Source organism: Camelus ferus, chromosome 9 (assembly GCF_009834535.1).
Source record: "Camelus ferus isolate YT-003-E chromosome 9, BCGSAC_Cfer_1.0, whole genome shotgun sequence".
In the NCBI taxonomy this organism is placed as follows: Eukaryota; Metazoa; Chordata; class Mammalia; order Artiodactyla; family Camelidae; genus Camelus; species Camelus ferus.
In genome coordinates this window covers 5,240,053-5,312,141 of record NC_045704.1, presented here as the reverse complement: position 1 = coordinate 5,312,141, position 72,089 = coordinate 5,240,053, and the positions used below count along the sequence as shown (strand labels likewise).

Genomic DNA, 72,089 nt, shown 5'->3' with positions numbered 1-72,089 from the left:
TTCCGTTTATGCTAGATGAAAGAAATTCTGTCCAAATTCTCAATTCTGAGAGTTAAGTGTGTGTGAAAGCCGTCAATAACATAGCTTGTTGGGAACACATAGTTTATTTTCAGTGGGAAAGTACACAACATAAATATGTATGGAGAGGTACTATCCCAAACAAGGTTTTACAGTGAAAACTGCATGAACTTCAAACAACACTAAGGAAAGATACAGGGAAACCAGAGTAAGTGTTTCTACTGCAACACATTCCCTTTATGCTTGATGAACTAAAGACTCTCCACATGCAAAATTCTGAGAATTCAGTGTGCGTCAAAGCGTTTATTCACCTAGCTTTTTGGGAGCACACAGTTTCTTTTCAATGGAAAACTACACTACATACATATATAAGAGGAGGATATAGCTCCAACTCTGTTTTACAGTGAGAAATACATGAATTTCACACCAGCACTCGGAAACATACTGAGAAAGCAGAGAAATTGTTTCTACTAAAACCCATTCCCTTTATGCTGGATGAACGAACGTCTCACCACATGCTCAAATCAGAGTGTTAATTGTGTGACAAAACAGACAATAACCTAGCTTTTGGGAACACACAGTATTTTTCCATTGGGAAAATACACTACATACATATATAAAGGGAGCTATATTCTCCAACTCTGTTTTACAGTGGAAAATGCATGAATTTCAAACCGGCACTAGGAAACATACTGAGAAACCAGAGTAATTGTTTCAACTGCAACCCAATCCATTTCTGCTAGATGAATGAACGTCTCTCAACATGCACAATACTGAGAGTTAATTGTGTGTGAAAGCGGTCATTAAACAAGCTTGCTGGGAACACACAGATTCTTTTCACTGGGAAAATATGCCACATATATATACACATAGGGAGGTACAAGCTCCAACGTGATATAACCGTGAAAAATACATGAACTTAAAAAGGGCACTTGGAAACAAATTGAGAAAAGATAGTAAATATTTCTACTGCTATCCATTCCCATTATGCTGGATGAATAATTGTCTCTCAACATGCTCAGTTCTGAGAGTTGAATGTGTGTGAAAGCCGTCAATCACTTAGCTTGTCGGGAACACACAGTTTCTTTTGAGAGGGGAACTACACTTCATACATATATATGGGAAGGTAGAAGCTCTAACTCGGGTTTACAGTGAAAACTGAGTGAACTTAAAACCGGCACTAGGAACCAGTCTGAGGAACCAGAGTAATTGTTTCTAGAGCTATATCTATTCTGTTTATGCTACATGAAAAAACGTCCCTCCAAATGCTCAATTCTGAAGGTTAAGGGTGTGTAAAAGTCATCAATCACTTAGCTTTTTGGGAAGACACATTTTCTTCTCAGTGGGAAACTAATCTACATACATATATATGGGGAAGTAATAGCTCGAACTCGGTTTTACATTGAAAACTGCATGAATTTCTCTAACCGGCACCAGGAAACATACTGAAAAACCAGTGTAAGGGTTTGGAGTGCTATCTATTCTCTTTAAGCTAGATGAACGAACGTGTCTGCAAATTCTCAATTCTGAGATTTAATTGTGTGTGAAAGCCGACAATCAACCAGCTTGTTGGAAATAAACATTATCTTTTCAGTGGGGAACTACACTACATGCATATATATGGGGAGGTACTAGCTCAAACTCTGTTTTACAGTGAAATCTGCAGGAACTTTCCCGGCACTAGGAAACATACTGAGAAACCAGAGCAATTATTTCTACTGCAACCCATTCCCTTTATGCTAGTTGAATGAAAGCTTGTCCACATGATCTGTTCTGAGAGTTTAATGCGAGCAAAAACCAACTATCACTTCGCTTGTAGGGAACACAAAGTTTCTTTGGAGTGGGGAACTAACTACATACATATATATGGGGAGGTACTAGCTCCAGCTAGGTTTTATAGTGATAAATTCATGAAATTCAAACCGGCACTAGGAAACATACGGAGAAACCAGATAATTGATTCAACTGCAAACCATTCCCTTCATCCTAAATGAACTAACGCCTCACCCCATGCTCAGTTCTGAGAGTGAATGCGTATGAAAACCATATATCATTTAGCTTGTAGGGAAAACATATTTTCTTTAGAGTGGGGAAAAACACTACATACATATATATGGGGAGGTACAAGTTCCAACTCGCTTTTACAGTGAAAACGTCATGAACTTCAAACGGGGCCTAGGAAACATAATGAGAAACCAGAGTATGGGTTTCTACTGCAACACATTCCCTATATGCTAGATGAAAGAACGTCTCTCCACATGCACGATTCTGAGAGTTAAGCTTGTATGAAAGTCGTCAATCCCATAGCATGTTGGGAATACAGATTCTTTTCAGTGGGAAACTAACATACATACATATATATGGGGAGGTACTAGTTCCAAGTCGGTTTAAAAGTGAAAACGGCATGAACTTCAAACCAGCCCTAGGAAATATACTGAGAAACCAGAGTAAGTGTTTCTGTTGCTAACTATTATATTTATGCACGATGAGCGAACGTCTCTACTCATGCTCAATTCTGAGAGTAAATTGTGTGTGAAAGCCATCAATCACCTATCTTTTTGGGAACACACAGATTCTTTTCAGTGGGAGAAAACACTAAATACATATATATGTAGAGTTACTAGCTCCATCTCGGTTTTACATAGAAAAGTGCATGAAGTTCACACCGACACTAGGAAACATGCTGAAAAACCCCAGTAATTGTTTCTACTGCAACCCATTCAATTTAGGCGAGATGAACGGAAGTCTCAACACATGCTCATTTCTGAGAGATGAATGTATGCAAAAGCAATCTTTCACTTAGCTTGTTGGAAACACAGTTTGTTTCGAGTGGGGAATTACATTACATACAGATATATTTGGAGGTACAAAGTCCAAGTAGGTTTTACATTGAAAACTGCATGAACTTCAAAGCGGCACTGGAAAACATACTGAGAAATCAAAGTAAATGTTTCTAGTGATACCTATTCTCTTTAAGCAAGATGAACCAACGTCTCTCAAAGTGCTCAATTCTGAGAGTTAAAAGTGTGGGAAAGCTTTAATCACCTAGCTTGTTGAGAACACACAGTTTGTTTTCACTGGGAAATCTACACTACATACATATATATGTGTAGGAAGCTAGATCCAACCCGGTATTACATTGGAAACTGCAAGAACTTCAAACCGGCAGTATTAAAGTACTGAGAAACCAGAGTAAGTGTTTCTAGTTCTATCTATTCTCTTTATGATTTATGAAAGAACGTCTCTCCACATGTTCAATTCTGAGAGATAACTTTGTGTGAAATACATCAATCACATAGCTTGTTGGGAACACACAGATTCTTTTCAGTGGGGAAGTACACTACCAATATACATATGGGAAGGTACTAGCTCCAACAAGATTTTACATTGAAAACAGCAAGAACTTCAAACCAGCACCAAGAAAAATACTGAGAAACTAGAGGAAGTTATTCTACTGCATCCCATTCCCATTATATTAGATGAGCGAGCATCCCTCAACATGCTGTTTTGTGAGAGTTGTATGTGTGTGAAAGCCAACTATCACTTAGCTTGTAGGGAACACACAGTTTATTCTGATTGGGTAAATACACTACATACATATATATGGGGAGGTACTAGCTCCAACTCGGTTTTACATTGAAAAGTGAATGAAATTCAAACCAGCATGAGGAAACATACTTAGAAACCAGTGTAAGATTATCTACTGCAAACTATTCCCTTCATCCTAGTTGAAAGAACACCTCTCAACATGCTCAGTTCTAGAATTGGATGTGTGTGAATGTAATCCATCACTTTGCTTGAAGGGATACATAGATTCTTTTGAGTGGGGAACTACACTTCATACATATATGAGGAGGTACTATCATAAACTCTGTTTTACACTAAAAAATACATGAACTTCAAACGGGCACTAGGAAGCATCCTGAGAAACCAGAGTATGTGTTTCTACTTCAACCCATTCCCTTTATGCTAGAGGAAGGAACTTCTCTCCACATGCTCAATTCAGTGAGTTAAGAGTGTGTGAAAGCCGTCAATCAACCAGCTTGATGGGAATACACAGTTTCTTGTAAGTGGGTAAATACACTGCATGCATACATATGGGGAAGCACAAGCTCCAACATGGTTTTACAGGGAAAACGGCATGAACTTCAAACAAGCACCAAGAAAAATACTGAGAAACCGCAGTAAGTGTTTCTACTGCATCCCTTTTTATTTCTGCTTAATGAACGAAAGCCTCTCCACATGCTATGTTGTGAGTCTTGAATGCTTGTGAATGCCAACTATCACTTAGCTTGTATGGAACACACATTATTTCTCAGTGGGTAACTACACTACATACATATATATGGGGAGGTACTAGCTTCAAATCGGTATTACGTTGAAAACTGCATGAACATCAAACCAGCACTAGGAAACATACTGAGAAATCAGAGCAAGTGTTTCTAAGGCATCCCATTCCGTTTATGCTAGATGAAAGAAATTCTGTCCAAATTCTCAATTCTGAGAGTTAAGTGTGTGTGAAAGCCGTCAATAACATAGCTTGTTGGGAACACACAGTTTATTATCAGTGGGAACGTACACAACATAAATATGTATGGAGAGGTACTAGCCCAAACAAGGTTTAACAGTGAAAACTGCATGAACTTCAAACAACACTAAGGAAAGATACAGGGAAACCAGAGTAAGTGTTTCTACTGCAACACATTCCCTTTATGCTTGATGAACTAAAGACTCTCCACATGCAAAATTCTGAGAATTCAGTGTGCGTCAAAGCGTTTATTCACCTAGCTTGTTGGGAGCACACAGTTTCTTTTCAGTGGAAAACTACACTACATACATATATAAGAGGAGGATATAGCTCCAACTCTGTTTTACAGTGAAAAATACATGAATTTCACACCAGCACTCGGAAACATACTGAGAAAGCAGAGAAATTGTTTCTACTAAAACCCATTCCCTTTATGCTGGATGAACGAACGTCTCACCACATGCTCAAATCAGAGTGTTAATTGTGTGACAAAACAGACAATAACCTAGCTTTTTGGGAACACACAGTATTTTTCCATTGGGAAAATACACTACATACATATATAAAGGGAGCTATATTCTCCAACTCTGTTTTACAGTGGAAAATGCATGAATTTCAAACCGGCACTAGGAAACATACTGAGAAACCAGAGTAATTGTTTCAACTGCAACCCAATCCATTTCTGCTAGATGAATGAACGTCTCTCAACATGCACAATACTGAGAGTTAATTGTGTGTGAAAGCGGTCATTAAACAAGCTTGCTGGGAACACACAGATTCTTTTCACTGGGAAAATATGCCACATATATATACACATAGGGAGGTACAAGCTCCAACGTGATATAACCGTGAAAAATACATGAACTTAAAAAGGGCACTTGGAAACAAATTGAGAAAAGATAGTAAATATTTCTACTGCTATCCATTCCCATTATGCTGGATGAATAATTGTCTCTCAACATGCTCAGTTCTGAGAGTTGAATGTGTGTGAAAGCCGTCAATCACTTAGCTTGTCGGGAACACACAGTTTCTTTTGAGAGGGGAACTACACTTCATACATATATATGGGAAGGTAGAAGCTCTAACTCGGGTTTACAGTGAAAACTGAGTGAACTTAAAACCGGCACTAGGAACCAGTCTGAGGAACCAGAGTAATTGTTTCTAGAGCTATATCTATTCTGTTTATGCTACATGAAAAAACGTCCCTCCAAATGCTCAATTCTGAAGGTTAAGGGTGTGTAAAAGTCATCAATCACTTAGCTTTTTGGGAAGACACATTTCCTTCTCAGTGGGAAACTATTCTACATATATATATATGGGGAAGTAATAGCTCGAACTCGGTTTTACATTGAAAACTGCATGAATTTCTCTAACCGGCACCAGGAAACATACTGAAAAACCAGTGTAAGGGTTTGGAGTGCTATCTATTCTCTTTAAGCTAGATGAACGAACGTGTCTGCAAATTCTCAATTCTGAGATTTAATTGTGTGTGAAAGCCGACAATCAACCAGCTTGTTGGAAATAAACATTATCTTTTCAGTGGGGAACTACACTACATGCATATATATGGGGAGGTACTAGCTCAAACTCTGTTTTACAGTGAAATCTGCAGGAACTTTCCCGGCACTAGGAAACATACTGAGAACCCAGAGCAATTATTTCTACTGCAACCCATTCCCTTTATGCTAGTTGAATGAAAGCTTGTCCACATGATCTGTTCTGAGAGTTTAATGCGAGCAAAAACCAACTATCACTTCGCTTGTAGGGAACACAAAGTTTCTTTGGAGTGGGGAACTAACTACATACATATATATGGGGAGGTACTAGCTCCAGCTAGGTTTTATAGTGATAAATTCATGAAATTCAAACCGGCACTAGGAAACATACGGAGAAACCAGATAATTGATTCAACTGCAAACCATTCCCTTCATCCTAGATGAACTAACGCCTCACCCCATGCTCAGTTCTGAGAGTGAATGCGTATGAAAACCATATATCATTTAGCTTGTAGGGAAAACATATTTTCTTTAGAGTGGGGAAAAACACTACATACATATATATGGGGAGGTACAAGTTCCAACTCGCTTTTACAGTGAAAACGTCATGAACTTCAAACCGGGCCTAGGAAACATAATGAGAAACCAGAGTATGGGTTTCTACTGCAACACATTCCCTATATGCTAGATGAAAGAACGTCTCTCCACATGCACGATTCTGAGAGTTAAGCTTGTATGAAAGTCGTCAATCCCATAGCATGTTGGGAATACAGATTCTTTTCAGTGGGAAACTAACATACATACATATATATGGGGAGGTACTAGTTCCAAGTCGGTTTAAAAGTGAAAACGGCATGAACTTCAAACCAGCCCTAGGAAATATACTGAGAAACCAGAGTAAGTGTTTCTGTTGCTAACTATTATATTTATGCACGATGAGCGAACGTCTCTACTCATGCTCAATTCTGAGAGTAAATTGTGTGTGAAAGCCATCAATCACCTATCTTTTTGGGAACACACAGATTCTTTTCAGTGGGAAAAAACACTAAATACATATATATGTAGAGTTACTAGCTCCATCTCGGTTTTACATTGAAAAGTGCATGAAGTTCACACCGACACTAGGAAACATGCTGAAAAACCCCAGTAATTGTTTCTACTGCAACCCATTCAATTTAGGCGAGATGAACGGACGTCTCAACACATGCTCATTTCTGAGAGATGAATGTGTGCAAAAGCAATCTTTCACTTAGCTTGTTGGAAACACAGTTTGTTTCGAGTGGGGAATTACATTACATACAGATATATTTGGAGGTACAAAGTCCAAGTAGGTTTTACATTGAAAACTGCATGAACTTCAAAGCGGCACTGGAAAACATACTGAGAAATCAAAGTAAATGTTTCTAGTGATACCTATTCTCTTTAAGCAAGATGAACGAACGTCTCTCAAAGTGCTCAATTCTGAGAGTTAAATGTGTGGGAAAGCTTCAATCACCTACCTTGTTGGGAACACACAGTTTGTTTTCACTGGGAATCAACACTACATACATATATATGTGTAGGAACTAGATCCAACCCAGTATTACAATGAAGACTGCAAGAACTTCAAACCGGCAGTATTAAAGATACTGAGAAACCAGAGTAAGTGTTTCTAGTTCTATCTATTCTCTTTATGCTATATGAACGAAATTCTCTCCACATGTTCAATTCTGAGAGAGAACTTTGTGTGAAACACATCAATCACATAGCTTGTTGGGAACACACAGATTCTTTTCAGTGGGGAAGTACACTACCAATATACATATGGGAAGGTACTAGCTCCAACACAATTTTACATTGAAAACAGCAAGAACTTCAAACCAGCACCAAGAAAAATACTGAGAAACTAGAGGAAGTTATTCTACTGCATCCCATTCCCATTATATTAGATGAGCGAGCATCCCTCTACATGCTGTGTTGTGAGAGTTGTATGTGTGTGAAAGCCAACTATCACTTAGCTTGTAGGGAACACACAGTTTATTCTGATTGGGTAAATACACTACATACATATATATGGGGAGGTACTAGCTCCAACTCGGTTTTACATTGAAAAGTGAATGAAATTCAAACCAGCATGAGGAAACATACTTAGAAACCAGTTTAAGATTATCTCCTGCAAACTATTCCCTTCATCCTAGTTGAAAGAACACCTCTCAACATGCTCAGTTCTAGAATTGTATGTGTGTGAATGTAATCCATCACTTTGCTTGAAGGGATACATAGATTCTTTTGTGTGGGGAACTACACTTCATACATATATGAGAAGGTACTATCATAAACTCTGTTTTACACTAAAAAATACATGAACTTGAAACGGGCACTAGGAAGCATCCTGAGAAACCAGAGTATGTGTATCTACTTCAACCCATTCCCTTTATGCTAGAGGAAGGAACTTCTCTCCACATGCTCAATTCAGTGAGTTAAGAGTGTGTGAAAGCCGCCAATCAACCAGCTTGATGGGAATACACAGTTTCTTGTAAGTGGGTAAATACACTGCATGCATACATATGGGGAAGCACAAGCTCCAACAAGGTTTTACAGGGAAAACGGCATGAAATTCAAACAAGCACCAAGAAAAATACTGAGAAACCGCATTAAGTGTTTCTACTGCATCCCTTTTTATTTCTGCTTAATGAACGAAAGCCTCTCCACATGCTATGTTGTGAGACTTGAATGCTTGTGAATGCCAACTATCACTTAGCTTGTATGGAACACACATTTTTTCTCAGTGGGTAACTACAGTACATACATATATATGGGGAGGTACTAGCTTCAAATCGGTATTACGTTGAAAACTGCATGAACATCAAACCAGCACTAGGAAACATACTGAGAAATCAGTGCAAGTGTTTCTAAGGCATCCCATTCTGTTTATGCTAGATGAAAGAAATTCTGTCCAAATTCTCAATTCTGAGAGTTAAGTGTGTGTGAAAGCCGTCAATAACATAGCTTGTTGGGAACACACAGTTTATTATCAGTGGGAACGTACACAACATAAATATGTATGGAGAGGTACTAGCCCAAACAAGGTTTTACAGTGAAAACTGCATGAACTTCAAACAACACTAAGGAAAGATACAGGGAAACCAGAGTAAGTGTTTCTACTGCAACACATTCCCTTTATGCTTGATGAACTAAAGACTCTCCACATGCAAAATTCTGAGAATTCAGTGTGCGTCAAAGCGTTTATTCACCTAGCTTGTTGGGAGCACACAGTTTCTTTTCAATGGAAAATTACTCTACATACATATATAAGAGGAGGATATAGCTCCAACTCTGTTTTACAGTGAAAAATACATGAATTTCACACCAGCACTCGGAAACATACTGAGAAAGCAGAGAAATTGTTTCTACTAAAACCCATTCCCTTTATGCTGGATGAACGAACGTCTCACCACATGCTCAAATCAGAGTGTTAATTGTGTGACAAAACAGACAATAACCTAGCTTTTTGGGAACACACAGTATTTTTCCATTGGGAAAATACACTACATACATATATAAAGGGAGCTATATTCTCCAACTCTGTTTTACAGTGGAAAATGCATGAATTTCAAACCGGCACTAGGAAACATACTGAGAAACCAGAGTAATTGTTTCAACTGCAACCCAATCCATTTCTGCTAGATGAATGAACGTCTCTCAACATGCACAATACTGAGAGTTAATTGTGTGTGAAAGCGGTCATTAAACAAGCTTGCTGGGAACACACAGATTCTTTTCACTGGGAAAATATGCCACATATATATACACATAGGGAGGTACAAGCTCCAACGTGATATAACCGTGAAAAATACATGAACTTAAAAAGGGCACTTGGAAACAAATTGAGAAAAGATAGTAAATATTTCTACTGCTATCCATTCCCATTATGCTGGATGAATAATTGTCTCTCAACATGCTCAGTTCTGAGAGTTGAATGTGTGTGAAAGCCGTCAATCACTTTAGCTTGTCGGGAACACACAGTTTCTTTTGAGAGGGGAACTACACTTCATACATATATATGGGAAGGTAGAAGCTCTAACTCGGGTTTACAGTGAAAACTGAGTGAACTTAAAACCGGCACTAGGAACCAGTCTGAGGAACCAGAGTAATTGTTTCTAGAGCTATATCTATTCTGTTTATGCTACATGAAAAAACGTCCCTCCAAATGCTCAATTCTGAAGGTTAAGGGTGTGTAAAAGTCATCAATCACTTAGCTTTTTGGGAAGACACATTTTCTTCTCAGTGGGAAACTATTCTACATACATATATATGGGGAAGTAATAGCTCGAACTCGGTTTTACATTGAAAACTGCATGAATTTCTCTAACCGGCACCAGGAAACATACTGAAAAACCAGTGTAAGGGTTTGGAGTGCTATCTATTCTCTTTAAGCTAGATGAACGAACGTGTCTGCAAATTCTCAATTCTGAGATTTAATTGTGTGTGAAAGCCGACAATCAACCAGCTTGTTGGAAATAAACATTATCTTTTCAGTGGGGAACTACACTACATGCATATATATGGGGAGGTACTAGCTCAAACTCTGTTTTACAGTGAAATCTGCAGGAACTTTCCCGGCACTAGGAAACATACTGAGAACCCAGAGCAATTATTTCTACTGCAACCCATTCCCTTTATGCTAGTTGAATGAAAGCTTGTCCACATGATCTGTTCTGAGAGTTTAATGCGAGCAAAAACCAACTATCACTTCGCTTGTAGGGAACACAAAGTTTCTTTGGAGTGGGGAACTAACTACATACATATATATGGGGAGGTACTAGCTCCAGCTAGGTTTTATAGTGATAAATTCATGAAATTCAAACCGGCACTAGGAAACATACGGAGAAACCAGATAATTGACTCAACTGCAAACCATTCCCTTCATCCTAGATGAACTAACGCCTCACCCCATGCTCAGTTCTGAGATTGAATGGGTATGAAAACCATATATCATTTAGCTTGTAGGGAAAACATATTTTCTTTAGAGTGGGGAAAAACACTACATACATATATATGGGGAGGTACAAGTTCCAACTCGCTTTTACAGTGAAAACGTCATGAACTTCAAACCGGGCCTAGGAAACATAATGAGAAACCAGAGTATGGGTTTCTACTGCAACACATTCCCTATATGCTAGATGAAAGAACGTCTCTCCACATGCACGATTCTGAGAGTTAAGCTTGTATGAAAGTCGTCAATCCCATAGCATGTTGGGAATACAGATTCTTTTCAGTGGGAAACTAACATACATACATATATATGGGGAGGTACTAGTTCCAAGTCGGTTTAAAAGTGAAAACGGCATGAACGTCAAACCAGCCCTAGGAAATATACTGAGAAACCAGAGTAAGTGTTTCTGTTGCTAACTATTATATTTGTGCACGATGAGCGAACGTCTCTACTCATGCTCAATTCTGAGAGTAAATTGTGTGTGAAAGCCATCAATCACCTATCTTTTTGGGAACACACAGATTCTTTTCAGTGGGAAAAAACACTAAATACATGTATATGTAGAGTTACTAGCTCCATCTCGGTTTTACATTGAAAAGTGCATGAAGTTCACACCGACACTAGGAAACATGCTGAAAAACCCCAGTAATTGTTTCTACTGCAACCCATTCAATTTAGGCGAGATGAACGGACGTCTCAACACATGCTCATTTCTGAGAGATGAATGTGTGCAAAAGCAATCTTTCACTTAGCTTGTTGGAAACACAGTTTGTTTCGAGTGGGGAATTACATTACATACAGATATATTTGGAGGTACAAGGTCCAAGTAGGTTTTACATTGAAAACTGCATGAACTTCAAAGCGGCACTGGAAAACATACTGAGAAATCAAAGTAAATGTTTCTAGTGATACCTATTCTCTTTAAGCAAGATGAACGAACGTCTCTCAAAGTGCTCAATTCTGAGAGTTAAATGTGTGGGAAAGCTTCAATCACCTAGCTTGTTGAGAACACACAGTTTGTTTTCACTGGGAAACTACACTACATACATATATATGTGTAAGAGCTAGATCCAACCCGGTATTACAGTGAAAACTGCAAGAACTTCAAACCGGCAGTATTAAAGGAACTGAGAAACCAGAGTAAGTGTTTCTAGTTCTATCTATTCTCTTTATGCTCTATGAAAGAACGTCTCTCCACATGTTCAATTCTGAGAGAGAACTTTGTGTGAAATACATCAATCACATAGCTTGTTGGGAACACACAGATTCTTTCAGTGGGGAAGTACACTACCAATATACATATGGGAAGGTACTAGCTCCAACACGATTTTACATTGAAAACAGCAAGAACTTCAAACCAGCACCAAGAAAAATACTGAGAAACTAGAGGAAGTTATTCTACTGCATCCCATTCCCCTTATATTAGATGAGCGAACATCCCTCAACATGCTTTGTTGTGAGAGTTGTATGTGTGTGAAAGCCAACTATCACTTAGCTTGTAGGGAACACACAGTTTATTCTGATTGGGTAAATACACTACATACATATATATGGGGAGGTACTAGCTCCAACTCGTTTTTACATTGAAAAGTGCATGAAATTCAAACCAGCATGAGGAAACATACTTAGAAACCAGTGTAAGATTTTCTACTGCAAACTATTCCCTTCATCCTACTTGAAAGAACACCTCTCAACATGCTCAGTTCTAGAATAGGTTGTGTGTGAATGTAATCCATCACTTTGCTTGAAGGGAAACATAGATTCTTTTGAGTGGGGAACTACACTTCATACATATATGAGGAGGTACTATCTTAAACTCTGTTTTACACTAAAAAATACATGAACTTCAAACGGGTACTAGGAAGCATCCTGAGAAACCAGAGTATGTGTTTCTACTTCAACCCATTCCCTTTATGCTAGAGGAAGGAACTTCTCTCCACATGCTCAATTCAGTGAGTTAAGAGTGTGTGAAAGCCGTCAATCAACCAGCTTGTTGGGAATACACAGTTTCTTGTCAGTGGGTAAATACACTGCATGCATACATATGGGGAAGCACAAGCTCCAACACGGTTTTACAGGGAAAACGGCATGAACTTCAAACAAGCACCAAGAAAAGTACTGAGAAACCGCATTAAGTGTTTCTACTGCATCCCTTTTTATTTCTGCTAAATGAACGAAAGCCTCTCCACATGCTATGTTGTGAGACTTGAATGCTTGTGAATGCCAACTATCACTTAGCTTGTATGGAACACACATTTTTTCTCAGTGGGTAACTACACTACCTACATATATATGGGGAGGTACTAGCTTCAAATCGGTATTACGTTGAAAACTGCATGAACATATAACCAGCACTAGGAAACATACTGAGAAATCAGAGCAAGTGTTTCTAAGGCATCCCATTCCGTTTATGCTAGATGAAAGAAATTCTGTCCAAATTCTCAATTCTGAGAGTTAAGTGTGTGTGAAAGCCGACAATCAACCAGCTTGTTGGAAATAAACATTATCTTTTCAGTGGGGAACTACACTACATGCATATATATGGGGAGGTACTAGCTCAAACTCTGTTTTACAGTGAAATCTGCAGGAACTTTCCCGGCACTAGGAAACATACTGAGAACCCAGAGCAATTATTTCTACTGCAACCCATTCCCTTTATGCTAGTTGAATGAAAGCTTGTCCACATGTTTTGTTCTGAGAGTTTAATGCGAGCAAAAACCAACTATCACTTCGCTTGTAGGGAACACAAAGTTTCTTTGGAGTGGGGAACTAACTACATACATATATATGGGGAGGTACTAGCTCCAGCTAGGTTTTATAGTGATAAATTCATGAAATTCAAACCGGCACTAGGAAATATACGGAGAAACCAGATAATTGATTCAACTGCAAACCATTCCCTTCATCCTAGATGAACTAACGCCTCACCCCATTCTCAGTTCTTAGAGTGAATGCGTATGAAAACCATATATCATTTAGCTTGTAGGGAAAACATATTTTTTTTAGAGTGGGGAAAAACACTACATACATATATATGGGGAGGTACAAGTTCCAACTCGCTTTTACAGTGAAAACGTCATGAACTTCAAACCGGGCCTAGGAAACATAATGAGAAACCAGAGTATGGGTTTCTACTGCAACACATTCCCTATATGCTAGATGAAAGAACGTCTCTCCACATGCACGATTCTGAGAGTTAAGCTTGTATGAAAGTCGTCAATCCCATAGCATGTTGGGAATACAGATTCTTTTCAGTGGGAAACTAACATACATACATATATATGGGGAGGTACTAGTTCCAAGTCGGTTTAAAAGTGAAAACGGCATGAACGTCAAACCAGCCCTAGGAAATATACTGAGAAACCAGAGTAAGTGTTTCTGTTGCTAACTATTATATTTGTGCACGATGAGCGAACGTCTCTACTCATGCTCAATTCTGAGAGTAAATTGTGTGTGAAAGCCATCAATCACCTATCTTTTTGGGAACACACAGATTCTTTTCAGTGGGAAAAAACACTAAATACATATATATGTAGAGTTACTAGCTCCATCTCGGTTTTACATTGAAAAGTGCATGAAGTTCACACCGACACTAGGAAACATGCTGAAAAACCCCAGTAATTGTTTCTACTGCAACCCATTCAATTTAGGCGAGATGAACGGACGTCTCAACACATGCTCATTTCTGAGAGATGAATGTGTGCAAAAGCAATCTTTCACTTAGCTTGTTGGAAACACAGTTTGTTTCGAGTGGGGAATTACATTACATACAGATATATTTGGAGGTACATGGTCCAAGTAGGTTTTATATTGAAAACTGCATGAACTTCAAAGCGGCACTGGAAAACATACTGAGAAATCAAAGTAAATGTTTCTAGTGATACCTATTCTCTTTAAGCAAGATGAACGAACGTCTCTCAAAGTGCTCAATTCTGAGAGTTAAATGTGTGGGAAAGCTTCAATCACCTAGCTTGTTGAGAACACACAGTTTGTTTTCACTGGGAAACTACACTACATACATATATATGTGTAAGAGCTAGATCCAACCCGGTATTACAGTGAAAACTGCAAGAACTTCAAACCGGCAGTATTAAAGGAACTGAGAAACCAGAGTAAGTGTTTCTAGTTCTATCTATTCTCTTTATGCTCTATGAAAGAACGTCTCTCCACATGTTCAATTCTGAGAGAGAACTTTGTGTGAAATACATCAATCAGATAGCTTGTTTGGAACACACAGATTCTTTCAGTGGGGAAGTACACTACCAATATACATATGGGAAGGTACTAGCTCCAACACGATTTTACATTGAAAACAGCAAGAACTTCAAACCAGCACCAAGAAAAATACTGAGAAACTAGAGGAAGTTATTCTACTGCATCCCATTCCCCTTATATTAGATGAGCGAACATCCCTCAACATGCTTTGTTGTGAGAGTTGTATGTGTGTGAAAGCCAACTATCACTTAGCTTGTAGGGAACACACAGTTTATTCTGATTGGGTAAATACACTACATACATATATATGGGGAGGTACTAGCTCCAACTCGTTTTTACATTGAAAAGTGCATGAAATTCAAACCAGCATGAGGAAACATACTTAGAAACCAGTGTAAGATTTTCTACTGCAAACTATTCCCTTCATCCTACTTGAAAGAACACCTCTCAACATGCTCAGTTCTAGAATTGGTTGTGTGTGAATGTAATCCATCACTTTGCTTGAAGGGAAACATAGATTCTTTTGAGTGGGGAACTACACTTCATACATATATGAGGAGGTACTATCTTAAACTCTGTTTTACACTAAAAAATACATGAACTTCAAACGGGTACTAGGAAGCATCCTGAGAAACCAGAGTATGTGTTTCTACTTCAACGCATTCCCTTCATGCTAGAGGAAGGAACTTCTCTCCACATGCTCAATTCAGTGAGTTAAGAGTGTGTGAAAGCCGTCAATGAAACAGCTTGATGGGAATACACAGTTTCTGGTAAGTGGGTAAATACACTGCATGCATACATATGGGGAAGCACAAGCTCCAACACGGTTTTACAGGGAAAACGGCATGAACTTCAAACAAGCACCAAGAAAAGTACTGAGAAACCGCATTAAGTGTTTCTACTGCATCCCTTTTTATTTCTGCTAAATGAACGAAAGCCTCTCCCCATGCTATGTTGTGAGACTTGAATGCTTGTGAATGCCAACTATCACTTAGCTTGTATGGAACACACATTTTTTCTCAGTGGGTAACTACACTACTTACATATATATGGGGAGGTACTAGCTTCAAATCGGTATTACGTTGAAAACTGCATGAACATAAAACCAGCACTAGGAAACATACTGAGAAATCAGAGCAAGTGTTTCTAAGGCATCCCATTCCGTTTATGCTAGATGAAAGAAATTCTGTCCAAATTCTCAATTCTGAGAGTTAAGTGTGTGTGAAAGCCGACAATCAACCAGCTTGTTGGAAATAAACATTATCTTTTCAGTGGGGAACTACACTACATGCATATATATGGGGAGGTACTAGCTCAAACTCTGTTTTACAGTGAAATCTGCAGGAACTTTCCCGGCACTAGGAAACATACTGAGAAACCAGAGCAATTATTTCTACTGCAACCCATTCCCTTTATGCTAGTTGAATGAAAGCTTGTCCACATGTTCTGTTCTGAGAGTTTAATGTGAGCAAAAACCAACTATCACTTCGCTTGTAGGGAACACAAAGTTTCTTTGGAGTGGGGAACTAACTACATACATATATATGGGGAGGTACTAGCTCCAGCTAGGTTTTATAGTGATAAATTCATGAAATTCAAACCGGCACTAGGAAATATACGGAGAAACCAGATAATTGATTCAACTGCAAACCATTCCCTTCATCCTAGATGAACTAACGCCTCACCCCATGCTCAGTTCTTAGAGTGAATGCGTATGAAAACCATATATCATTTAGCTTGTAGGGAAAACATATTTTCTTTAGAGTGGGGAAAAACACTACATACATATATATGGGGAGGTACAAGTTCCAACTCGCTTTTACAGTGAAAACGTCATGAACTTCAAACCGGGCCTAGGAAACATAATGAGAAACCAGAGTATGGGTTTCTACTGCAACACATTCCCTATATGCTAGATGAAAGAACGTCTCTCCACATGCACGATTCTGAGAGTTAAGCTTGTATGAAAGTCGTCAATCCCATAGCATGTTGGGAATAGAGATTCTTTTCAGTGGGAAACTAACATACATACATATATATGGGGAGGTACTAGTTCCAAGTCGGTTTAAAAGTGAAAACGGCATGAACTTCAAACCAGCCCTAGGAAATATACTGAGAAACCAGAGTAAGTGTTTCTGTTGCTAACTATTATATTTATGCACGATGAGCGAACGTCTCTACTCATGCTCAATTCTGAGAGTAAATTGTGTGTGAAAGCCATCAATCACCTATCTTTTTGGGAACACACAGATTCTTTTCAGTGGGAAAAAACACTAAATACATATATATGTAGAGTTACTAGCTCCATCTCGGTTTTACATTGAAAAGTGCATGAAGTTCACACCGACACTAGGAAACATGCTGAAAAACCCCAGTAATTGTTTCTACTGCAACCCATTCAATTTAGGCGAGATGAACGGACGTCTCAACACATGCTCATTTCTGAGAGATGAATGTGTGCAAAAGCAATCTTTCACTTAGCTTGTTGGAAACACAGTTTGTTTCGAGTGGGGAATTACATTACATACAGATATATTTGGAGGTACAAGGTCCAAGTAGGTTTTACATTGAAAACTGCATGAACTTCAAAGCGGCACTGGAAAACATACTGAGAAATCAAAGTAAATGTTTCTAGTGATACCTATTCTCTTTAAGCAAGATGAACCAACGTCTCTCAAAGTGCTCAATTCTGAGAGTTAAATGTGTGGGAAAGCTTCAATCACCTAGCTTGTTGAGAACACACAGTTTGTTTTCACTGGGAAACTACACTACATACATATATATGTGTAAGAGCTAGATCCAACCGGGTATTACAGTGAAAACTGCAAGAACTTCAAACCGGCAGTATTAAAGGAACTGAGAAACCAGAGTAAGTGTTTCTAGTTCTATCTATTCTCTTTATGCTCTATGAAAGAACGTCTCTCCACATGTTCAATTCTGAGAGAGAACTTTGTGTGAAATACATCAATCACATAGCTTGTTGGGAACACACAGATTCTTTCAGTGGGGAAGTACACTACCAATATACATATGGGAAGGTACTAGCTCCAACACGATTTTACATTGAAAACAGCAAGAACTTCAAACCAGCACCAAGAAAAATACTGAGAAACTAGAGGAAGTTATTCTACTGCATCCCATTCCCCTTATATTAGATGAGCGAACATCCCTCAACATGCTTTGTTGTGAGAGTTGTATATGTGTGAAAGCCAACTATCACTTAGCTTGTAGGGAACACACAGTTTATTCTGATTGGGTAAATACACTACATACATATATATGGGGAGGTACTAGCTCCAACTCGTTTTTACATTGAAAAGTGCATGAAATTCAAACCAGCATGAGGAAACATACTTAGAAACCAGTGTAAGATTTTCTACTGCAAACTATTCCCTTCATCCTACTTGAAAGAACACCTCTCAACATGCTCAGTTCTAGAATTGGATGTGTGTGAATGTAATCCATCACTTTGCTTGAAGGGAAACATAGATTCTTTTGAGTGGGGAACTACACTTCATACATATATGAGGAGGTACTATCTTAAACTCTGTTTTACACTAAAAAATACATGAACTTCAAACGGGTACTAGGAAGCATCCTGAGAAACCAGAGTATGTGTTTCTACTTCAACCCATTCCCTTTATGCTAGAGGAAGGAACTTCTCTCCACATGCTCAATTCAGTGAGTTAAGAGTGTGTGAAAGCCGTCAATCAACCAGCTTGTTGGGAATACACAGTTTCTGGTAGTGGGTAAATACACTGCATGAATACATATGGGGAAGCACAAGCTCCAACATGGTTTTACAGGGAAAACGGCATGAACTTCAAACCAGCACCAAGAAAAATTCTGAGAAACCGCAGTAAGTGTTTCTACTGCATCCCTTTCTATTTCTGCTAAATGAACGAAAGCCTCTCCACATGCTATGTTGTGAGACTTGAATGCTTGTGAATGCCAACTCTCACTTAGCTTGTATGGAACACACATTTTTTCTCAGTGGGTAACTACACTACATACATATATATGGGGAGGTACTAGCTTCAAATCGGTATTACGTTGAAAACTGCATGAACATCAAACCAGCACTAGGAAACATACTGAGAAATCAGAGCAAGTGTTTCTAAGGCATCCCATTCCGTTTATGCTAGATGAAAGAAATTCTGTCCAAATTCTCAATTCTGAGAGTTAAGTGTGTGTGAAAGCCGTCAATAATATAGCTTGTTGGGAACACACAGTTTATTATCAGTGGGAACGTACACAACATAAATATGTATGGAGAGGTACTAGCCCAAACAAGGTTTCACAGTGAAAACTGCATGAACTTCAAACAACACTAAGGAAAGATACAGGGAAACCAGAGTAAGTGTTTCTACTGCAACACATTCCCTTTATGCTTGATGAACTAAAGACTCTCCACATGCAAAATTCTGAGAATTCAGTGTGCGTCAAAGCGTTTATTCACCTAGCTTGTTGGGAGCACACAGTTTCTTTTCAATGGAAAACTACACTACATACATATATAAGAGGAGGATATAGCTCCAACTCTGTTTTACAGTGAGAAATACATGAATTTCACACCAGCACTCGGAAACATACTGAGAAACCAGAGAAATTGTTTCTACTAAAACCCATTCCCTTTATGCTGGATGAACGAACGTCTCACCACATGCTCAAATCAGAGTGTTAATTGTGTGACAAAACAGACAATAACCTAGCTTTTTGGGAACACACAGTATTTTTCCATTGGGAAAATACACTACATACATATATAAAGGGAGCTATATTCTCCAACTCTGTTTTACAGTGGAAAATGCATGAATTTCAAACCGGCACTAGGAAACATACTGAGAAACCAGAGTAATTGTTTCAACTGCAACCCAATCCATTTCTGCTAGATGAATGAACGTCTCTCAACATGCACAATACTGAGAGTTAATTGTGTGTGAAAGCGGTCATTAAACAAGCTTGCTGGGAACACACAGATTCTTTTCACTGGGAAAATATGCCACATATATATACACATAGGGAGGTACAAGCTCCAACGTGATATAACCGTGAAAAATACATGAACTTAAAAAGGGCACTTGGAAACAAATTGAGAAAAGATAGTAAATATTTCTACTGCTATCCATTCCCATTATGCTGGATGAATAATTGTCTCTCAACATGCTCAGTTCTGAGAGTTGAATGTGTGTGAAAGCCGTCAATCACTTAGCTTGTCGGGAACACACAGTTTCTTTTGAGAGGGGAACTACACTTCATACATATATATGGGAAGGTAGAAGCTCTAACTCGGGTTTACAGTGAAAACTGAGTGAACTTAAAACCGGCACTAGGAACCAGTCTGAGGAACCAGAGTAATTGTTTCTAGAGCTATATCTATTCTGTTTATGCTACATGAAAAAACGTCCCTCCAAATGCTCAATTCTGAAGGTTAAGGGTGTGTAAAAGTCATCAATCACTTAGCTTTTTGGGAAGACACATTTCCTTCTCAATGGGAAACTATTCTACATACATATATATGGGGAAGTAATAGCTCGAACTCGGTTTTACATTGAAAACTGCATGAATTTCTCTAACCGGCACCAGGAAACATACTGAAAAACCAGTGTAAGTGTTTAGAGTGCTACCTATTCTCTTTAAGCTAGATGAATGAACGTCTCTGCAAATTCTCAATTCTGAGATTTAATTGTGTGTGAAAGCCGACAATCAACCAGCTTGTTGGAAATAAACATTATCTTTTCAGTGGGGAACTACACTACATGCATATATATGGGGAGGTACTAGCTCAAACTCTGTTTTACAGTGAAATCTGCAGGAACTTTCCCGGCACTAGGAAACATACTGAGAAACCAGAGCAATTATTTCTACTGCAACCCATTCCCTTTATGCTAGTTGAATGAAAGCTTGTCCACATGTTCTGTTCTGAGAGTTTAATGCGAGCGAAAACCAACTATCACTTCGCTTGTAGGGAACACAAAGTTTCTTTGGAGTGGGGAACTAACTACATACATATATATGGGGAGGTACTAGCTCCAGCTAGGTTTTATAGTGATAAATTCATGAAATTCAAACCGGCACTAGGAAACATACGGAGAAACCAGATAATTGATTCAACTGCAAACCATTCCCTTCATCCTAGATGAACTAACGCCTCACCCCATGCTCAGTTCTGAGAGTGAATGCGTATGAAAACCATATATCATTTAGCTTGTAGGGAAAACATATTTTCTTTAGAGTGGGGAAAAACACTACATACATATATATGGGGAGGTACAAGTTCCAACTCGCTTTTACAGTGAAAACGTCATGAACTTCAAACCGGGCCTAGGAAACATAATGAGAAACCAGAGTATGGGTTTCTACTGCAACACATTCCCTATATGCTAGATGAAAGAACGTCTCTCCACATGCACGATTCTGAGAGTTAAGCTTGTATGAAAGTCGTCAATCCCATAGCATGTTGGGAATACAGATTCTTTTCAGTGGGAAACTAACATACATACATATATATGGGGAGGTACTAGTTCCAAGTCGGTTTAAAAGTGAAAACGGCATGAACTTCAAACCAGCCCTAGGAAATATACTGAGAAACCAGAGTAAGTGTTTCTGTTGCTAACTATTATATTTATGCACGATGAGCGAACGTCTCTACTCATGCTCAATTCTGAGAGTAAATTGTGTGTGAAAGCCATCAATCACCTATCTTTTTGGGAACACACAGATTCTTTTCAGTGGGAAAAAACACTAAATACATATATATGTAGAGTTACTAGCTCCATCTCGGTTTTACATTGAAAAGTGCATGAAGTTCACACCGACACTAGGAAACATGCTGAAAAACCCCAGTAATTGTTTCTACTGCAACCCATTCAATTTAGGCGAGATGAACGGAAGTCTCAACACATGCTCATTTCTGAGAGATGAATGTGTGCAAAAGCAATCTTTCACTTAGCTTGTTGGAAACACAGTTTGTTTCGAGTGGGGAATTACATTACATACAGATATATTTGGAGGTACAAGGTCCAAGTAGGTTTTACATTGAAAACTGCATGAACTTCAAAGCGGCACTGGAAAACATACTGAGAAATCAAAGTAAATGTTTCTAGTGATACCTATTCTCTTTAAGCAAGATGAACGAACGTCTCTCAAAGTGCTCAATTCTGAGAGTTAAATGTGTGGGAAAGCTTCAATCACCTAGCTTGTTGAGAACACACAGTTTGTTTTCACTGGGAAACTACACTACATACATATATATGTGTAAGAGCTAGATCCAACCCGGTATTACAGTGAAAACTGCAAGAAATTCAAACCGGCAGTATTAAAGGAACTGAGAAACCAGAGTAAGTGTTTCTAGTTCTATCTATTCTCTTTATGCTCTATGAAAGAACGTCTCTGCACATGTTCAATTCTGAGAGAGAACTTTGTGTGAAATACATCAATCACATAGCTTGTTGGGAACACACAGATTCTTTTCAGTGGGGAAGTACACTACCAATATACATATGGGAAGGTACTAGCTCCAACACGATTTTACATTGAAAACAGCAAGAACTTCAAACCAGCACCAAGAAAAATACTGAGAAACTAGAGGAAGTTATTCTACTGCATCCCATTCCCCTTATATTAGATGAGCGAACATCACTCAACATGCTGTGTTGTGAGAGTTGTATGTGTGTGAAAGCCAACTATCACTTAGCTTGTAGGGAACACACAGTTTATTCTGATTGGGTAAATACACTACATACATATATATGGGGAGGTACTAGCTCCAACTCGGTTTACATTGAAAAGTGCATGAAATTCAAACCAGCATGAGGAAACATACTTAGAAACCAGTGTAAGATTTTCTACTGCAAACCATTCCCTTCATCCTAGTTGAAAGAACACCTCTCAACATGCTCAGTTCTAGAATTGGATGTGTGTGAATGTAATCCATCACTTTGCTTGAAGGGAAACATAGACTCTTTTGAGTGGGGAACTACACTACATACATATATGAGGAGGTACTATCTCAAACTCTGTTTTACACTAAAAAATACATGAACTTCAAACGGGCACTAGGAAGCATCCTGAGAAACCAGAGTATGTGTTTCTACTTCAACCCATTCCCTTTATGCTAGAGGAAGGAACTTCTCTCCACATGCTCAATTCAGTGAGTTAAGAGTGTGTGAAAGCCGTCAATCAACCAGCTTGTTGGGAACACACAGTTTCTTGTCAGTGGGTAAATACACTGCATGCATACATATGGGGAAGTACAAGCTCCAACACAGTTTTACAGGGAAAACGGCATGAACTTCAAACCAGCACCAAGAAAAATACTGAGAAACCGCAGTAAGTGTTTCTACTGCATCCCTTTCTATTTCTGCTAAATGAACGAAAGCCTCTCCACATGCTATGTTGTGAGACTTGAATGCTTGTGAATGCCAACTATCACTTAGCTTGTATGGAACACACAGTTTTTCTGAGTGGGTAACTACACTACCTACATATATATGGGGAGGTAGTAGCTTCAAATCGGTATTACGTTGAAAACTGCATGAACATCCAACGAGGACTAGGAAACATACTGAGAATTCAGTGCAAGTGTTTCTAAGACAACCCATTCCGTTTATGCTAGATGAAAGAAATTCTGTCCAAATTCTCAATTCTGAGAGTTAAGTGTGTGTGAAAGCCGTCAATAATATAGCTTGTTGGGAACACACAGTTTATTATCAGTGGGAACGTACACAACATAAATATGTATTTAGAGGTACTTACCCAAACAAGGTTTCACAGTGAAAACTGCATGAACTTCAAACAACACTAAGGAAAGATACAGGGAAACCAGAGTAAGTGTTTCTACTGCAACACATTCCCTTTATGCTTGATGAACTAAAGACTCTCCACATGCAAAATTCTGAGAATTCAGTGTGCGTCAAAGCGTTTATTCACCTAGCTTGTTGGGAGCACACAGTTTCTTTTCAGTGGAAAACTACACTACATACATATATAAGAGGAGGATATAGCTCCAACTCTGTTTTACAGTGAAAAATACATGAAATTCACACCAGCACTCGGAAACATACTGAGAAACCAGAGAAATTGTTTCTACTAAAACCCATTCCCTTTATGCTGGATGAACGAACGTCTCACCACATGCTCAAATCAGAGTGTTAATTGTGTGACAAAACAGACAATAACCTAGCTTTTTGGGAACACACAGTATTTTTCCATTGGGAAAATACACTACATACATATATAAAGGGAGCTATATTCTCCAACTCTGTTTTACAGTGGAAAATGCATGAATTTCAAACCGGCACTAGGAAACATACTGAGAAAATAGAGTAATTGTTTCAACTGCAACCCAATCCATTTCTGCTAGATGAATGAACGTCTCTCAACATGCACAATACTGAGAGTTAATTGTGTGTGAAAGCGGTCATTAAACAAGCTTGCTGGGAACACACAGATTCTTTTCACTGGGAAAATATGCCACATATATATACACATATGGAGGTACAAGCTCCAACGTGATATAACCGTGAAAAATACATGAACTTAAAAAGGGCACTTGGAAACAAATTGAGAAAAGATAGTAAATATTTCTACTGCTATCCATTCCCATTATGCTGGATGAATAATTGTCTCTCAACATGCTCAGTTCTGAGAGTTGAATGTGTGTGAAAGCCGTCAATCACTTAGCTTGTCGGGAACACACAGTTTCTATTGAGAGGGGAACTACACTTCATACATATATATGGGAAGGTAGAAGCTCTAACTCGGGTTTACAGTGAAAACTGAGTGAACTTAAAACCGGCACTAGGAACCAGTCTGAGGAACCAGAGTAATTGTTTCTAGAGCTATATCTATTCTGTTTATGCTACATGAAAAAACGTCCCTCCAAATGCTCAATTCTGAAGGTTAAGGGTGTGTAAAAGTCATCAATCACTTAGCTTTTTGGGAAGACACATTTTCTTCTCAGTGGGAAACTACTCTACATACATATATATGGGGAAGTAATAGCTCGAACTCGGTTTTACATTGAAAACTGCATGAATTTCTCTAACCGGCACCAGGAAACATACTGAAAAACCAGTGTAAGTGTTTAGAGTGCTATCTATTCTCTTTAAGCTAGATGAATGAACGTCTCTGCAAATTCTCAATTCTGAGATTTAATTGTGTGTGAAAGCCGACAATCAACCAGCTTGTTGGAAATAAACATTATCTTTTCAGTGGGGAACTACACTACATGCATATATATGGGGAGGTACTAGCTCAAACTCTGTTTTACAGTGAAATCTGCAGGAACTTTCCCGGCACTAGGAAACATACTGAGAAACCAGAGCAATTATTTCTACTGCAACCCATTCCCTTTATGCTAGTTGAATGAAAGCTTGTCCACATGTTCTGTTCTGAGAGTTTAATGCGAGCGAAAACAAACTATCACTTCGCTTGTAGGGAACACAAAGTTTCTTTGGAGTGGGGAACTAACTACATACATATATATGGGGAGGTACTAGCTCCAGCTAGGTTTTATAGTGATAAATTCATGAAATTCAAACCGGCACTAGGAAACATACGGAGAAACCAGATAATTGACTCAACTGCAAACCATTCCCTTCATCCTAGATGAACTAACGCCTCACCCCATGCTCAGTTCTGAGAGTGAATGCGTATGAAAACCATATATCATTTAGCTTGTAGGGAAAACATATTTTCTTTAGAGTGGGGAAAAACACTACATACATATATATGGGGAGGTACAAGTTCCAACTCGCTTTTACAGTGAAAACGTCATGAACTTCAAACCGGGCCTAGGAAACATAATGAGAAACCAGAGTATGGGTTTCTACTGCAACACATTCCCTATATGCTAGATGAAAGAACGTCTCTCCACATGCACGATTCTGAGAGTTAAGCTTGTATGAAAGTCGTCAATCCCATAGCATGTTGGGAATACAGATTCTTTTCAGTGGGAAACTAACATACATACATATATATGGGGAGGTACTAGTTCCAAGTCGGTTTTAAAAGTGAAAACGGCATGAACTTCAAACCAGCCCTAGGAAATATACTGAGAAACCAGAGTAAGTGTTTCTGATGCTAACTATTATATTTATGCACGATGAGCGAACGTCTCTACTCATGCTCAATTCTGAGAGTAAATTGTGTGTGAAAGCCATCAATCACCTATCTTTTTGGGAACACACAGATTCTTTTCAGTGGGAAAAAACACTAAATACTTATATATGTAGAGTTACTAGCTCCATCTCGGTTTTACATTGAAAAGTGCATGAAGTTCACACCGTACACTAGGAAACATGCTGAAAAACCCCAGTAATTGTTTCTACTACAACCATTCAATTTAGGCGAGATGAACGGACGTCTCAACACATGCTCATTTCTGAGAGATGAATGTGTGCAAAAGCAATCTTTCACTTAGCTTGTTGGAAACACAGTTTAGTTTCGAGTGGGGAATTACACTACATACAGATATATTTGGAGGTACATAGGTCCAAGTAGGTTTTACATTGAAAACTGCATGAACTTCAAAGCGGCACTGGAAAACATACTGAGAAATCAAAGTAAATGTTTCTAGTGATACCTATTCTCTTTAAGCAAGATGAACGAACGTTTCTCAAAGTGCTCAATTCTGAGAGTTAAATGTGTGGGAAAGCTTCATTCACCTAGCTTGTTGAGAACACACAGTTTGTTTTCACTGGGAATCTACACTACATACATATATATGTGTAAGAGCTAGATCCAACCAGGCATTACACTGAAAACTGCAAGAACTTCAAACCGGCAGTATTAAAGCAACTGAGAAACCAGAGTAAGTGTTTCTAGTTCTATCTATTCTCTTTATGCTCTATGAAAGAACGTCTTTAAACATGTTCAATTCTGAGAGAGAACTTTGTGTGAAATACAACAATCACATAGCTTGTTGGGAACACACAGATTCTTTTCAGTGGGGAAGTACACTACCAATATACATATGGGAAGGTACTAGCTCCAACACGATTTTACATTGAAAACAGCAAGAACTTCAAACCAGCACCAAGAAAAATACTGAGAAACTAGAGGAAGTTATTCTACTGCATCCCATTCCCCTTATGTTAGATGAGCGAACATCACTCAACATGCTGTGTTGTGAGAGTTGTATGTGTGTGAAATCCAACTATCACTTAGCTTGTAGGGAACACACAGTTTATTCTGATTGGGTAAATACACTACATACATATATATGGGGTGGTACTAGCACCAAATCGGTTTTACATTGAAAAGTGCATGAAATTCAAACCAGCATGAGGAAACATACTTAGAAACCAGTGTAATATTTTCTACTGCAAACCATTCCCTTCATCCTAGTTGAAAGAACACCTCTCAACATGCTCAGTTCTAGAATTGGATGTGTGTGAATGTAATCCATCACTTTGCTTGTAGCTAAACATAGACTCTTTTGAGTGGGGAACTACACTACATACATATATGAGGAGGTACTATCTCAAACTCTGTTTTACACTAAAAAATACATGAACTTCAAACGGGCACTAGGAAGCATCCTGAGAAACCAGAGTATGTGTTTCTACTTCAACCCATTCCCTTTATGCTAGAGGAAGGAACTTCTCTCCACATGCTCAATTCAGTGAGTTAAGAGTGTGTGAAAGCCGTCAATCAACCAGCTTGTTGGGAACACACAGTTTCTTGTCAGTGGGTAAATACACTGCATGCATACATATGGGGAAGTACAAGCTCCAACACAGTTTTACAGGGAAAACGGCATGAACTTCAAACCAGCACCAAGAAAAATACTGAGAAACCGCAGTAAGTGTTTCTACTGCATCCCTTTCTATTTCTGCTAAATGAACGAAAGCCTCTCCACATGCTATGTTGTGAGACTTGAATGCTTGTGAATGCCAACTATCACTTAGCTTGTATGGAACACACAGTTTTTCTGAGTGGGTAACTACACTACCTACATATATATGGGGAGGTAGTAGCTTCAAATCGGTATTACGTTGAAAACTGCATGAACATCAAACCAGAACTAGGAAACATACAGAGAAATCAGAGCAAGTGTTTCTAAGACATCCCATTCCGTTTATGCTAGATGAAAGAAATTCTGTCCAAATTCTCATTTCTGAGAGTTAAGTGTGTGTGAAAGCCATCAATAACATAGCTTGTTGGAAACACATAGTTTATTTTCAGTGGGAACGTACAAAACATAAATATGTATGCAGAGGTACTAGCCCAAACAAGGTTTTACAGCGAAAACTGCATGAACTTCAAACAAAACTAAGGAAAGATACAGGGAAACCAGAGTAAGTGTTTCTACTGCAACACATTCCCTTTAACCTTGGTGGACTAACGACTTTCCACATGCAAAATTCTGAGAATTCAGTGTGCGTCAAAGCGTTTATTCACCTAGCTTGTTGGGAGCACACAGTTTCTTTTCAATGGAAAACTACACTACATACATATATAAGAGGAGGATATAGCTCCAACCCTGTTTTACAGTGAAAAATACATGAAATTCACACCAGCACTCGGAAACATACTGAGAAACCAGAGAAATTGTTTCTACTAAAACCCATTCCCTTTATGCTGGATGAACGAACGTCTCACCACATGCTCAAATCTGAATGTTAATTGTGTGTCAAAACAGACAATAACCAAGCTTTTTGGGAACACACAGTATTTTTTCATTGGAAAATACACTACATACATATATAATGGGAGGTACTTTCTCCAAACTATGTTTTACAGTGAAAATGCAGTGAATTTCAACCGGCACTAGGAAACATACTGAGAAACCAGAGCAATTATTTCTACTGCAAACCATTCCCTTTATGCTAGATGAATGAAAGCTTGTCCACTGTTCTGTTCTGAGAGTTTAATGCGAGCGAAAACCAATCTATCACTTCACTTGTAGTGAACACAAGTTTCTTTGGATTGGGGAACTAACGACATACATATATAGTGGGGAGGTACTAGCTCCAGCTAGGTTTTATAGTGATAAATTCATGAAATTCAAACCGGCACTAGGAAACATACGGAGAAACCAGATAAGTGTTTCAACTGCAAACCATTCCATTCATCCTAGATGAACTAAAGCCTCACCCCATGCATCAGTTCTGAGAGTGAATGCGTACGAAAGACCATATATCATTATCTTGTAGGGAAAACATATTTTCTTTAGAGTGGGGAAAAACACTACATACATATATATGGGGAGGTACAAGTTCCAAATCGCTTTTACAGTGAAATCGTCATGAACTTCAAACCGGCCCTAGGAAATCATAATGAGAAACCAGGGTATGGGTTTCTACTGCAACACATTCCCTATATGCTAGATGAAAGAACGTCTCTCCACATGCACGAATCTCAGAGTTAAGCTTGTATGAAAGCAGTCAATCCCATAGCATGTTGGGAATACACAGATTCTTTTCAGTGGGAAACTAACATACATACATTTATATGGGGAGGTACTAGTTCCAAGTCGTTTTAAAAGTGAAAACGGCATGAACTTCAAACAAGCACTAGGAAATATACTGAGAAACCAGAGTAAGTGTTTCTGATGCTAACTATTATATTTTTGCACGATGAGCGAACGTCTCTACTCATGCTCAATTCTGAGAGTAAATTGTGTGTGAAAGCCATCAATCACCTATCTTTTTGGGAACACACAGATTCTTTTCAGTGGGAAAAACCACTAAATACATATATATATAGAGTTACTAGCTCCATCTCGGTTTTACATTGAAAAGTGCATGAAGTTCACACTATCACTAGGAAACATGCTGTAAAACCCCAGTAATTGTTTCTACTACAACCCATTCAATTTAGGCGAGATGAACGGACGTCTCAACACATGCTCATTTCTGAGAGATGAATGTGTGCAAAAGCAATCTTTCACTTAGCTTGTTGGAAACACAGTTTATTTCGAGTGGGGATTACACTACATACAGATATATTTGGAGGTAATAGGTCCAAGTAGGTTTTACATTGAAAACTGCATGAACTTCAAAGCGGCACTGGAAAACATACTGAGAAATCAAAGTAAATGTTTCTATTGATACCTATTCTCTTTAAGCAACATGAACGAACATCTCTCTAAGTGTTAAATTCTGAGAGTTAAATGTGTGGGAAAGCTTTAATCACCTAGCTTGTTGGGAACACACAGTTTGTTTTCACTGGGAAAATACACTACATACATATATATGTGTAAGAACTTAGATCCAACCCGGTATTACAGTGAAAACTGCAAAACTTCAAACCGGCAGTATTAAAGAAACTGAGAAACCAGAGTAAGTGTTTCTAGTTCTATCTATTCTCTTTATGCTCTATGAAAGAACGTCTCTAAACATGTTCAATTCTGAGAGAGAACTTTGTGTGAAATACATCAATCACATAGCTTGTTGGGAACACACAGATTCTTTTCAGTGGGGAAGTACACTACCAATATACATATGGGAAGGTACTAGCTCCAACACGATTTTACATTGAAAACAGCAAGAACTTCAAACCAGCACCAAGAAAAATACTGAGAAACTAGAGGAAGTTATTCTACTGCATCCCATTCCCCTTATGTTAGATGAGCGAACATCACTCAACATGCTGTGTTGTGAGAGTTGTATGTGTGTGAAAGCCAACTATCACTTAGCTTGTAGGGAACACACAGTTTATTCTGATTGGGTAAATACACTACATACATATATATGGGGAGGTACTAGCTCCATCTCGGTTTTACATTGAAAAGTGCATGAAATTCAAACCAGCATGAGGAAACATACTTAGAAACCAGTGTAATATTTTCTACTGCAAACCATTCCCTTCATCCTAGTTGAAAGAACACCTCTCAACATGCTCAGTTCTAGAATTGGATGTGTGTGAATGTAATCCATCACTTTGCTTGTAGCTAAACATAGACTCTTTTGAGTGGGGAACTACACTACATACATATATGAGGAGGTACTATCTCAAACTCTGTTTTACACTAAAAAATACATGAACTTCAAACGGGCACTAGGAAGCATCCTGAGAAACCAGAGTATGTGTTTCTACTTCAACCCATTCCCTTTATGCTAGAGGAAGGAACTTCTCGCCACATGCTCAATTCAGTGAGTTAAGAGTGTGTGAAAGCCGTCAATCAACCAGCTTGTTGGGAACACACAGTTTCTTGTCAGTGGGTAAATACACTGCATGCATACATATGGGGAAGTACAAGCTCCAACACAGTTTTACAGGGAAAACGGCATGAACTTCAAACCAGCACCAAGAAAAATACTGAGAAACCGCAGTAAGTGTTTCTACTGCATCCCTTTCTATTTCTGCTAAATGAACGAAAGCCTCTCCACATGCTATGTTGTGAGACTTGAATGCTTGTGAATGCCAACTATCACTTAGCTTGTATGGAACACACAGTTTTTCTGAGTGGGTAACTACACTACCTACATATATATGGGGAGGTAGTAGCTTCAAATCGGTATTACGTTGAAAACTGCATGAACATCCAACGAGGACTAGGAAACATACTGAGAAATCAGAGCAAGTGATTCTAAGAAAACCCATTCCGTTTATGCTAGATGAAAGAAATTCTGTCCAAATTCTCAATTCTGAGAGTTAAGTGTGTGTGAAAGCCGTCAATATTATAGCTTGTTGGGAACACACAGTTTATTATCAGTGGGAACGTACACAACATAAATATGTATGGAGAGGTACTAGCCCAAACAAGGTTTCACAGTGAAAACTGCATGAACTTCAAACAACACTAAGGAAAGATACAGGGAAACCAGAGTAAGTGTTTCTACTGCAACACATTCCCTTTATGCTTGATGAACTAAAGACTCTCCACATGCAAAATTCTGAGAATTCAGTGTGCGTCAAAGCGTTTATTCACCTAGCTTGTTGGGAGCACACAGTTTCTTTTCAGTGGAAAACTACACTACATACATATATAAGAGGAGGATATAGCTCCAACTCTGTTTTACAGTGAAAAATACATGAATTTCACACCAGCACTCGGAAACATACTGAGAAACCAGAGAAATTGTTTCTACTAAAACCCATTCCCTTTATGCTGGATGAACGAACGTCTCACCACATGCTCAAATCAGAGTGTCAATTGTGTGACAAAACAGACAATAACCTAGCTTTTTGGGGAACACACAGTATTTTTCCATTGGGAAAATACACTACATACATATATAAAGGGAGCTATATTCTCCAACTCTGTTTTACAGTGGAAAATGCATGAATTTCAAACCGGCACTAGGAAACATACTGAGAAACCAGAGTAATTGTTTCAACTGCAACCCAATCCATTTCTGCTAGATGAATGAACGTCTCTCAACATGCACAATACTGAGAGTTAATTGTGTGTGAAAGCGGTCATTAAACAAGCTTGCTGGGAACACACAGATTCTTTTCACTGGGAAAATATGCCACATATATATACACATAGGGAGGTACAAGCTCCAACGTGATATAACCGTGAAAAATACATGAACTTAAAAAGGGCACTTGGAAACAAATTGAGAAAAGATAGTAAATATTTCTACTGCTATCCATTCCCATTATGCTGGATGAATAATTGTCTCTCAACATGCTCAGTTCTGAGAGTTGAATGTGTGTGAAAGCCTGTCAATCACTTAGCTTGTCGGGAACACACAGTTTCTTTGAGAGGGGAACTACACTTCATACATATATATGGGAAGGTAGAAGCTCTAACTCGGGTTTACAGTGAAAACTGAGTGAACTTAAAACCGGCACTAGGAACCAGTCTGAGGAACCAGAGTAATTGTTTCTAGAGCTATATCTATTCTGTTTATGCTACATGAAAAAACGTCCCTCCAAATGCTCAATTCTGAAGGTTAAGGGTGTGTAAAAGTCATCAATCACTTAGCTTTTTGGGAAGACACATTTTCTTCTCAGTGGGAAACTACTCTACATACATATATATGGGGAAGTAATAGCTCGAACTCGGTTTTACATTGAAAACTGCATGAATTTCTCTAACCGGCACCAGGAAACATACTGAAAAACCAGTGTAAGTGTTTAGAGTGCTACCTATTCTCTTTAAGCTAGATGAATGAACGTCTCTGCAAATTCTCAATTCTGAGATTTAATTGTGTGTGAAAGCCGACAATCAACCAGCTTGTTGGAAATAAACATTATCTTTTCAGTGGGGAACTACACTACATGCATATATATGGGGAGGTACTAGCTCAAACTCTGTTTTACAGTGAAATCTGCAGGAACTTTCCCGGCACTAGGAAACATACTGAGAACCCAGAGCAATTATTTCTACTGCAACCCATTCCCTTTATGCTAGTTGAATGAAAGCTTGTCCACATGATTCTGTTCTGAGAGTTTAATGCGAGCGAAAAACCAACTATCACTTCGCTTGTAGGGAACACAAAGTTTCTTTGGAGTGGGGAACTAACTACATACATATATATGGGGAGGTACTAGCTCCAGCTAGGTTTTATAGTGATAAATTCATGAAATTCAAACCGGCACTAGGAAACATACGGAGAAACCAGATAATTGATTCAACTGCAAACCATTCCCTTCATCCTAGATGAACTAACGCCTCACCCCATGCTCAGTTCTGAGAGTGAATGCGTATGAAAACCATATATCATTTAGCTTGTAGGGAAAACATATTTTCTTTAGAGTGGGGAAAAACACTACATACATATATATGGGGAGGTACAAGTTCCAACTCGCTTTTACAGTGAAAACGTCATGAACTTCAAACCGGGCCTAGGAAACATAATGAGAAACCAGAGTATGGGTTTCTACTGCAACACATTCCCTATATGCTAGATGAAAGAACGTCTCTCCACATGCAGGATTCTGAGAGTTAAGCTTGTATGAAAGTCGTCAATCCCATAGCATGTTGGGAATACAGATTCTTTTCAGTGGGAAACTAACATACATACATATATATGGGGAGGTACTAGTTCCAAGTCGGTTTAAAAGTGAAAACGGCATGAACTTCAAACCAGCCCTAGGAAATATACTGAGAAACCAGAGTAAGTGTTTCTGTTGCTAACTATTATATTTATGCACGATGAGCGAACGTCTCTACTCATGCTCAATTCTGAGAGTAAATTGTGTGTGAAAGCCATCAATCACCTATCTTTTTGGGAACACACAGATTCTTTTCAGTGGGAAAAAACACTAAATACATATATATGTAGAGTTACTAGCTCCATCTCGGTTTTACATTGAAAAGTGCATGAAGTTCACACCGACACTAGGAAACATGCTGAAAAACCCCAGTAATTGTTTCTACTGCAACCCATTCAATTTAGGCGAGATGAACGGAACGTCTCAACACATGCTCATTTCTGAGAGATGAATGTGTGCAAAAGCAATCTTTCACTTAGCTTGTTGGAAACACAGTTTGTTTCGAGTGGGGAATTACATTACATACAGATATATTTGGAGGTACAAGGTCCAAGTAGGTTTTACATTGAAAACTGCATGAACTTCAAAGCGGCACTGGAAAACATACTGAGAAATCAAAGTAAATGTTTCTAGTGATACCTATTCTCTTTAAGCAAGATGAACGAACGTCTCTCAAAGTGCTCAATTCTGAGAGTTAAATGTGTGGGAAAGCTTCAATCACCTAGCTTGTTGAGAACACACAGTTTGTTTTCACTGGGAAACTACACTACATACATATATATGTGTAAGAGCTAGATCCAACCCGGTATTACAGTGAAAACTGCAAGAAATTCAAACCGGCAGTATTAAAGGAACTGAGAAACCAGAGTAAGTGTTTCTAGTTCTATCTATTCTCTTTATGCTCTATGAAAGAACGTCTCTGCACATGTTCAGTTCTGAGAGAGAACTTTGTGTGAAATACATCAATCACATAGCTTGTTGGGAACACACAGATTCTTTTCAGTGGGGAAGTACACTACCAATATACATATGGGAAGGTACTAGCTCCAACACGATTTTACATTGAAAACAGCAAGAACTTCTAACCAGCACCAAGAAAAATACTGAGAAACTAGAGGAAGTTATTCTACTGCATCCCATTCCCCTTATATTAGATGAGCGAACATCACTCAACATGCTGTGTTGTGAGAGTTGTATGTGTGTGAAAGCCAACTATCACTTAGCTTGTAGGGAACACACAGTTTATTCTGATTGGGTAAATACACTACATACATATATATGGGGTGGTACTAGCTCCAACTCGGTTTTACATTGAAAAGTGCATGAAATTCAAACCAGCATGAGGAAACATACTTAGAAACCAGTGTAATATTTTCTACTGCAAACCATTCCCTTCATCCTAGTTGAAAGAACACCTCTCAACATGCTCAGTTCTTGAATTGGATGTGTGTGAATGTAATCCATCACTTTGCTTGTAGCTAAACATAGACTCTTTTGAGTGGGGAACTACACTACATACATATATGAGGAGGTACTATCTCAAACTCTGTTTTACACTAAAAAATACATGAACTTCAAACGGGCACTAGGAAGCATCCTGAGAAACCAGAGTATGTGTTTCTACTTCAACCCATTCCCTTTATGCTAGAGGAAGGAACTTCTCTCCACATGCTCAATTCAGTGAGTTAAGAGTGTGTGAAAGCCGTCAATCAACCAGCTTGTTGGGAACACACAGTTTCTTGTCAGTGGGTAAATACACTGCATGCATACATATGGGGAAGTACAAGCTCCAACACAGTTTTACAGGGAAAACGGCATGAACTTCAAACCAGCACCAAGAAAAATACTGAGAAACCGCAGTAAGTGTTTCTACTGCATCCCTTTCTATTTCTGCTAAATGAACGAAAGCCTCTCCACATGCTATTTTGTGAGACTTGAATGCTTGTGAATGCCAACTATCACTTAGCTTGTATGGAACACACAGTTTTTCTGAGTGGGTAACTACACTACCTACATATATATGGGGAGGTAGTAGCTTCAAATCGGTATTACATTGAAAACTGCATGAACATCCAACGAGGACTAGGAAACATACTGAGAATTCAGTGCAAGTGTTTCTAAGATAACCCATTCCGTTTATGCTAGATGAAAGAAATTCTGTCCAAATTCTCAATTCTGAGAGTTAAGTGTGTGTGAAAGCCGTCAATATTATAGCTTGTTGGGAACACACAGTTTATTATCAGTGGGAACGTACACAACATAAATATGTATGGAGAGGTACTAGCCCAAACAAGGTTTCACAGTGAAAACTGCATGAACTTCAAACAACACTAAGGAAAGATACAGGGAAACCAGAGTAAGTGTTTCTACTGCAACACATTCCCTTTATGCTTGATGAACTAAAGACTCTCCACATGCAAAATTCTGAGAATTCAGTGTGCGTCAAAGCGTTTATTCACCTAGCTTTTTGGGAGCACACAGTTTCTTTTCAATGGAAAACTACACTACATACATATATAAGAGGAGGATATAGCTCCAACTCTGTTTTACAGTGAAAAATACATGAATTTCACACCAGCACTCGGAAACATACTGAGAAACCAGAGAAATTGTTTCTACTAAAACCCATTCCCTTTATGCTGGATGAACGAACGTCTCACCACATGCTCAAATCAGAGTGTCAATTGTGTGACAAAACAGACAATAACCTAGCTTTTTGGGGAACACACAGTATTTTTCCATTGGGAAAATACACTACATACATATATAAAGGGAGCTATATTCTCCAACTCTGTTTTACAGTGGAAAATGCATGAATTTCAAACCGGCACTAGGAAACATACTGAGAAACCAGAGTAATTGTTTCAACTGCAACCCAATCCATTTCTGCTAGATGAATGAACGTCTCTCAACATGCACAATACTGAGAGTTAATTGTGTGTGAAAGCGGTCATTAAACAAGCTTGCTGGGAACACACAGATTCTTTTCACTGGGAAAATATGCCACATATATATACACATAGGGAGGTACAAGCTCCAACGTGATATAACCGTGAAAAATACATGAACTTAAAAAGGGCACTTGGAAATAAATTGAGAAAAGATAGTAAATATTTCTACTGCTATCCATTCCCATTATGCTGGATGAATAATTGTCTCTCAACATGCTCAGTTCTGAGAGTTGAATGTGTGTGAAAGCCGTCAATCACTTAGCTTGTCGGGAACACACAGTTTCTTTTGAGAGGGGAACTACACTTCATAAATATATATGGGAAGGTAGAAGCTCTAACTCGGGTTTACAGTGAAAACTGAGTGAACTTAAAACCGGCACTAGGAACCAGTCTGAGGAACCAGAGTAATTGTTTCTAGAGCTATATCTATTCTGTTTATGCTACATGAAAAAACGTCCCTCCAAATGCTCAATTCTGAAGGTTAAGGGTGTGTAAAAGTCATCAATCACTTAGCTTTTTGGGAAGACACATTTTCTTCTCAATGGGAAACTACTCTACATACATATATATGGGGAAGTAATAGCTCGAACTCGGTTTTACATTGAAAACTGCATGAATTTCTCTAACCGGCACCAGGAAACATACTGAAAAACCAGTGTAAGTGTTTAGAGTGCTACCTATTCTCTTTAAGCTAGATGAATGAACGTCTCTGCAAATTCTCAATTCTGAGATTTAATTGTGTGTGAAAGCCGACAATCAACCAGCTTGTTGGAAATAAACATTATCTTTTCAGTGGGGAACTACACTACATGCATATATATGGGGAGGTACTAGCTCAAACTCTGTTTTACAGTGAAATCTGCAGGAACTTTCCCGGCACTAGGAAACATACTGAGAACCCAGAGCAATTATTTCTACTGCAACCCATTCCCTTTATGCTAGATGAATGAAAGCTTGTCCACATGTTCTGTTCTGAGAGTTTAATGCGAGCAAAAACCAACTATCACTTCGCTTGTAGGGAACACAAAGTTTCTTTGGAGTGGGGAACTAACTACATACATATATATGGGGAGGTACTAGCTCCAGCTAGGTTTTATAGTGATAAATTCATGAAATTCAAACCGGCACTAGGAAACATACGGAGAAACCAGATAATTGATTCAACTGCAAACCATTCCCTTCATCCTAGATGAACTAACGCCTCACCCCATGCTCAGTTCTGAGAGTGAATGCGTATGAAAACCATATATCATTTAGCTTGTAGGGAAAACATATTTTCTTTAGAGTGGGGAAAAACACTACATACATATATAAGGGGAGGTACAAGTTCCAACACGCTTTTACAGTGAAAACGTCATGAACTTCAAACCGGGCCTAGGAAACATAATGAGAAACCAGAGTATGGGTTTCTACTGCAACACATTCCCTATATGCTAGATGAAAGTACGTCTCTCCACATGCACGAATCTGAGAGTTAAGCTTGTATGAAAGCCGTCAATCCCATAGCATGTTGGGAATACACAGATTCTTTTCAGTGGGAAACTAACATACATACATTTTTATGGGGAGGTACTAGTTCCAAGTCGTTTTAAAATTGAAAACGGCATGAACTTCAAACAAGCACTAGGAAATATACTGAGAAACCAGAGTAAGTGTTTCTGATGCTAACTATTATATTTTTGCACGATGAGTGAACGTCTCTACTCATGCTCAATTCTGAGAGTAAATTGTGTGTGAAAGCCATCAATCACCTATCTTTTTGGGAACAGAAAAATTCTATTCAGTGGGAAAAAACACTAAATACTTATATATGTAGAGTTACTAGCTCCATCTCAGTTTTACATTGAAAAGTGCATGAAGTTCACACCGTCACTAGGAAACATGCTGAAAAACCCCAGTAATTGTTTCTACTACAACATTCAATTTAGGCGAGATGAACGGACATCTCAAAACATGCTCATTTCTGAGAGATGAATGTGTGCAAAAGCAATCTTTCACTTATCTTGTTGGAATCACAGTTTATTTCGAATGGGGATTACACTACATTCAGATATATTTGGAGGTAGTAGGTCCAATTAGTTTTACATTGAAAACTGCATGTACTTCAAAGCGGCACTGGAAAACATACTGAGAAATCAAAGTAAATGTTTCTAGTGATACCTATTCTCTTTAAGCAAGATGAACGAACGTCTCCCAAAGTGCTCAATTCTGAGAGTTAAATGTGTGGGAAAGCTTCATTCACCTAGCTTGTTGAGAACACACAGTTTGTTTTCACTGGGAAACTACACTACATACATATATATGTGTAAGAAGTTGATCCAACCCGGTATTACAGTGAAAACTGCAAAACTTCAAACCGGCAGTATTAAAGAAACTGAGAAACCAGAGTAAGTGTTTGTAGTTCTATCTATTCTCTTTATGCTATATGAACGAACGTCTCTAAACATGTTCAATTCTGAGAGAGAACTTTGTGTGAAATACATCAATCACATAGCTTGTTGGGAACACACAGATTCTTTTCAGTGGGGAAGTACACTACCAATATGCATATGGGAAGGTACTAGCTCCAACACGATTTTACATTGAAAACAGCAAGGACTTCAAACCAGCACCAAGAAAAATACTGAGATACTAGAGGAAGTTATTCTACTGCATCCCATTCCCCGTATGTTAGATGAGCGAACATCACTCAACATGCTGTGTTGTAAGTGTTGTATGTGTGTGAAATCCAACTATCACTTAGCTTGTAGGGAACACACAGTTTATTCTGATTGGGTAAATACACTACATATATATATATGGGGTGGTACTAGCACCAAATCGGTTTTACATTGAAAAGTGCATGAAATTCAAACCAGCATGAGGAAACATACTTAGAAACCAGTGTAATATTTTCTACTGCAAACCATTCCCTTCATCCTAGTTGAAAGAACACCTCTCAACATGCTCAGTTCTAGAATTGGATGTGTGTGAATGTAATCCATCACTTTGCTTGTAGCTAAACATAGACTCTTTTGAGTGGGGAACTACACTACATACATATATGAGGAGGTACTATCTCAAACTCTGTTTTACACTAAAAAATACATGAACTTCAAACGGGCACTAGGAAGCATCCTGAGAAACCAGAGTATGTGTTTCTACTTCAACCCATTCCCTTTATGCTAGAGGAAGGAACTTCTCTCCACATGCTCAATTCAGTGAGTTAAGAGTGTGTGAAAGCCGTCAATCAACCAGCTTGTTGGGAACACACAGTTTCTTGTCAGTGGGTAAATACACTGCATGCATACATATGGAGAAGTACAAGCTCCAACACAGTTTTACAGGGAAAACGGCATGAACTTCGAACCAGCACCAAGAAAAATACTGAGAAACCGCAGTAAGTGTTTCTACTGCATCCCTTTCTATTTCTGCTAAATGAACGAAAGCCTCTCCACATGCTATGTTGTGAGACTTGAATGCTTGTGAATGCCAACTATCACTTAGCTTGTATGGAACACACAGTTTTTCTGAGTGGGTAACTACACTACCTACATATATATGGGGAGGTAGTAGCTTCAAATCGGTATTACGTTGAAAACTGCATGAACATCCAACGAAGACTAGGAAACATACTGAGAAATCAGAGCAAGTGTTTCTAAGAAAACCCATTCCGTTTATGCTAGATGAAAGAAATTCTGTCCAAATTCTCTATTCTGAGAGTTAAGTGTGTGTGAAAGCCATCAATAACATAGCTTGTTGGAAACACATAGTTTATTTTCAGTGGGAACTTACACAACATAAATATGTATGCAGAGGTACTAGCCCAAACAAGGTTTTACAGTGAAAACTGCATGAACTTCAAACAAAACTATGGAAAGATACAGGGAAACCAGAGTAAGTGTTTCTACTGCAACACATTCCCTTTAAGCTTGGTGGACTAACGACTTTCCACATGCAAAATTCTGAGAATTCAGTGTGCGTCAAAGCGTTTATTCACCTAGCTTGTTGGGAGCACACAGTTTCTTTTCAATGGAAAACTACACTACATACATATATAAGAGGAGGATATAGCTCCAACCCTGTTTTACAGTGAAAAATACATGAAATTCACACCAGCACTCGGAAACATACTGAGAAACCAGAGAAATTGTTTCTACTAAAACCCATTCCCTTTATGCTGGATGAACGAACGTCTCAACATATGCTCAAATCTGAGTGTTAATTGTGTGTCAAAACAGACAATAACCAAGCTTTTTGGGAACACACAGTATTTTTTCATTGGAAAATACACTACATACATATATAAATGGAGGTATTTTCTCCAACTATATTTTACAATGAAAAATGCGTGAATTTCAAACCGGCACTAGGAAACATACTGAGAAACCAGAGCAATTATTTCTACTGCAACCCATTCCCTTTATGCTAGATGAATGAAAGCTTGTCCACATGTTCTGTTCTGAGAGTTTAATGCGAGCGAAAACCATCTATCACTTCACTTGTAGGGAACACAAAGTTTCTTTTGATTGGGGAACTAACGACATACATATAAGTGGGGAGGTACTAGCTCCAGCTAGGTTTTATAGTGATAAATTCATGAAATTCAAATCAGCACTAGGAAACATACGGAGAAACCAGATAAGTGTTTCAACTGCAAACCATTCCATTCATCCTAGATGAACTAAAGCCTCACCCCATGCACAGTTCTGAGAGTGAATGCGTACGAAAGCCATATATAATTATCTTGTAGGGAAAACATATTTTCTTTAGAGTGGGGAAAAACACTACATACATATATATGGGGAGGTACAAGTTCCAAATCGCTTTTACAGTGAAATCGTCATGAACTTCAAACCGGCCCTAGGAATCATAATGAGAAACCAGGGTATGGGTTTCTACTGCAACACATTCCCTATATGCTAGATGAAAGAACGTCTCTCCACATGCACGAATCTGAAAGTTAAGCTTGTATGAAAGCCGTCAATCCCGTAGCATGTTGGGAATACTCAGATTCTTTTCAGTGGGAAACTAACATACATACATTTATATGGGGAGGTACTAGTTCCAAGTCGTTTTAAAAGTGAAAACGGCATGAACTTCAAACAAGCACTAGGAAATATACTGAGAAACCAGAGTAAGTGTTTCTGATGCTAACTATTATATTTTTGCACGATGAGCGAACGTCTCTACTCATGCTCAATTCTGAGAGTAAATTGTGTGTGAAAGCCATCAATCACCTATCTTTTTGGGAACACACAGATTCTTTTCAGTGGGAAAAACCACTAAATACATATATATATAGAGTTACTAGCTCCATCTCGGTTTTACATTGAAAAGTGCATGAAGTTCACACTGTCACTAGGAAACATGCTGTAAAACCCCAGTAATTGTTTCTACTACAACCCATTCAATTTAGGCGAGATGAACGGACGTCTCAGCACATGCTCATTTCTGAGAGATGAATGTGTGCAAAAGCAATCTTTCACTTAGCTTGTTGGAAACACAGTTTATTTCGAGTGGGGATTACACTACATACAGATATATTTGGAGGTAATAGGTCCAAGTAGGTTTTACATTGAAAACTGCATGAACTTCAAAGCGGCACTGGAAAACATACTGAGAAATCAAAGTAAATGTTTCTATTGATACCTATTCTCTTTAAGCAACATGAACGAACATCTCTCTAAGTGTTAAATTCTGAGAGTTAAATGTGTGGGAAAGCTTTAATCACCTAGCATGTTGGGAACACACAGTTTGTTTTCACTGGGAAAATACACTACATACATATATATGTGTAAGAACTTGATCCAACCCGGTATTACAGTGAAAACTGCAAAACTTCAAACCGGCAGTATTAAAGAAACTGAGAAACCAGAGTAAGTGTTTCTAGTTCTATCTATTCTCTTTATGCTCTATGAAAGAACGTCTATAAACATGTTCAGTTCTGAGAGAGAACTTTGTGTGAAATACATCAATCACATAGCTTGTTGGGAACACACAGATTTTTTCAGTGGGGAAGTACACTACCAATATACATATGGGAAGGTACTAGCTCCAACACGATTTTACATTGAAAACAGCAAGAACTTCAAACCAGCACCAAGAAAAATACTGAGAAACTAGAGGAAGTTATTCTACTGCATCGCATTCCCCTTATGTTAGATGAGCGAACATCACTCAACATGCTGTGTTGTAAGAGTTGTATGTGTGTGAAAGCCAAATATCACTTAGCTTTTAGGGAACACACAGTTTATTCTGATTGGGTAAATACACTACATACATATATATGGGGAGGTACTAGCTACATCTCGGTTTTACATTGAAAAGTGCATGAAATTCAAACCAGCATGAGGAAACATACTTAGAAACCAGTGTAAGATTTTCTACTGCAAACCATTCCCTTCATTCTAGTTGAAAGAACACCTCTCAACATGCTCAGTTGTAGAATTGGATGTGTGTGAATGTAATCCATCACTTTTCTTGTAGCTAAACATAGACTCTTTTGAGTGGGGAACTACACTACATACATATATGAGGAGGTACTGTCTCAAACACTGTTTTACACTAAAAAATACATGAACTTCAAACGGGCACTAGGAAGCATCCTGAGAAACCAGAGTATGTGTTTCTACTTCAACCCATTCCCTTTATGCTAGAGGAAGGAACTTCTCGCCACATGCTCAATTCAGTGAGTTAAGAGTGTGTGAAAGCCGTCAATCAACCAGCTTGTTGGGAACACACAGTTTCTTGTCAGTGGGTAAATACACTGCATGCATACATATGGGGAAGTACAAGCTCCAACACAGTTTTACAGGGAAAACGGCATGAACTTCAAACCAGCACCAAGAAAAATACTGAGAAACCGCAGTAAGTGTTTCTACTGCATCCCTTTCTATTTCTGCTAAATGAACGAAAGCCTCTCCACATGCTATGTTGTGAGACTTGAATGCTTGTGAATGCCAACTATCACTTAGCTTGTATGGAACACACAGTTTTTCTGAGTGGGTAACTAAACTACCTACATATATATGGGGAGGTAGTAGCTTCAAATCGGTATTACGTTGAAAACTGCATGAACATCCAACGAGGACTAGGAAACATACTGAGAAATCAGAGCAAGTGTTTCTAAGAAAACCCATTCCGTTTATGCTAGATGAAAGAAATTCTGTCCAAATTCTCATTTCTGAGAGTTAAGTGTGTGTGAAAGCCATCAATAACATAGCTTGTTGGAAAAACATAGTTTATTTTCAGTGGGAACTTACACAACATAAATATGTATGCAGAGGTACTAGCCCAAACAAGGTTTTACAGTGAAAACTGCATGAACTTCAAACAACACTAAGGAAAGATACAGGGAAACCAGAGTAAGTGTTTCTACTGCAACACATTCCCTTTAAGCTTGGTGGACTAACGACTATCCACATGCAGGATTCTGAGAATTCAGTGTGCGTAAAAGCGTTTATTCACCTAGCTTGTAGGGAGCACACAGTTTCTTTTCAATGGAAAACTACACTACATACATATATAAGAGGAGGATATAGCTCCAACTATGTTTTACAGTGAAAAATACATGAAATTCACACCAGCACTCGGAAACATACTGAGAAACCAGAGAAAGTGTTTGTACTAAAACCCATTCCCTTTATGCTGGATGAACGAACGTCTCAACACATGCTCAAATCTGAGTGTTAATTGTGTGTCAAAACAGACAATAACCAAGCTTTTTGGGACCACACAGTATTTTTTCATTGGAAAATACACTACATACGTATATAAAGGGACGTATTTTCTCCAACTATCTTTTACAGTGAAAAATGCGTGAATTTCAAACCGGCACTAGGAAACATACTGAGAAACCAGAGCAATTATTTCTACTGCAACCCATTCCCTTTATGCTAGATGAATGAAAGCTTGTCCACATGTTCTGTTCTGAGAGTTTAATGCGAGCGAAAACCATCTATCACTTCACTTGTAGGGAACACAAAGTTTCTTTGGAGTGGGGAACTAACTACATACATATATATGGGGAGGTAATAGTTCCAGCTAGGTTTTATAGTGATAAATTCATGAAATTCAAACCGGCACTAGGAAACATACGGAGAAACCAGATAAGTGTTTCAACTGCAAACCATTCCATTCATCCTAGATGAACTAAAGTCTCACCCCATGCAGAGTTCTGAGAGTGAATGCGTACGAAAGCCATATATCACTTATCTTGTAGGGAAAACATATTTTCTTTAGAGTGGGGAAAAACACTACATACATATATATGGGGAGGTACAAGTTCCAAATCGCTTTTACAGTGAAAGCGTCATGAACTTCAAACCGGCCCTAGGAAACATAATGAGAAACCAGGGTATGGGTTTCTACTGCAACACATTCCCTATATGCTATATGAAAGAACGTCTCTCCACATGCACGATTCTGAGAGTTAAGCTTCTATGAAAGCCGTCAATCCCATAGCATGTTGGGAATACACAGATTCTTTTCAGTGGGAAACTAACATACATACATTTATATGGGGAGGTACTAGTTCCAAGTCGTTTTAAAAGTGAAAACGGCATGAACATCAAACAAGCACTAGGAAATATACAGAGAAACCAGAGTAAGTGTTTCTGATGCTAACTATTATATTTTTGCACGATGAGCGAACGTCTCTACTCATGCTCAATTCTGAGAGTAAATTGTGTGTGAAAGCCATCAATCACCTATCTTTTTGGGAACACACAGATTCTTTTCAGTGGGAAAAACCACTAAATACATATATATATAGAGTTACTAGCTCCATCTCAGTTTTACATTGAAAAGTGCATGAAGTTCACACCGTCACTAGGAAACATGCTGTAAAACCCCAGTAATTGTTTCTACTACAAACCATTCAATTCAGGCGAGATGAACGGACGTCTCAACACATGCTCATTTCTGAGAGATGAATGTGTGCAAAAGCAATCTTTCACTTAGCTTGTTGGAAACACAGTTTATTTCGAGTGGGGATTACACTACATACAGATATATTTGGAGGTAATAGGTCCAAGTAGGTTTTACATTGAAAACTGCATGAACTTCAAAGCGGCACTGGAAAACATACTGAGAAATCAAAGTAAATGTTTCTATTGATACCTATTCTCTTTAAGCAAGATGAACGAACTTCTCTCTAAGTGTTAAATTCTGAGAGTTAAATGTGTGGGAAAGCTTTAATCACCTAGCTTGTTGGGAACACACAGTTTGTTTTCACTCGGAAAATACACTGCATACATATATATGTGTAAGAACGAGATCCAACACGGTATTACAGTGAAAACTGCAAAACTTCAAACCGGCAGTATTAAAGAAACTGAGAAACCAGAGTAAGTGTTTCTAGTTCTATCTATTCTCTTTATGCTATATGAACGAACGTCTCTAAACATGTTCAATTCTGAGAGAGAACTTTGTGTGAAATACATCAATCACATAGCTTGTTGGGAACACACAGATTCTTTTCAGTGGGGAAGTACACTACCAATATACATATGGGAAGGTACTAGCTCCAACACGATTTTACATTGAAAACAGCAAGAACTTCAAACCAGCACCAAGAAAAATACTGAGAAACTAGAGGAAGTTATTCTACTGCATCCCATTCCCCTTATGTTAGATGAGCGAACATCACTCAACATGCTGTGTTGTAAGAGTTGCATGTGTGTGAAAGCCAAATATCACTTAGCTTGTAGGGAACACACAGTTTATTCTGATTGGGTAAATACACTACATACATATATATGGGGAGGTACTATCTCCATCTAGGTTTTACATTGAAAAGTGAATGAAATTCAAACCAGCATGAGGAAACATACTTAGAAACCAGTGTAAGAATTTCTACTGCAAACCATTCCCTTCATTCTAGTTGAAAGAACACCTCTCAACATGCTCAGTTGTAGAATTGGATGTGTGTGAATGTAATCCATCAGTTTGCTTGTAGCTAAACATAGACTCTTTTGAGTGGGGAACTACACTGCATACATATATGAGGAGGTACTGTCTCAAACACTGTTTTACACTAAAAAATACATGTACTTCAAACGGGCACTAGGAAGCATCCTGAGAAACCAGAGTATGTGTTTCTACTTCAACCCATTCCCTTTATGCTAGAGGAAGGAACTTCTCTCCACATGCTCAATTCAGTGAGTTAAGAGTGTGTGAAAGCCGTCAATCAACCAGCTTGATGGGAATACACAGTTTCTTGTAAGTGGGTAAATACACTGCATGCATACATATGGGGAAGCACAAGCTCCAACACGGTTTTACAGGGAAAACGGCATGAACATCAAACCAGCACCAAGAAAAATACTGAGAAACCGCAGTAAGTGTTTCTACTTCATCCCTTTCTATTTCTGCTAAATGAACGAAAGCCTCTCCACATGCTATGTTGTGAGACTTGAATGCTTGTGAATGCCAACTATCACTTAGCTTGTATGGAACACACAGTTTTTCTGAGTGGGTAACTACACTACCTACATATATATGGGGAGGTAGTAGCTTCAAATCGGTATTACGTTGAAAACTGCATGAACATTCAACGAGGACTAGGAAACATACTGAGAAATCAGAGCAAGTGTTTCTAACACAACCCATTCCGTTTATGCTAGATGAAAGAAATTCTGTTCAAATTCTCATTTCTGAGAGTTAAGTGTGTGTGAAAGCCTTCAATAACATAGCTTGTTGTGAACACATAGATTATTTTCAGTGGGAAAATACACAACATATATATGTATGGAGAGGTACTAGACCCAACAATGTTTTAAAGTGAAAACTGCATGAACTTCAAACAACACTAACGAAAGATACAGGGAAACCAGTGTAAGTGTTTCTACTGCAAAACATTCCCTTTATGTTTGGTGGACTAACGACCCTCCACATGCAGAATTCTGAGAATTCAGTGTGCATCAAAGCGTTTATTCACCTAGCTTGTTTGGAGCACACAGTTTCTTTTCAATGGAAAACTACACTATATACATATATAAGAGGAGGTTCTAGCTCCAACTCGGTTTTACAGTGAAAAATTCATGAAATTCACACCAGCAATAGTAAACATTCTGAGAAACCAGAGAAAGTGTTTCTACTAAAACCCATTCCCTTTATGCTGGATGAACGAACGTCTCACCACATGCTCAAATCTGAGTGTTAATTGTGTGTCAATACAGACAATAACCAAGGTATTTGGGAACAAACAGTATTTTTCCATTGGAATATTCACTACATATATATATAAAGGGAGGTATTTTTTCCAACTATGTTTTATAGTGGAAAATGCATGTATATCATACAGGAACTAGGAAAAATACAGAAGAAACAAGAGTAATTGTTTCAACTGCAACCTAATCCATTTCTGCTAGATGAATTAATGTCTCTCCACATACTCAATACTGAGAGATAAGTTTGCGTAAAATTGGTCATTAAACAATCTTGCTGGGAACACACACTTTATTTTCACTGGAAATTAATACCACATATACATATATAGGTGCCATAAATATATATATATTTATAAATATATATATATATATGGAAATATTGTGACTTTCGGCTTTCACAGACACTTAACACACAGAATTGAGGATTTGGACAGAATTTCTTTCATCTAGCATAAACGGAATGGGTTTTCTTAGAAACACTTGCTCTGATATCACAGTATGTTTCCTAGTGCTGGTTTGATGTTCATGCAGTTTTCAACGTAATACCGATTTGAAGCTACTACCTCCCCATATATATGTAGGTAGTGTAGTTACCCACTCAGAAAAACTGTGTGTTCAATACAAGCTAAGTGATAGTTGGGTTTCACACTCATTCATGTCTCACAACATAGCATGTGGAGAGGCTTTCTTTCATTTAGCAGAAATAGAAACGGATGCAGTAGAAACACTTACTGCGGTTTCTCAGTATTTTTCTTGGTGCTGGTTTGAAGTTCATGCCGTTTTCCCTGTAAAACTGTGTTGGAACTTGTGCTTCCCCATATTTATGCATGCAGTGTATTTACCCACTGACAAGAAACTGTGTATTCCCAACAAACCGGTTGATTGACGGCTTTCACACACTCTTAACTCACTGAATTGAGCATGTGGAGAGAAGTTCCTTCCTCTAGCATAAAGGGAATGGGTTGAAGTAGAAACACATACTCTGGTTTCTCAGGATGCTTCCTAGTGCCCGTTTGAAGTTCATGTATTTTTTAGTGTAAAACAGTGTTTGAGATAGTACCTCCTCATATATGTATGTAGTGTAGTTCCCCAATCAAAAGAATCTATGTTTCCCTACAAGTAAACTGATGGATTACATTCACACACAACCAATTCTAGAACTGAGCATATTGAGAGGTGTTCTTTCAACTAGGATGAAGGGAATGGTTTACAGTAGAAAATCTTACACTGGTTTCTAAGTATGTTTCCTCACGCTGGTTTGAATTTCATTCACTTTTCAATGTAAAACCGAGTTGGAGCTAGTACCTCCCCATATATATGTATGTAGTGTATTTACCCAATCAGAATAAACTGTGTGTTCCCTACAAGCTAAGTGATAGATGGCTTTCACACACATACAACTCTCACAACACAGCATGTTGAGTGATGTTCGCTCATCTAACATAAGGGGAATGGGATGCAGTAGAATAACTTCCTCTAGTTTCTCAGTATTTTTCTTGGTGCTGGTTTGAAGTTCTTGCTGTTTTCAATGTAAAATCGTGTTGGAGCTAGTACTTTCCCATATATATATTGGTAGTGTACTTCCCCACTGAAAAGAATCTGTGTGTTCCCAACAAGCTATGTGATTGATGTATTTCACACAAAGTTCTCTCTCAGAATTGATCATGTGGAGAGACCTTCTTTCATAGAGCATAAAGAGAATAGATAGAACTAGAAACACTTACTCTGGTTTCTCAGTTTCTTTAATACTGCCGGTTTGAAGATCTTGCAATTTTCATTGTAATTCTGGTTTGGATCTCGTTCTTACACATATATATGTATGTAGTGTAGTTTCCCAGTGAAAACAAACTGTGTGTTCCCAACAAGCTAGGTGATTGAAGCTTTCCCACACATTTAACTCTCAGAATTGAGCACTTTGAGAGACGTTCGTCCATCTTGCTTAAAGAGATTAGGGATCACTAGAAACATTTACTTTGATTTCTCAGTGTGTTTTACAGTGCTGCTTGAAGTCCATGCAGTTTTCAATATAAAACCTACTTGGACCTAGTACCTCCAAATATATCTGTATTTAGTGTAATTCCCCACTCGAAACAAACTGTGTTTCCAACAATCTAAGTGAAAGATTGCTTTTGCACACATTCATCTCTCAGAACTGAGCATGTGTTGAGACGTCCGTTCATCTCGCATAAATTGAATGGGTTGCATTAGGAACAATTACTGTGTTTTTTCAGCATGTTTCCTAGTTTCGGTTTGAATTTCATGCACTTTTCAATTTAAAACCGAGATGGAGATCTTAACTCTACATATACATGTATTTAGTGTTTTTTCCCACTGAAAATAATCTGTGTGTTCCCAAAAAGATAGGTGATTGATGGCTTTCACACACAATTTACACTCATAATTGAGCATGAGTATAGACGTTCACTCATCTTGCATAAATATAATAGTTAGCAATAGAAACACTTACTCTGGTTTCTCAGTATATTTCCTAGTGCTGGTTTGTAGTTCATGCCGTTTTCAATTTTAAACCGACTTGGAACTAGTACCTCCCCATATATATTTATGTATGTTAATTTCCAACTGAAAAGAATCTGTGTATTCCCAACATGCTATGGGATTGACGGCTTTCATAGAAGCTTAACTCTCAGAATCGTGCATGTGGAGAGACGTTCTTTCATCTAGCATATAGGGAATGGGTTGCAGTAGAAACCCATACCCTGGTCTCTCATTATGTTTCCAAGGGCCGGTTTGAAGTTCATGACGTTTTCACTGTAAAAGCGATTTGGAACTTGTACCTCCCCATATATATGTATGTAGTGTTTTCCCCACTATAAGAAAACTTGTTTTCCCTACAAGCTAAATGATATATGGATTTCGTACACATTCACTCTCAGAAATGAGCATGGGGAGAGGTGTTAGTTCATCTACGATGAAGGGAATGGTTTGCAGTTGAAACACTTGTCTTGTTTCTCAGTATGTTTCCTAGTGCCGGTTTGAATTTCATGAATTTATCACTATAAAACCTAGCTGGAACTAGTACCTCCCCATATATATGTATGTAGTTAGTTCCCCACTCCAAAGAAACTTTGTGTTCCCTACAAGCGAAGTGACAGTTGGTTTTCGCTCACATTAAACTCTTAGAACAGAACATGTGGACAAGCTTTCATTCATCTAGCATAAAGGGAATGGGTTGCAGTAGAAATAATTGCTCTGGGTTCTCAGTATGTTTCCTAGTGCCGGGAAAGTTCCTGCAGATTTCACTTTAAAACAGAGTTTGAGCTAGTACCTCCCCATATATATTCATGTAGTGTAGTTCCCCACAGAAAAGATAATATTTATTTCCAACAAGCTGGTTGATTGTCGGCTTTCACACACAATTAAATCTCAGAATTGAGAATTTGCAGACACGTTCGTTCATCTAGCTTAAAGAGAATAGATAGCATTCCAAACCCTTACACTAGATTTTCAGTATGTTTCCTGGTGCCGGTTAGAGAAATTCATGCAGTTTTCAATGTAAAACTGAGTTCGAGCTATTACTTCCCCATATATATGTATGCAGTGTAGTTTCCCACTGAGAAGAAAATGTGTGTTCCCAAAAAGCTAAGTGATTGATGACTTTTACACACCCTTAACCTTCAGAATTGTGCATTTGGAGGGACGTTTTTTCAAGTAGCATAAACAGAATAGATATAGCACTAGAAACAATTACTCTGGTTCCTCAGACTGGTTCCTAGTGCCGGTTTTAAATTCACTCAGTTTTCACTGTAAACACGAGTTAGAGCTACTACCTTCCCGTATATATGTATGAAGTGTAATTCCCCTCTCAAAAGAAACTGTGTGTTCCCGACAAGCTAAGTGATTGACGGCTTTCACACACATTCAACTCTCAGAACTGAGAACGTGGAGAGACATTCATTCATCTAGCATAAAGGGAATGGTTAGCAGTAGAAATATTTACTATCTATTCTCCATAAGTTTCCCAGTGCAATTTTTAAGTTCATGTAATTTTCACGGTTAAATCACGTTGGAGCTTGTACATCCATATATATAAATATGTATATATATGTGGCAAATTTTCACATTGAAAAGAAACTGTGTGTTCCCAGCAAGCTTGTTTAATGACCGCTTTCACACACACTTAAATCTCAGTACTGAGCTTTTGGAGAGAAGTTCATTCATCTAGCAGAAATGGATTGGGTTGCAGTTGAAACAATTACTCTGGTTTCTCAGTATGTTTCCTATTGCCATTTTGAAATTCATGCATTTTCCATGTAAAAGGTAGGTGGAGAAAATACCTCCCTTTATATATGTATGTAGTGTATTTTCCCAATGGAAAAATACTGTGTGTTCCCATAAAGCTAGGTTATTGTCTGTTTTGACACACAATTAACACTCAGATTTGAGCATGTGGTGAGACGTACGTTCATCCAGCATAAAGGGAATGGGTTTTAGTAGAAACACTTTCTCTGGTTTCTCAGTATGTATCCTAGTGCTGGTGTGAAGTTCATGATTTTTCACTGTAAAACCGAGTTGGAGCAAGAACCTCCTCTTATATATGTATGTAGTGTAGTTTTCCATTGAAAACGAACTATGTGCTCCCAACAAGCTAGGTGAATAAACGCTTTGACGCTCACTGAATTCTCAGAATTCTGCATGTGGAGAGTCGTTATTTCATCAAACATAATGGGAATGTGTTGCAGTAGAAACACTTACTCTGGTTTCCCTGTATCTTTCCTTAGTTTTGTTTGAAGTTCATGCAGTTTTCACTGTAAAACCTTGTTTGGGCTAGTACCTCTGCATACATATTTATGTTGTGTACTTTCCCTCTGAAAATAAACTATGTGTTCTCAACAAGCTATGTTATTGTTGGCTTTCACACACACTTAACTCTCAGAATAGAGAATTTGGACACAATTTCTTTAATCTAGCATAAACGGAATGGGTTGTCTTAGAAACACTTGCTCTGATTTCTCAGTATGTTTCCTAGTGCTGGTTTGATGTTCATGCAGTTTTCAACGTAATACCGATTTGAAGCTAGTACCTCCCCATATATATTTAAGTAGTGTAGTTACCCACTCAAAAAAATTGTGTGTTCCATACAAGCTAAGTGATAGTTGGCATTCACACACATTCAACTCTCACAACATAGCATGTAGAGAGGCTTTTGTTCATTTAGCAGAAATAGAAAGTGATGCAGTAGAAACACTTACTGTGGTTTCTCAGTACTTTTCTTAGTGCTGGTTTGAAGTTCATGCCATTTTCCCTGTAAAACCTTGTTGGAGCTTGTACTTCCCCATATGTATGCATGCAGTGTATTTACCCACTGACAAGAAACTGTGTGTTCCCAACAAGCTGGTTGATTGACGGCTTTCACACACTCTTAACTCACTGAAGTGAGCATGTGGAGAGAAGTTCCTTCCTCTAGCATAAAGGGAATGGGTTGAAGTAGAAACACATACTCTGGTTTCTCAGGATGCTTCCTAGTGCCCGTTTGAAGTTCATGTATTTTTTAGTGTAAAACAGAGTTTGAGATAGTACCTCCTCATATATGTATGTAGTGTAGTTCCCCACTGAAAAGAATCTATTTTTCCCTTCAATTAAAGTGATGGATTACATTCACACACATCCAATTCTAGAACTGAGCATGTTGAGAGGAGTCCTTTCAACTAGGATGAAGGGAATGGTTTGCATTAGATAATCTTACACTGGTTTCTAAGAATGTTTCCTCACGTTGGTTTGAATTTCATGCACTTTTCAAAGTAAAACCGAGTTGGATCTACTACCTCCCCATATATATGTATGTAGTGTACTTACACAATCAGAATAAACTGTATGTTTGTTTACAAGCTACAAGCTAAGTGATAGTTGGCTTTCACACACATACAACTCTCACAACACAGCATGTTGAGTGATGTTCGCTCATCTAACATAAGGGGAATTGGATGCAGTAGAATAAATTCCTCTAGTTATTCTCAGTATTTTTCTCAGTATTTTATTGGTGCTGGTTTGAAGTTCTTGCTCTTTTCAATGTAAAATTGTGTTGGAGCTACTACCTTCCCATATGTATATTGGTAGTATACATCCCCACTGAAAAGAATCTGTGTGTTCACAACAAGCTATGTGATTGATGTATTTCACACAAAGTTCTCTCTCAGAATTGAACATGTGGAGAGACGTTCGTTCATATAGCATAAAGAGAATAGATAGAACTAGAAACACTTACTCTGGTTTCTCAGTATCTTTAATCCTGCCAGTTTGAAGTTCTTGCAGTTTTCACTGTAATAACGGGTTGGATCTAGTACCTACACATATATATGTATGTAGAGTAGTTTCCTAGTGAAAACAAACAGTGTGTTCCCAACAAGCTATGTGATTGAAGCTTTCCCACACATTTAACTCTCAGAATTGAGCACATTGAGAGACGTTTTTCATCTTGCTTAAAGAGAATAGGTATCACTAGAAACATTTACTTTGATTTTTCAGTATGTTTTCCAGTGTTGCTTTGAAGTTCATGCCGTTTTCAATGTAAAACCTACTTGGACCTATTACCTCCAAATATATCTGTATGTAGTGTAATTCTCCACTTGAAACAAACTGTGTTTCCACCAAGCTACGTGAAAGATTGCTTTTGCACACATTCATCTCTCAGAACTGAGCATGTGTTGAGACGTCCGTTCATCTCGCATAAATTGAATGGGTTGCAGTAGAAACAATTACTGGGGTTTTTCAGCATGTTTCCTAGTTTCGGTTTGAACTTCATTCACTTTTCAATGTAAAACCGAGATGGAGCTAGTAACTCTACATATATATGTATTTAGTGTTTTTTCCCACTGAAAAGAATCTGCGTGTTCCCAAAAAGATAGGTGATTGATGGCTTTCACACAAATTTACTCTCAGAATTGAGCATGATTACAGACGTTCACTCATCTTGCATAAATATAATAGTTAGCAACAGAAACACTTACTCTGGTTTCTCAGTATATTTCCTAGTGCTGGTTTGAAGTTCATGCTGTTTTCTCTTTTAAACCGACTTGGAACTAGTACCTCCCCATATATATGTATGTATGTTAGTTTCCCACTGAAAAGAATCTGTGTATTCCCAACATGCTCTTGGATTGACGGCTTTCATACAAGCTTAACTCTCAGAATTGAGAATTTGGACAGAATTTCTTTCATCTAGCATAAACGGAATGGGTTGTCTTAGAAACACTTGCTCTGATTTCTCAGTATGTTTCCTAGTGCTGGATTGATGTTCATGCAGTTTTCAACGTAATACCGATTTGAAGCTAGTACCTCCCCATATATATGTATGTAGTTTAGTTACCCACTGAGAAAAACTGTGTGTTCCATACAATCTAAGTGATAGTTGGCTTTCACACACATTCAAGTCTCACAACATAGCATGTGGAGAGGATTTCGTTCATTTAGCAGAAATAGAAAGTTATGCAGTAGAATCACTTACTGTGGTTTCTCAGTATTTTTCTTGGTGCTGGTTTGAAGTTCATGCCGTTTTCCCTGTAAAACCGTGTTGGAGCTTGTGCTTCCCCATATGTATGCATGCAGAGTATTTACCCACTGACAAGAAACTGTGTATTTCCAACAAGCTGGTTGATTGACGGCTTTCACACACTCTTAACTCACTGAATAGAGCATGTGGAGAGAAGTTCCTTCCTCTAGCATAAAGGGAATGGTTTGAAGTAGAAACACATACTCTGATTTCTTAGGATGCTTCCTAGTGCCCGTTTGAAGTTCATGTATTTTTTAGTGTAAAACAGAGTTTGTGATAGTACCTCCTCATATAAGTATATAGTGTAGTTCCCCACTCAAAAGAATCTATGTTTTCCTACAAGCAAATTGATGGCTTACATTCACACAGATCAAATTCTAGAACTGAGCATGTTGAGAGGTGTTCTTTCAACTAGGATGAAGGGAATGGTTTGCAGTAGAAAATCTTACACTAGTTTCTAAGTATGTTTCCTCATGCTGGTTTGAATTTCATGCACTTTTCAATGTAAAACCGAGTTGGAGCTAGAACCTCCTCTTATATATGTATGTAGTATTGTTTTCCTTTGAAAAGAAACTGTGTGCTCCCAACAAGCTAGGTGGATAAACGCTTTGACACACACTGAATTCTCAGAATTCTGCATGTGGAGAGTCGTTAGTTCATCACGCATAAAGGGAATGTGTTGCAGTAGGAACACTTACTCTGGTTTCCCTGTATCTTTCCATAGTGTTGTTTGAAGTTCATGCAGTTTTCACTGTAAAACCTTGTTGGGGCTAGTACATCTACATACATATTTATGTTGTGTACTTTCCCACTGAAAATAAACTATGTGTTCCCAACAAGCTATGTTATTGACGGCTTTCACACACACTTAACTCTCAGAATTGAGCATTTGGAGAAACATTCATTCATCTAGCAGAAATGGATTGGGTTGCAGTTGAAACAATTACTCTGGTTTCTCAGTATGTTTCTTAGTGCCGTTTTGAAATTCATGCAATTTCCACTGTAAAACATAGTTGGAGAAAATACCTCCCTTTATATATGTATGTTCTGTATTTTCCGAATGGAAAAATACAGTGTGTTCCCAAAAAGGTAGGTTAATGTTTGTTTTGACACACAATTAACACTCAGATTTGAGCATGTGGTGAGTTGTTCGTTAATACAGCATAGAGGGAATGGGTTTTAGTAGAAACACTTTCTCTGGTTTCTAAGTATGTTTCCGAGTGCTGGTGTGAAGTTCATGTATTTTTCACTGTAAAACCGATTTGGAGCTAGAACCTCCTCTCATATAAATATGTAGTGTAGTTTTCCATTGAAAAGAAACTGTGTGCTCCCAAAAAGCTAGGTGAATAAACGCTTTGACGCACACTGAATTCTCAGAATTCTGTATGTGGAGAGTCGTTAGTTCATCAAACATAAAGGGAATGAATTGCAGTAGAAACACTTACTCTGGTTTCCCTGTATCTTTCCTTAGTGTTGTTTGAAGTTCATGCAGTTTTCACTGTAATAAATTGTTTTGGCTAATACCTCTCCATACATATTTATGTTGTGTACTTTCCCACTGAAAATAAACTATGTGTTCCCAACAAGCTATGTTATTGACGGCTTTCACACACACTTAACTCTCAGAATTGAGAATTTGGACAGAATTTCTTTCATCTAGCATAAACGGAAAGGGTTGCCTTAGAAACACTTGCTCTGATTTCTCAGTATGTTTCCTAGTGCTGGTTTGATATTCAGGCAGTTTTCAACATAATACCGATTTGAAGCTACTACCTCCCCATATATATGTATGTAGTGTAGTTACCCACTCAGAAATCTGTGTGTTCCATACAAGCTAAGTGATAGTTGGCTTTCACACACATTCAAGTCTCAGAACATAGCATGTGGAGAGGCTTTCGTTCATTTAACAGAAATAGAAAGGGATGCAGTAGAAACACTTACTGCGGTTTCTCAGTATTTTTCATGGTGCTGGTTTGAAGTTCATGCCGTTTTCCCTGTAAAACCGTGTTGGAGCTTGTGCTTCCCCATATGTATGCATGCAGTGTATTTACCCACTGACAAGAAATTGTGTATTCCCAACAATCTGGTTGATTGACGGCTTTCACACACTCTTAACTCACTGAATTGAGCATGTGGAGAGAAGTTCCTTCCTCTAGCATAAAGGGAATGGGTTGATGTATAAACACATACTCTGGTTTCTCAGGATGCTTCCTAGTGCCCGTTTGAAGTTCATGTATTTTTTAGTGTAAAACAGAGTTTGAGATAGTACCTCCTCATATATGTATGTAGTGTAGTTCCCCACTCAAAAGAGTCTATGTTTCCCTTCAAGCAAAGTGATGGATTACATTCACACACATCCAATTCTAGAACTGAGCATGTTGAGAGGTGTTCTTTCAACTAGGATGAAGGGAATGGTTTGCATTAGAAAATCTTACACTGGTTTCTAAGTATGTTTCCTCATGCTGGTTTGAATTTCATGCACTTTTCAATGTAAAACCGAGTTGGAGCTAGTACCTCCCCATATATATGTATGTAGTGTATTTACCCAATCAGAATAAACTGTGTATTCCGTACAAGCTAAATGATAGTTGGCTTTCACACACATACATCTCTCACAACACAGTATGTGGTCTGATGTTCGCTCATCTAACTTAAGGGGTATGGGATGCAGTAGAATAACTTCCTCTAGTTTCTCAGTATTTTTCTTGGTGCTGGTTTGAAGTTCTTGCTGTTTTCAATGTAAAATCGTGTTGGAGCTAGTACCTTCCCATATGTATATTGGTAGTGTACTTCCCCACTGAAAAGAATCTGTGTGTGCCCAACAAGCTATGTGATTGATGTATTTCACACAAAATTCTCTCTCAGAATTGAACATGTGGAGAGACGTTCGTTCATATAGCATAAAGAGAATAGATAGAACTAGAAACACTTTCTCTGGTTTCTCAGTAACTTTAATACTGCCGGTTTGAAGTTCTTGCAGTTTTCACTGTAATACCATGTTGGATCTAGTTCCTACACATATATATGTATGTAGTGTAGATTCCCATTTAAAACAAACTGTGTGTTCCCAACAAGCTAGGTGATTGAAGCTTTCCCACACATTTAACTCTCAGATTTGAGCCCTTTGAGAGACGTTCGTTCATCTTGCTTAAAGAGAATAGGTATCACTAGGAACATTTACTTTGATTTCTCAGTATGTTTTCCAGTGCCGCTTTGAATTTAATGCAGATTTCAATGTAAAACCTACTTGGACCTAGTACCTTCATATATATCTGAATTTGTGTAATTCCCCACTCGAAACAAACTGTGTTTCCAACAAGCTAAGTGAAAGATTGCTTTTGCACACATTCATCTCTCAGAACTGATCATGTGTTGAGACGTCCGTTCATCTCGCATAAATTGAATGGGTTGCAGTAGAAAAAATTACTGGGGTTTTTCAGCATGTTTCCTAGTGTCGGTTTGAACTTCATGCACTTTTCAATATAAAACGGAGATGGAGCTACTAACTCTATTTATATATGTATATAGTGATTTTTCCCACTGAAAAGAATCTGTGTGTTCCCAAAAAGATAGGTGATTGATGGCTTTCACACACAATTTACTCTCAGAATTGAGCATGAGAAGAGACGTTCGCTCATCTTGCATAAATATAATAGTTAGCAACAGAAACACTTACTCTGGTTTCTCTGTATATTTCCTAGTGCTGGTTTGAAGTTCATGCCGTATTCACTTTTAAACCGACTTGGAACTAATACCTCCTCATATATATGTATGTATGTTAGTTTCCCACTGAAAAGAATCTGTGTATTCCTAACATGCTATGGGACTGATGGCTTTCATAGAAACTTAACTCTCAGAATCGTGCATGTGAAGAGACGTTCTTTCATCTAGCATATAGGGAATATGTTGCAGTAGAAACCCATACTCTGGTTTCTCATTATGTTTCCTAGGGCCGGTTTGAAGTTCATGACGCTTTCACTGTAAAAGCGAGTTGGAACTTGTACCTCCCCATATATATTTATGTAGTGTTTTTCCCCACTCTAAAGAAAATATGTTTTCCCTACAAGCTAAGTGATATATGGCTTTCGTACACATTCACTCTCAGAACTGTGCATGGGGTGAGGCGTTAGTTCATCTAGGATGAAGGGAATCGTTTGCAGTTGAAACACTTATCTGGTTTCTCAGTATGTTTCCTAGTGCCGGTTTGAATTTCATGAATTTATCACTATAAAACCTAGCTGGAGCTAGTACCTCCCCATATATATGTATGTAGTTAGTTCCCCATTCCAAAGAAAGTTTGTGTTCCCTACAAACGAAGTGACAGTTGGTTTTCGCTCGCATTAAACCCTCAGAACAGAACATGTGGAGAAGCTTTCATTCATCTAGCATAAAGGGAATGTGTTGCAGTAGAAATAATTGCTCTGGTTTCTCAGTATGTTTCCTAGTGCCGGGAAAGTTCCTGCAGATTTCACTGTAAAACAATGTTTGAGCTAGTACCACCCCATCTATATTCATGTAGTGTAGATCCCCACTGAAAAGATAATGTTTATTTCCAACAAGCTGGTTGATTGTCGGCTTTCACACACAATTAAATCTCAGAATTGAGAATTTGCAGAGACGTTCATTCATCTAGCTTAAAGAGAATAGGTAGCACTCTAAACACTTACACTGTTTTTTCAGTATGTTTCCTGGTGCCGGTTAGAGAAATTCATGCAGTTTTCAATGTAAAACTGAGTTCGAGCTATTACTTCCCCATATATATGTATGTAGTGTATTTTCCCACTGAGAAGAAAATGTGTCTTCCCAAAAGCTAAGTGATTGATGATTTTACACACCCTTATCCTACAGAATTGAGCATTTGGAGGGACGTTTTTTCATGTAGCATAAATAGAATAGATATAGCTCTAGAAACAATTACTGTGGTTCCTCAGACTGGTTCCTAGTGCCGGTTTTAAATTCACTCAGTTTTCACTGTAAACCCGAGTTAGAGCTACTACCTTCCCATATATATTTATGAAGTGTAGTTCCCCTCTCAAAAGAATCTGTGTGTTCCAGACAAGCTAGGTGATTGACGGCTTTCACACACATTCAACACTCAGACCTGAGCATGTTTGGAGGCGTTCATTCATCTAGCATACAGGGAATGTGAAGGCAATTATCATGGCCTATGCTGGTAGGAAAACAGTAAATGGAGCATTAATTTAGTGCCTTTATTTTATGGTCAGCAGACATGAGAGAATTTCATTTTCAGCAGTAGATTTCTTTTTTTTTTAAATTTCAAATTGCTTAATTCTTTCCTGTAACAGTATATATATAGTGAATGTCTTAAAGTCTATGAGCAACTTCTTTAAAGTAGAATAGTTACTTTGCTTTTGTTCTTTAACCTACGGGAATATCCAGAATTCCAGTGGCTATTCAAATGGAAGGGACTGTACTTTGCCCATTACATTTTTAAACTACATTAAGAATAACTGTTGACTAGGGTAACTCGGATAATTCAAGAGCTGCTTGTATATGTTTTATGTAAGTTATACTTTCAAAAATTATAAATATCATGAATATCAATCATCCTTGAATATGTATTTGGTATAATTTAGTCTTTAATAATGTAGATTTAGATAGCCCTTTTGTTTATGTAACACTTATGAAAGTAAGTTTGCTTTATATCTCCTTTGTAGATAAGTAATTTAAAAATTGTTTTTTTTTTATCATTTGCTTCTTAAAATTAGGATATTAATTGCACAATATGTATTTTCCTTCAAGTTCATACTTTTTTCCCTATACTATCTTGACTTGTTTAGATAAGTTAACCCATATTCTGATTTATTTTAAACACTCAGTATGTGCTTCTGTCTGTTGCTTTATTAGAGAGCAAGAATTCTTTATTATTTTTAATAAAATGTACTTGCAGTAAACTACACTGGGATTCCTTCACTCACAGGGTCAAGCAATGATACCTGTTTTGTTAGATCAAGTTTCTAAGCCTCCCAACTTCCAAAAGTTTACATGGACAAAGTTAAAAACTTCATAAGTGATTGACTAACAATGTTTATTGTCTTCCTTGATTAAAAGTGTAAATATGGGTCAGGCTTAAATTTGGATGTAGAGCTCTTATGAGTTACATGATTCTTCTCCAAAATTCTTTAATTTGGGCTTTAAACCCTCCAGTAAAAAAATGGTTTGAAGGAAGAAGAAAGTCGAGAATAGATTCAATCCAAATTCTATGGAATAAACAAAGCGAAATGTTTGAGTCATTTTTTGAAGCAGAAAAAAATATGTTTTCTGCACCAAATGATTTTAATAGTATTCATCTGAACATACGGTTGGGACACCATGAGACCACAAGCCAACAAACAAGATCTTAGGCAAAGCAAGAAAAACAACTGAGGGGATTTTCTACTGCAAGATTTCCCCTAACTAGAACTGTAATAGAGAACACATCTGACGCCATATTGGATCTGTTCCTTTAGTTTGAAGCACTGCGCCCTGTTTTCCAGGCTTAATCTTGCTGGCTCTGCACCTTTAGCCTAAAACCTACAGGAAAGCCTATTCTCGGGACTCTGACCTTTAAGGATGTTAGCACTTCTGCACTTATGCAGAGATGGCAAGTTGCAAAATAGAGAATAACCTTTGTTTTGTTGGAGGTTTACAGGGACACCATAGCCTGAACCCCATGGATGGCTGCAAGAACAAAGAATGCCTGCACCAAGAAGTTTGCAGAACCAACCACACCCCCTCCACTTTTTAGTTTAAAAGGAGCCTGAATTCTGACTTGGGCAAGATGATTCCCCAGGACATTAGTCCCCCATCTTCTTGGTCTGCCAGCTTTCTGAATAAAGTTACTATTCCTTGCCCCAAAACCTTGTCTCCTGATTTATTTATCACTGTTGTGCAGTGAGCAGAACAAGTTTGGCCTCGGTAACATGAACAGCTTTGTCATTCCCTCTGATGTGAAATCTCTCTGGGTGTACACGTGCTTGCCTTGTGGTGGTGGTGGTGTTGGTGGTGGTGGGCAAAAATATTTCACTTCTCCTGATTTCAATAGGCTAAAACTTCCTGCTATTTAAGTCAACTCTAGACTTTTACAGAATCACCTGCAGATGTGCTTCTGGAAGCTACAAAAATTCCAACAATGAAAATAATTCTATTGTCTCCAGACAAGATACTTTTCCTCAAAACTGAGCAGCTCTGAGACACACTTCAGGAGTACAGATAGATGCAGTGTGCTTCATTTCCCATGCTGTTCCGACACAATTTTCCACTTATATCAAAGTAAATTAGAATCAGTCTTCAATAGCAGATGCTCTGTCATGATACAACAATGTCAATTCCACTTATTTATTGAGCCAGAGCAGCTTTAGAATAAATGATTTTATACCAAACTCCTGCTTGATGTCCTGTCTTCTCCCTGGTGGCTAATTCGTTCTTCTTTCTTCCTAAAAGTTCTCCTGATATGGGACGTTAGCCTTTACTGTGCACATTCAATTAGGAAGGCACAAATTAAATATGTGAGGGGATGACATACATATTTAATTCTTACTTATACATATATACAAGCACACAGGACCTGTGTCTTGGAAGATGTCACTTCCTAATGTGGGCAAGAGGATGGTCTGTAGTTCAATCAATGATCTAAAAGCAGTTTTCTAGGATATAATAAAGCAATGCTTGAGTTGTAAGACAGAACAACTCCTGGATATGGATCAGTGGCACCAATCAGTGGGTGCACATGTGTGCATACACACGCCCATGCACACGGAGCAGCCTTGGAGACACTCCGTCTGTGCTGATGGAGCAAAGTCATGCTGGGGAGATGAGGAAAAAGCACCTAATACAATCAAACCAGGACACCTGAGTAATGGGTAATAGGAGTCAATTGAATTTTCTGGTTAGCTGAAGGTCAAACAAAAACCCTTTTAGTTTCAAACGTCATTGCTAAAAATTTTCTTAAAGCACAGGAGCCTGTTTTCCTGCCTTGCTTAGTGTCATATGGCATATTAAACATGACAGATTCATACTTCTCTGACTGTGGAACCGGAAAGGCCTTGCTGTCATATTCTGAACATTTGTCTATGTTTTGCAGCACAGTGGATACTGAAAATGGGGCAATTTGAGTGAATGGGAATGGACATAACCTAGCAGTCATTGACTGTGTGTGATATGCCAGCTTTCTCCAAGAAGTAGGGGTAGCAAGCAAATCAGATAAATTGAGGGTTCTTGGGGTGGGGAGTCTGGTGGGCTGAGAGCTGGGTGGTCCCAGGTAGCGTGTTTTACTGTGTAAAATTGTGAGTATGACCCAGAAAGTGACACATTGTCAAATTCTTGTGCCTGTAGCTTGATACCTGGCCAAGTCTGTACAGCCAATTTTATCGATGGTGCATAATGAAGATAACTAACATTCCCTGAGGACCAGGTTGTGTGACTTCCATGCATTGACTCACTGAATTCCCTAAGCACCCTTTGTGGTACATGACAGTCTTAAAATATGCAGTAAGGAATTATTGTTTGCAGATGATAAATGAAGCTCTGAACTGTTGAAGCCTGGCCCAAAATCATGCAGATGGGAAGACGCCTTACTGGGAGCTAAGCTCGGGCCAGACTCCAGAACCTGAAGGGCCCAGCAGGTCCCCTCACCCAGGAACCTGGCCCACTGCCACTGCCAGGCCCTGTTCTGTTTCTATGAGTGCTCATAGGAAAATGCCAGGTACTCAGGATCAATGTGACTTGATTAAGAATTTCAAACTGGGATAGCCTTTTGTTGGGGACTGTAACCTGGGAGTGAAACTGGCAGTGAAGTAAGGGAGGAAACAGCCCTGGTTGTAAGAATATTTCTAGGGAAGAAGGTTCCCTGATGGGCTGGCATGGGAATCGCTGTGGTTGTGAGCCCCCTGTTGCCCTGTGGGGGGTGTGGGCAGGGAAGGAGAGAGACTGTTCAGACATAATCATAGTCAATACAGTTTGTAAACAGCTGAGTTCTGTTTCTGTTCCCTCACAGCTCAGACACATGCAGGACATGAGGATGCTTAGCTAATGACCAACAGTGGGTAGCAAAGGCCAAGAGTGGGGTGGGGAGGAGAGTTGGGACCACCTTCTGGAAGAACCTCTGCCCCAGGGGACCAGGAAGGTAATGAATGATTGGGGATGCACAAAGGGTTTATATGGCCTCATCAGGTAGTTCCTACTTTAAACTGATAGTCTGGAATATATGGCAAAATACGGTGGAATGACTGCTCTTATTCTAGGTTCTACAAACTCTTAAACGGATAGATTTCTATCTCCATTATAAAGCACTGCTGGGTAACCTTTATAGTCATGTGAGGATCAAAAGAGTGAGTACTTATTAATACTATTACCATGCCTCTACTGAATTAACACTTCAGCAACAGTATAATGGCCACGCTTCTTAACAACTGCCTCTGTAAGAGCTCTTGTAAGTCACAAATAATAATTATAAAGAAAATATATTAAAAATAATAATTACAGTTACAACAACTATGTTGTTTATAACGATGATAGTGTTAGCATCTCCCTCTCATATTAAACAATACCCAACACTGGATTCCTTAGGAAGCAACGCCAATGCATTTTTGGACTTTTCAAGGTCTTCACCCCATGAAGCCTTTTTACTCACATTGGTCCACCACAGCCAGAATTGCTGTTCCTTGCATGGTGGGCTGCCACGCTGCGATGTCCTGGGCTTTTTCTGGCACCATGCGTCTATACTGGGTAGTCAAGTTTCCATGTACCCACTCTGATTTCCAATATATTGTTCTCCAGAGCCAACAGAGGGGCCACTGGAAAGAGGCCACAAATAAGGTGGTGAACCCAAACTGAATACCTGTTGAAGGAATGGACACACAACATGGAGTGGTGGATGGATGGAAGGACAACATCAATTCCTTTACTCCTGTAAAGAGAGAGGGGCAAATGGTGAACTAAATCCCAAAGAGAAAAGACATTCATGGTAATAATAATGTTCAACAGTGAAAGAATCCAAACAAAAGGCAAATATAAAATCTCTGGGAAGAAGACTAATTACAACCTGTTTCTTTCACTTATATACCCTTAGTAGGAATAACATACTTAAGAATCTTTAACCAACCATAGTTATTTGCTGGTAATAAACTTAGGGAATCTTGAAGCATATTATTCACTCTCAGTGTTGAAATAATACAATCTTGGAAGATGATTTGTAATTGAGGATTAAAAAAAGAATATTGTGGATGTATCTAACAATTTAAATAGAAGTAAGAAATGTACCTTTGGGAAAGCTATGCATAGAGAATGTTGGAGGAAATACACTGAAAATAGGCAAGTGAGCAAGCTCCCTTGAGTCTGGGAAGGTGAGTGCAGCACATTCAGAGAGTCTATGAAGTTATTACAAGTCACAGAAAGGTATGCAATTAAAGTGTCTTCATAAGCAAAATATCCTTCTTCAGGAATTTTTATCTTGATATTTCTATGGTCTGTGTGGTCACAGGAAGTCAAAGTTATGGTGGTGGCTTAGAAGTTCTTTTCTCTCTGTCTGTAATTTACAGGGCATTGCTACAGATGGGGCAGCAGAGATCTGTGGTAAGCTGTTCCATGGGGTGGGGGAGCGGTTAGAAATGATAAGGCCAGAGATCTAAAAGACTTTTAGACCCTCCCCTCCTAACTGGCAGACCTTTAAAGTAAACTAGCACAGGTATGTAACTAAGACAGTGGATGAGAGGCAAATTTATAGTCCCTTTAGGGTTACTGCTCAGTCAAGGGATAGGGACCACTCTGGCCAGGAACGGCAAGACCGTGGATGGGGTGGATGGGTAGGAGGAGCTGACATTTGCTTCTGACCTGAGAGGCAGGGGTGTGTTGCAGAAAAGCAGACAGTGCTGGAAAGATGCAGCATGTCCACAGCCCAAAAGGAGCTGTCATATTCAGGGACGTTAGAGAGCAAGAACCAGAGTTAGTGACACCACAGCGTCAGCAGCGTGGCAGCAGTGATGTCAGTATCTGTGTCCATAACCCACCTAAACCTACATGAACTCGTCTGCCTACAGGGGGCATGTAAGTAGCAGTAATGTGTGGAGTGGGTGCAGCCACTGGCAAATTGGCAAGTGGACGTCTTCATGAAACACGCTGCTCACAGTCACCATATTGGAAGGAGGGCCCCACACTGTCAGATCTCCTTCTTATTCAAGAGAAGCCAGAAATTAAGACTTTATTAGCAACCAACCCAGTTCAAAACCCAGAAAAGGTATCATTTATAATGACAACAAAGGCACAGACTATTCAGAAATAAATTAATGAAAAATGTTAAGATGATTCTGATAAATGACTTAAAAAAAGAAAAAAATGATGATTGAATGAACAGTAGAATGCACCATACTCTTCGCTGGGCAGACTCAAGTTTGGGGGACATAGAACATTTTTTCTCCAAAATAAATTTACAATCTGAATGCAAATTTAGTTAATAATCTCAAATAGATTTAAGAAAAAATTCTGAAAGGTGATCCTAAAATTCTTCCAGAAATATACACAAATAAACAAATAAAATAATGAGGAGGGATGTTTGAACTTGTAGTATTAGGGACATTCTGGGAAAGGTTAAAATAGGACCAAATCTAGGAGGTATTAATCTATGGTCATGGAAACAGTATAGAAATAGTGCACTGAGAGTATGAGTGAAATAGAAAACATTTCAAGAATAGACGTGGATATTTATGAGATTTTAGTAATATTATAAAACTGACACTTTAAAACAGTGGATTCAAGTACTGAAGTAATTAGCTAAATCATTGGAAGACCTGGTACAGTGTCCTCACTTTTGACATTAAAATAAATTCCAGATAATTTTTTAATTAAAAAATAAAACACCAGAAATAATCCAACATGAATTAATCTGTTCAGATATTCAAGCGAGAAGAACTTTCTAAAAAGCTTTTGGAACAAAGACCAACAACAGCAAAGGCCTAGCAACTCAGCAAGGCCAGAAACGCCCACTGTAAACAAAACTAACCCTCGCCCAACCCTCTCTCACGGCCCTGTATTGCTCTCTGATACTTTCTACACTTTCTTCTTCCCTTTAAAGTCCAGTTTCTTGGAGAAGTACCTGTGCTGATGACTCCTCCAGGGCTCAGAGCCCTGCATCCCCCACGGCCCTCACCGCGGCACTGAGACAGGAGTTGCACTGCCGGTGGCTGCGTGTTTCAAACCAGTGGGCATTTTCAGCTCCTGTTTATTTGATTACCAGGTAGCTTTTGCCGTGGACAAATATTTTCCTCTCAGTGGAATGTTTTCCCCCCTTAATTTTTGTTTTACTTAAATAAATTTAAAAAGCCCAGGCAGAAAAGTGTGTGTGCACATATGCACACACACAGATACACACAGATCTGTTTTTTAAAGGCTACCTAAGTATAGTCCTCCTCCTCCTTTTCCCCAGTCTTGGCAATTAAAGGTGGGCTTTAGCTCTTGCTTTTCTTGCCCCACACACCCACCTTTCTCACTATGCTCCTTTTAGTCAGTGTTCAAATCCCTCTTAAGCCAGGTTACAGCCTTCTCTGTGTTGCCTCAACTAGTTTTCTCCCAACTGCTCTGCTATTCTTCTTTCTCTTGGTGGATTTCTCTTCTCCCATTTGCCATGTACATGGCCCTTTTCCCCAGGGCCTCGTCTTCAATCCTCCCCTTGGCAGGACTGAATCGCCCCCACAGCCTCACCCACAGCTCCTCTGAGCTCCTGACTGGTGAATCCAGCTTAACAACAGGACATCACCCCTCAGATGTCCCATAGACACTTCGCACTCAAAATGCCACACACAGAACCATCTCCTCGAAACCAGCTCCTCCCGTTACACTCCCCCTGCAGATCCGCTCTCCAGATGGGTCACTGGAAAGTCACCTCAGCAGTTCTGCAGCCCACCGCACTGGCCCTGCAGTCACCTCTGCAGCAGTTACCACTTCGGCCGCCCATGTCTCTATCCCTCTGCCCAGGGCCTCTCTGCAGGCGTGTGCCACTTGTTGTCTGGGTTACCTGGGGTGGTCCCCAAAATATCCTTTCCCCCCAAAATATGGGCCTCTCCCCCAAAATAGTATCTTCCATTCTGCTTCCAGAATAACCAGGTCTTCTTCAACATAAACATTATGCAATTCTCTTGCTTACAAATATTCCAATATACCCCTGTTTCTTAAAGGATACCTTCAAGTCTAAGCACACAAGACCCATCCTGACAGAGGCCTTGTGCACCTGATATTCCCACCCATGGATACTTTGTTCTAGCCCTACTTGTTGTTCTCCAGTCTGGCCAAGCTGCTTCATGCCGTGTACTCTTATATGTCTCTACCTCTCTGCATGAAGTGTCCACTCCCTCTACCACACATTAGAGAGCTAACTTCCTTTCACCTTTCAAAATTCAGTTCAAATATTTCCAGCTCTAGGAAGTCCAATTTGTGTTCACCTGCTTAGCAATCCATCAACTACTCGCCATGCCTCACCTGGCCTGGGGAGTGCAGACACCAAGTCTTACCTGTCTTGGTCTCCCCAGCAGTTGATACAGTGTTTGGCATAGCAGGTGCTCAATGTTTGTTGGATAGATAAACGAATGAATCAGTAAAGAGATGAGAGGTCTACAATCCCCCCCAGTTACTCAGCTGCCATTTTGGAAAGTTCATTCTGCGGAGTTAAGGAAATGTCAGTGCAGGTGGTGGGCAGACAGAACAGAGGTGAGGGCGTGGGGGAGACAGGCCTGGTCCTGGAGAGCGCAGGAGAGGCGTGGGTGGGATAGCACTGGAGAGAGAGGGAATGGAGGGGGCGGGTGCAAGGAGATGTTGAAGAACAACTGATATTAACTGCAGTAAATTAAATGGAGAACATAATATATGAAGGGAAGATCAAGTTAACACAGCAAGGGTGGAAAAGGCAGTACCAGAGACAAAGAGGTCTCCCTTCATCACTCACTGCATTTCACTTACGGCACCCGCCCTCTGGGAAGGCATTGCCAAATTCTTGAGAGACTGGTGTTTGTGCTGTGGGTGCTCTAAGTACAAAATGACATCTTATGGCTTCCAGATTTTAAGACTGATAGATTATTTCTCTTATGTCCCATGTCTGAGTTCACAGACAGCAGGATCATTCACTGATGGGGGGAGAGCTATTGTGGCTAACAAATCAGGATTACTCTAATAATCTCAAAGGACAGTGGGGAATTCACTAAAACAAATAAAAGAGAAATTTCACTCAGAAAAAAAAAAAAACATATGCCATATAGAACCTTGTGGGGGCCTTGTGGGCAATGTTACCACCAATCATCTAACAGTTGTATGTGAGTGTGTTGAAACTCCAAGCTCAAGTCACTTAAACACATATGAGGACGAGTGTCCAGGCTGTGGTGCTCCGGACATGGACGGGAAGATGAAAAGCCTGACTACTGTCTCCGACAGGATCAGTCCAGCCGGGGAGCACAATGGACACGGACACGATCACGCACCATCAAGACAAGAATCAACTGCAATTCATGCCTAGAGAGGAGAGCAGAAAATCTCTAAAAAGTGGAGGGGTTCCTGCCAAGGCTTGGCAAGAGTCCTTCCAGGCAGAAAAGCAGAGAAAGGTACTTCAGGAGGAGACTAGGGTTGGTGGCTGGGTGCGAGGCCTAACGAAGCACGGGTGGAGGGCTCCAGGGTCATCTGTCAGAAGCTGTTCCCCTTCAGCAGCTAAGAGGCATAACTAAAAAGGCAGGTGGGGTGTCATTAATGATCATGGGGAAAACTAGGGAGGAGGAAACTGAGGTCAGGAGATCACCACCAAAGGCACTTTATTTTAGAGGAACAAAAATAATTCAAAAAGCACTTGGAAATTCTATCTCCCATGAACGAAAAGAACACAAAATAAGTTTCACTCCAGCATTGAATACAGAATAACAGACTGCCTACTCTCAGAAATGGATTGAATTTTCTAATTCGTTAGGGATTATTTAGATAATAGGAAAATGAATAAATCTGAAAAATCTCTCTAGAATAGCTGTTACTCCATCCTGTTTTGCAGGGTAGGGGGAGGCTGAATTATTTAATTGGTATTTTAATGAGACTATAAAGTTCTAAAAGTCCTATCAATTTCTCCCAAAAGTGTACAACTTTTCCTTTCAATGACCTTTATTTGACTTAACTAGAACAATAACTTTTTTCCAAGGCTTTTTTCGTGTGTGTTAAAATACCAAATGATATGCTGCCCTCAGAATGTTGTTGTTATTATTAATGCTGATAATAGCCCCAATAAGACATATTTACAATTATGACTCATTTTGGAATAACAGGTCATTGGCTTATAGTCCTTTTGAAAATAAGCAGAATAAACGAACATAACTTCTACACCAGGGACTGCAGCTGCACCCTTAATGGAACCTGGTCACGAAACACAACAAAAGCAAAGATGAAACTCAAATCAGACACCAGGCCACAAAGCATAGCTGACTGAAGATGCCACAAGATGACCTTTCACTCACCGAGGGAACCAGATGCGTTTCCATGTATAATGTATATTTTAAAAGCAATTATTTTATATATAGAATGTAATTTAGGAAAAAAAAACTCCCTCTATCTGTAGACTTATAAACAGGAAGCACAAAGGGGTGCCTTTGCAGACATGAACCCGCATGCATAAATGCAAAGCCTATTGACCAAAATCCTTTCCTGTCTCCTAAGCTTAAAAAAAAAAAACTAATTCAAGGCAGTGGTGAGCTGAAAGGGCTCAGATACAAAACGTGCACATCATCAGCCTTCTAGTAGATAAAAGTGCGCCATGCATAATAGAAAAGATGACGTTTCCTATGGAAATCTATTTTGAGATGCAACCATTTAAAGGCAACCGAGAGCTCAAAACCAAGTTCAACCAAAGAGAAACAGAGCCCAAGCAAATGTACAGAAATGGACAAAGACATTGGAGAAGGAGGGGATCTGTGCTCAACCAATACTCCAGATCAGCAAATTCATCCTGAATTCAAGCCAGTGATGTGCCATGAGGTCACTCAAGGAACCAGGCAGAAACCATCGGCCAGAAGAAATAGGAACAATGTCAAAGGCAGGTGTGAGATGTGGAAGGGGTGACCCTGTGACCCTTGCTGCCATGAGGCAGGATGCTCTTGCGGGCTTTCTGCACAGGCTGGCTGGCTCACATGACTCTGTTTAGAAGGATATCAGCCAACAGCTGTGCCACACGGGCTACAGCCCGAGCTGAGTCACATCTAGTAACGGTTCTGAGTTCATCCTTAGACGACATGACCAGAAGGATCTGAGAATCAATGGTGGAGACGTACCTGAATGAGTATTCCATTTCATTCCTTGGCAGTAAATCTTCAGCTTTGTACAACATAAATATTGAC

At 38.8% G+C, this 72,089-nt stretch overlaps 2 long non-coding RNA genes across 2 annotated transcripts in view; one reads left to right on the top strand and one right to left on the bottom strand.

Moving 5' to 3' along the window:
- LOC116666067 overlaps positions 1-2,950 on the top strand; it is a 14,134-nt gene extending 11,184 nt beyond the window's left edge. The window contains exon 3 of the long non-coding RNA XR_004322942.1: positions 2,900-2,950. This is a non-coding gene — a long non-coding RNA (uncharacterized LOC116666067). The remainder of the gene's footprint in view (positions 1-2,899) is intronic.
- Positions 2,951-59,798: 56,848 nt separating this feature from the next.
- LOC116665652 lies at positions 59,799-68,436 on the bottom strand. The gene is made up of 3 exons (XR_004322253.1): positions 67,911-68,436; positions 66,856-66,861; positions 59,799-59,810 (listed from the first exon to the last, which is right to left on the bottom strand). It is a non-coding gene; the product is annotated as an uncharacterized LOC116665652 (long non-coding RNA).
- Between the last annotated feature and the right edge of the window lie 3,653 nt (positions 68,437-72,089).